This window comes from Coregonus clupeaformis, unplaced genomic scaffold (assembly GCF_020615455.1).
Source record: "Coregonus clupeaformis isolate EN_2021a unplaced genomic scaffold, ASM2061545v1 scaf1612, whole genome shotgun sequence".
Lineage (NCBI taxonomy): Eukaryota > Metazoa > Chordata > Actinopteri > Salmoniformes > Salmonidae > Coregonus > Coregonus clupeaformis.
The window spans coordinates 1-72,089 of record NW_025535066.1 but is presented as its reverse complement, the minus strand read 5'-3'; the positions used below and the strand labels follow the sequence as shown (position 1 = coordinate 72,089).

Sequence of the window (72,089 nt, the reverse complement as noted above, 5' to 3'; positions counted from 1 at the left end):
TACAAGATCATCCCTTCACCTCGTTGGAGGTCAAAGGGCACTGAACATACATCTGAGAAGTGGGCTGTGTTGCAGACGGCGTAGCTTCTGAAGGCGGAGGCGGTGGGAGGGATGACGTAGCCCCAGCTGGGCACCATTAGGCCTGCGTCTAGAATGCCCACATCATGCTGCCGGAGCCGATCTGTGTAGTACAGCCTCATGCCAGAGCTATCCCTCCGGCCTGCAGGGGGAGACAGAAGTCATGAGGGCTTTAGATGATCGACTAATTAAAGCTAAATCCTGGAGAACCTCAGGGTGTACAGGCTTTGTTCTAGTCAAGAACTAGCACACTAGATTCACCTAATCATAAAGACTGGAGCAGGGTCAGCCCAGTGATCCTATAGCAGTGGTTTTGAACATTTTAATTACTAGCGAGTGAAATGTTACCCGCTTCCTGTGCTGGGTTGTTGTAATGAATTTCCAGCCTGTAGAACTCCTCATAATCCTGTCCTCCAATAGGAATGCCAGCGTTTCCTGGAAGCTCGAAAGCCTGGAATGAAGACGATGGAGAGACAGCTCAGACTAACGTGGGTGTTCATGCATTAAGGTCTCCAGTCTCTGGGGGCGGCAGGTAGCCTAGTGTTTAAGAGTTGGGCCAGTAATCAAAAGGTTTCAGGTTTGCATCCATGGCAACTAAGTGAAAAATTGCTCCTGTAAGTCCTCTAAATTAATTTGATGCAAGTGTCTCACCAGTCCTCCCACACCCCAGGCAGCCACCAATTTGAAGCAGTCTGCCCCTGGTCCTCCCGTGTAGCATTGCTGCTCGTTGATCTGGTTCACAGATGAGGGGCAGCTGTAGAGAAGCATGTGGTGGACCAGGTCCAGGTTCTTGATCACCGGCTCCACCTGAGACCGGCAGAGAGAGAAGGAGCAGGGAAGAGATGTCAGACTAGTAACTAAATTGTCGTCATTGTAAAATTATTAGACCATGATATGCGAGGGGTCATTTACCCGATACATATGATGTTTCCCATTGAGCTTCGGCATCTTCATGACCTTGCAGTTGTAGTATGTATGTTCAGCCGGGACAATAAACTGCAACGGAGGAACTACTGTGTTAATACCATCCGTGTTGCTAGTCCCTTCTGTCCAGTCACATGTTGAAGGCTAAGGATGCTACCTCTCGTATAACCAATATCAATTTCATTTCATTCAATCTAACCCATTCAACTTCAAGAGTAAAGACAGACTTCAAACTAAAAGTCCTGCTGTGCCTGATTGAGAGACAACATGCTCCTGGCTACAGGATGTGTGAGGTCACTTACATTCTCCATAACGAAGTCCAGATAGTTGCCGTCCTGGGGGCTGGATCTGGCCATGAACTTGAGCAGGTTCACCTCCTTGGTCCCCCTTGTTTTGGAATGGTACCCGATGTCATCAGTTTTCCCATAGGCATAGATTAGCTTCACTGGACTGTCCTATGAGAGGGATAGAACACATCAATTGACAAAACATACAAGCACACAGGTGAATAATAATGACAGGTTGAGGACAACATGTGAAGGCCTAGTAGGCAGGAGACACTAACTACATAATGTTGGGACATTAAAAAGTTATACCATTGTCTTTATTAAGGCCATTTAAAAAAAATGCATTTGTTTAATTTTACCCTTTTTCATGATATCCAAGTGGTAGTTATGAGCTTCTCATCGCTGTTCTACATTCCTGATGTGTGGTAATTTAATCTAAATTAAAATAATCAGTAGGTGGCTGTAAATGAGAGAGTCTCCATAGAAATAGGCATAGAACCTCAGGAACAGCCATAGGAGCAGAACCACTTCTCAGGGGTGGGAGCTACTTTTTGGCGTCTTGGGGAATGATACTTTGGCCCACCCTCACTTGAGAAAACGACAGATGTCCAATTTTGTTCCATTTAGGGAAAAGGGGAACCACTCTCAAAACAGGCTTTAGGTTGCTTAGATATTTTTAAACAAACCTTTTCTGAATAGAAATAGTCTATGTTAAGGGAACATGATTGTCGCGTCAATCTTTAACATGTTCAGCACACATTACTTGTTAAGAGTTTGTCTAAAACAGTTGACTCACGGTGATGTGAACGTCTTCCTCATCACATGACTGGATGGACCTCCAGAAGGTCATGGTGGTTAGACCATCTGCCTCAATCAGGGACAGGAGGGTGTAGCTCTGTTTCTCATCCACCAGGGGAAACCCATTCCCTGTGGCATGATAGTCCTGAAGGAGGGCCAACAGACAAACACTGGTGTTACCTGAACTCTTTATAGAGCTTAATTAATAGTTCTGTTTTATTATACTTCAGTGTCGTGGAGTTTCTCTTTCTCTAAAACTTCAACACATTCACATGTAACTTTAAAGAGTAATTTGATCTTCCAAAGGTTAGTGTTGAAAACCAATACACATACAACGCCAGACAATTAGAGGATAATTACTACTACAATTTAGCACTTTATTACATTAGGCCTAGCCTGCTTCTAAGACCTACAATATAACTACTCCCAAGTGAAAAACAATACATTAGGTGACCACTGATAAGGTTGTCTAACAGTAATGATGAGTTAATGTTTAGATACCCTGAAGTAATTGCCATTTCGTCCGACACCGCCAATAACGATATCTGCTCCAGCCATGCCTCCATTTGGGCTCAACCCGAATCCCACCCAGCCAGTGGTCTTCACGGTCAGCTGGAACGTGATGGTGCCCTGGACTTCACTGAACCCCCACTTCAGGTTGACGTTGTTGTCCGAGTCAAGGTGCGCCATGAAGGGCATAAGGGTGTCCTGCTGTGCCCCGGTCCCTGGAGTCCAAGCCAGGAGCAGGGAGAGGAATAGCGGAATCATACTCTGTCACCCAGAGACAAACAATCCCAAAGAAACAGCTATCTAGATACGGCGCACCACTATGCTTCTGCTCGACACTGACGGTGTCCGACTGCCGTAGGCTACTTGCGTTCTAAATAGTAGACTTTTGGTGTAAGCGAAAATAGAACGTTTTATAGTTTGTGAAATTTCTAAAATTGAGGCCAGGTGTGTTTGAATAAGAGAAGGGGGACGGGCTATACAAAATGAACAAATGGCGGGAAACAAGGCAATCGTGTCCCCCTTCTCTGATTAGCAGCTGTTGTCAAACACACCTGGGGTGCGTTTAGTTCGATTCAACGTTTGCTACGTTGCATGACGGTTTGTACTGAAAGACACGTTTCCCCAAAACGGTCAATAGTATCCAGCTGCAGCTCTGCATCAGCCTGTCACAAACTAGCCTGTCACTAAAACCTGTCACCTTTTCTCGCTCCCTATCATTTCCTCATTTCCTTCTTCCTTTTCTTTACTCTCTACTGGCGGTGGTTAATCCCTACCACATTTCCTCCTTTCCTCACTCTCTTTCCTTATTTCCTAGCTCCCTTTCTTTCTTCCTTTCCTAGCTTATTTTCCTCATTTACTAACCTCCTTTCCTCTCCTCCTTCCCTATCGCCCTTTCCTTATTTCCTTGCTCCCTTTTATTTCCTCCTTTCCTAACTTCCTTTCCTTCCCTCTCTACTGGCCGTAGTTAATCCCTACCACATACATTCGTTCATTTTCCTACAGCCTGTCCCTTTCTCTGATTAGCTGATTATACGCTGTTGTCAAACACACCTGGGTCTCAATTTGCCTACTGTACAACTGTCTATTTTCGCACACCAAAAAAAGGCTACTATTTAAAACGCCAGTACGGGCATTTGGACATGGCCAGTCAGTGAGTGTGTATGAGAATCTTAGCGGTTCTCCGTAGCTAGCTGTATGTTTGGGAGTGTTTGTCTCTCTCAGCGGGTCGAGTTGTCAGTCTCAGGGTCTATCTGTGGGTGACAGACAGTATGATCCCTCTATTCCTCTCCTTGCTCCTGGCTTGGACTCCAGGGACCGGGGAACAGCAGGACACCCTTATGCCCTTCATGGAGTACCTTGAAGCGGACAACAACGTCATCCGGAAGTAGGGGTTTAGTGAGGTCGAGGGCACCATCACGTTCCAGCTGACCGTCAAGACCACTAGCTGGGTGGGAATTGAGTTGAGCCCAAATGGAGGCATAGCTGGAGCGGATATCCTCATTGGATGGGTCAGACCAAAATGGCAACTACTTCAATGTATCTAAACTATTAACTCTGTAATCATTACTATTAGACACAACAGTATCAGTGGTAATGTCTTGTTGGTTTTCACTTGGGAGTAGTTATATTGTAGGTCTAGGTCTTAGAAGCAGTTCTATTGTAGGTCTAGGTCTTAGAAGTAGTTATATTGTAGGTCTAGGTCTTAGCAGTAGTTATATTGTAGGTCCAGGTCTTAGCAGTAGTTATATTGTAGGTCCAGGTCTTAGAACCAGGCTAGGCCTACTGTAACAGTAAAGTGATAACAGTTGTAGTAGTAATGATCCTCTAATTGTCTGGAGTTGTAGGTGTATTGGTTTTCAACACCTCCAAAACCTTTGGAAAATCAAATTACTCTTGTACTCAAGTTACATGTGAGTCATAGGAGGTTGCTGCCACCTTAAGGAGGACGGGTTCGTGGTAATGGCAGAAGGGAAAAAGTGGAATGGTATCAAATACATCAAACATTTCCATGTGTTTGATGCCATTCCATTTCCTCCATTTATGAGCCGTCCTCCCCTCAGCAGCCTCCATTGATGTGAATGTGTTGCTCAAGTTTTAGAGAAGAGATAGAAACTCCACAACACTGAAGTATAATAAAACAGAACTATTAATTAAGCTCTATAAAGAGTTCAGGTAACACCAGTGTTTGTGTGTTGGCCCTCCTTCAGGACTATCATGCCACAGGGAATGGGTTTCCCCTGGTGGATGAGAAACAGAGCTACACCCTCCTGTCCCTGATTGAGGCAGATGGTCAAACCACCATGACCTTCTGGAGGTCCATCCAGTCATGTGATGAGGAAGACTTCCACATCACCGTGAGTCAACCTTTTTACACAGAGACACAAATTGTTGCAAAATAATGTGTACTTAAAGTTTTAAAGGATTAAAGCAGACACTCGCGTTCCCTTATCATGATAGACTGGTATGATTTTTCCCCTTTTACCTAATGTGATGTATTCTGTAGAACAAAGTTAGAGCAGGTGGTTTCTCAAGTGCGGGTGGTCTAAAATATCCTTCCCAAGGACACCAAAAGGAAGCTCAAATCCCTGAGAAATAGGATCTGCTCCTATGACCATTCCCAAGGTTCAATCCTTAGTTTAAAGTGTGTTACCTTCTGTTGTTTGGAGCAGAATCTTTTCTCTACACTCAGCCCCAGGTGTCTTCAGTAGATTTTGCTCTGGCTTTTCATTGTTTGTAATGTTCTACCTTCTCATCATCTCAGTACAGGGCAGGCCTCCATGCAAAGCTCCAATTTCCTCCTGAAACCCTGGTTATTTTCTCTTCTGTCCAGTGTGTTCAACCTTCTGTACCATCTCCAGTTTATGTCCACCTGCTGGTTCTTTTATTTCGAGTTTCACCACAAAAAATAAGGGGAGTAGATCAATGGCCTAACCACAGAGGCAGGCAAACCGTTTTTAAAGTCAGCTGTCCTAACCCTACATGTCCCTAAACCTACATGTACCTAACCCTACATGTCCTAATCCTACATATCCTAACCCTAAATGTCCCTAACCCTAAATGTCCCTAACCCAAAATGTCCTAATCCTACATGTCCTAACCCTACATATCCAAACCAACATGTCCTAACCCTACATGGTTCCCAGGGGATTCAAAAATCAAAGAAGCATTAATAAAGACAATGGTGTCATAACAAGTATCGTAACATCAATGTCTCAACATTATGTAGTTCTGTCGTAGTCCTCAACCTGTGATTTTTGTTATGTGATCTTGTATGTTTTGTTCAATCTCCTCTCATAGGACAGTCCAGTGAACCTGATCTAAGGCTACGGGTAAACTGCTGGCATCGGGTACCATTCAGTGGTGTAAGAATACTTGAAAGTACTTATGTCGTTTCTTGGGGTATCTGTACTTTACTTTACTATTTATATTTTTGACAACTTTTACTTTTACTTTACTACATTCCTAATGACAATAATGTAGTTTTTACTCCATACATTTTCCCTGACACCCAAAAGTACTTGTTACATTTTGAATGATTAGCAGGACAGGAAAATTGTGTAATTTACACACTTATCAAGAGAATATCCCTGGTCATCTCTACTGCCTCTGATCTAGCGGACTCACTAAAACGGCATTGTTTGTAAATTATGTCTGAGTGTTGGAGCATGCCCCTGGCTATCCATGAATAAAATAAAAACAAGGAAATGGTGCCATCTGGTTTGCTTAATATAAGGAATTTGAAATGATGTATACTTTTATTTTTGATACTTAAGTATATTTTAGCAATTATATTTACTTTTGATACTTAAGTATATTTAAACCAAATACTTTTAGACTTTTACTCAAGTAGGATTTTACTGGGTGACTCATTTTCTATTAAAGCATCTTTACTTTTACTCCAGTATGACCAATGGGTACTTTTTCCACCACTGGTACCATTCCAAAACAAGGGGGGACCAAGGAGGTGAACCTGCTCAAGTTCATGGCCAGATCCAGCCCCCAGGATGGCAACTCTCTGGACTTCGTTATGGAGAATGTAAGAGTAACCTCACACATCCTGTAGCAGAAGCATGTTGACTCTCTAGATAAGGCACAGGAGGACTTTTAGTTTGAAGTATTTTAGTTTATTCTTGAAGTGGAACAGGTCAGATGATTGAATTAAATGAAATTGAATTGATATTGGTTATACAGGAGGTAGTATCCTTAGCCTACAACATGTGACTGGAACAGAATGGACTGGCAACACAGATAGTATTAACACAGTGGTTCCTCTTCCATTGCAGGTTACTGTCCCTTCACAACATACATACTACAACTGCAAGGTCATGAAGGTACCAAAGCTCAATGGGAAACGTCATATCATTCGGGTAAATGACCCCTCTCTCATTTCATGGTCTAATAATTTTACAATTACGACATACGTTTGTCATTAGAGTCCATAGAGGTTTCTGGCATCTCTTCCCTCTCCCTGCCTCTCTGTCGGTCTCAGATGGAGCCAGTGATTTAGAACATGGACCTGGTCCACTACATGCTTTTCTACAGCTGCCCCTTGTCTGCGATCCAGATCAACAAGCAGCAATGCTACACGGGAGGACCGGGGGAAGACTGCTTTAAATTGGTGTCTGTCTGGAACATGGGAGGAGGGGTGAGAGACTGCCCCCTTCTGGAGACATTAATACATACATGCATGCATGATCACACACCCACCCACACACGTTAGTCTGAGCTGTCTCTACATCGTCTTCTTCATTCCAGGCTTTCGAACTTCCAGAAAACGCTGGCATCTCTATTGGAGGACAGGATTATGATGAGTTCTACCAATATTGATCACCTGTTGGCGTAAAGTGTCATTGTCAGGATAAACAGCGATAAGCTTTGATGATCGTTGTTGATGGTTCTTCACTCTCCCCACTGATGTGCTCTTGATTCTACCCTCTGCAGGAATGGAACGCAGATTGACTTCCTAGCCGTGGATGATAACTATAACTTTGAGATGCAGGGGCCATCAACCTGGGGACCATTAAGACCATCAAACCGGTAAGCATCCATGAACTTTCTGTATTTCAAATGGTTGTCATGGGATTCTTTATCAGATCAACAGTGGTATTGTGATATTGTTAATCATAAAATCTTAAAGCAGTATCTCCTTCCCAATGCAGGGTGACGAGATTGTGGTGGAGTGCACCTATTACACAGCCAATCGCAAAGGAGTCACACAGTTGGGTCTGGCCACCACTGATGAGATGTGTCTAGCCTTTATTGTCTACTACCCAGCCATCAGTGTCGACAAATGCTGGAGCGAGCCAAACATGCATGCATACATGGCCATGATGGGGGAGACAGACTACCAGTAAGAGCCTTGATACTGTCAGTTTCACCCACTAAGGGCACATTTCCATTTATAGACTGAAACTGTGTGTTTCAGTGGCTAGTCCAGACTGTATGTAAATCATAATGTCTGTACCCACAGAGGAATTGTGGAGATGTTGAAGACTAATGCTTGGGACCAGGCATCCATTGCTATGCATGAGGCCACACATGAAGAAGGTCCCTCTGATTTGGGTTCCTCAGCAACGACCATGAAAGCATCCACTCAATGAAAATGTAAATGCTGCAATTTCAAAACCTACTCTCTGTTATGCAGTTTATTCTCTGCTCCTTCTACAGAGTAGCTACACCATATATGAGGGCAACATCCCCAACATGATGGCTACCCCTTCAGTGAGTTGCAGGAGTGATCTAATCTGACAGGGCCTCAACACTAAACAGGCTGGGCAATTGAAGACGGATAACTAACTGGCGTCTAATTTACATCATTTAGCAGACGCTCTACAATAGCGAGTCACTTCCACGTCACAGAATTGTGAAAAATGTCAAACGAAGAGTCCCACACGCAGTAGTGGAAAAGTGTAAATAACGTGTTTATTCATGATATGAAAAATACAGTATTTGTCAATACATTTAAATAATCCTAAATGACTTCTTCCTATGCTTTACGCTGTTAAATGTCTTACCATGTGCAAACATTATTTTGTGATAAAATGTTTCATTTTGATCTTATAATAATATTGTAAGCAAAATGTGAAGATCGTTAAATCTTTTGCAGCCATAGGTTGAAACTCGTCGACTACAAAACCCGCAATGCTCTCTGGGCAGGCTGGCGGGCTAGTTAGGTAGCTAGCTAGGTTGAGTAGACTAGACCTTGGTTTTATGGTCACACAATCAATAGTTTTTTGTATTCTAGAGACTCTGGTGAGTAGACTGGACTCTAGTTTTATGGACACACAATCAATATTTTCTTGTACAGTGCTATATTTGTGTAATGTAAACAAATGTTTTCTTTATTTGACCTTGGAACATGTTTTAAAACCTAAATGTATTACAAATGTCACTTAAATAAGAACATATGATGGTAATGTTAAGACTTTTTCATATATTTTGAATAAATACAGGGTGACACTTTTCTATTACATGGGGGACTTTGTTAGAAATTTCTTAAAATTCAGTGACCCCGGAAGTGCTTTTTTATTGTTGCTGATGAGACGCTGATATGAACTTATCAACACAGAATTGGAGAACAACAAGAAAAACACAGTAATAACACAATACATCCAGGTTAATAATGGCAGAATTGATGGAACATACTGTATGTACAATTATCAACATATTTTACACTTTATTTTTTATTTTTTAAAGGGTTCCCACTCTTTATAAGAAATCATTTTCTATAACTTTTCCATTAACATTTGTATCATGACTTATAAGGGAGACAGTACTCACTAGAGGGCAAAACACAATAACTACACACCCAAGTAAGTAGGTATCATACATGTGTACCAGATGAGGCTGGTGGGAGGAGCTGTAGGAGGACGGGCTCATTGTAATGGCTAGAATTGAATCGATGGAATGGAGTCAAACGTGATTTCCATATGTTTGTGTTTGATACTGTTCCATTGATTCCATTCCAGCAATTACAATAAGCCCATCCTCCTATAGCTCCTCCCACCAGCCTCCACTGATGTGCACATAAAAAAAAAATTATCAAGGAGAAATTAGGCAAAATTCCAATAGTTCCCCTGTGTGAATCATGTGATAATTCAGATACCCAACATGTGAAAACATTTGCCACATTACAGTAAATTAATTTCTCCCCTGTGTGAATCTTCTTATGACACAAAGCATTTGTCACAATCCTGACAGTGATATGATTTCTTTCCTGTGTGGATCTGTATATGAGAATGCGATTTCTTGCCTGTGTGAAACCTTTCATGCTCTTTCAGGTGTTCACTCTGTTATATGACAGCCTTTGAGTTTCTCCTTTGTGTGAATCTTCCAATGAGAATTCAGACCTCTAACATAAACAAAACCTTTGCCACAATCCCGACAGCGATGCAGATTCAAACCCTCATATGAGAATCCAGAGCTCCTCGCTGAACAAAACATTTCCCACATTCATCACAGCGATACGGATTCTTTCCAGAGTGTATCATGATCCTATGAGAATTCAGTTTTCCCATCAGAGTGAAACGTTCACCACAATCACTACAGGAAAATTGTCTCTCTCTTCTGTGCGACTGCACCTATGCACTGGTGATTTCTACCCTTGGAGCTGATGGATTTTTTTCCTTTTTCTGTCCGTGTCCTCTTTGATTTGCGCAGGGGCTGAGAGTCACTGGTTGGCTCTGAGGAATCCTCTTCCTTAGGTTCTGTTTTGATCTGTCAGTTGAAGCCGTTTTGTCTATGTATTCTTCACTTTGGATTTGTGAAGACTGAGTCGGGTACTGATCATTGTCAATTTTCACCCAGGCAGGAGTGAATACAGAGTCTTCATCCACCTGGATGATCCTCAGTTCTTCCTGTTCCTCTTTCATCTGTATGGGGTTCCAGTCATCTTTTCCCAGACTGGGGCTTCAATCCTGCTTACAGTGCTGCTGTACAGGGGACAACTCCTCTTCAGAGACAATGAACTGCTGGAAATCTGAAGGGAAGGAGAAAGGATACATTAGAATTTAGTTGCAGATGAGATATGTCAGATGAAGCGCAACATCAACACCTAAGATAATGGGGTCTAGGATAGGATAGCCTATCTTCAGGATTTCCCACTTATGTGCTGTTGTTGATTGATCCAAACAGTTGTTTAAGTGTAGATAATGGTCAATCAGTATTGTCAGCAGCGGCTATCTGACTGGACTGATTATAATGGTGGGGAATAACACATTTCTCATCTAAACAGCACTAATGTCCATTTAGAAAATGCAAGGGTAGTACAGCAAGCGACTGTCTTCAGAGGCTGTACATATGTATTTTACATTTGTTTATTCTATTCACAAGTAAAATGATTAATATAGACGTGAATCACTTAATGTATCTTGCTATATGAAACTTGCTGTATTGATTTACATTTTTCAAAACTATTAAATAACATGCACAGAATTTGAAAGATTCTGTTAGCTAGTTAGCATATTAGACTGTATCTAATGGTCGTTATCGATACAGGCGGTATCAAAGATCAATGCTTGAAATTGCAATGTTGTTACACTTTTTTAAATGTATTTGTTAAAATAATTTTCCTCAACCTAGAATGAACATATCTTTCAAATTCTGAGCATGTTATTTAATAGTTGACAAATTTCATTCATATTTAACAACGTTTTGCTTGTTTGTGAAGGAGGAAAACAATAGCAACAAATTGGATGTGCCCTTGTTGCCAGGCGTCATAAGACGAATAAGAAGCTCCAGGGTCGCATTAGCTTTCAGAAATCACCATTTCACCTGGGTTTTATAATGAAAGTCAAGTGTTTTTTTGCTTCAATAGAATGATAAGAGTGCAACTACAATTTAAATGAATACAAAACAGTCGGCAGAAAGTAACTTCGTATTCATCAGATGTACAACGCTATTTGGCTAGCAGCCACAGAAAAGTAAATTAGCTTACAATGAAAGATCAAGGTATTTCTTGTAAAGACTATGCATGGCCATTTTATTTTTACCATAGAAAGAATGTAGCCAGCTACATTTCTTAATGTTTTGCTTGAAGTTAATATTGCATTTTAAGTTGCTACCGGACCGGAGAAAATGTTCACCGAAGAATTTCAGTCAGAAGGCTGTCTGCTGATAGAATCGCCATTTGTTAATGCAGGAATTTGTGTGACTATCACGATTTGTTTGCTCATCACCTAAGGCCCACGCGCACAAGACAGAAGTATGACGCATGCTTACTAACCGAAATCTTGCAGGTATTTACATGGTTTTGCGCATGTGCCAGGTGATAGAAATCTCAATGTCTGTACAAGCGTTTTGTAAAGTTGGTTTAATAATACTTTCCTGTGGATATTTTCTTCTCATATTAAAATATAAATCTTGCCAATGTTGATAAACATTAATGTTGATAAGAGACAATAGTAATAAACAAACCTGTTCTATACAACTTTATCTCTGGTTTCAGGATGACATCAAGCAGCCTCTGCAGATGGTCGTTCTCTTCTTTCGACAGATAAACTTTGTCCTGGTACTTTGATATAGTTTTTGCAATGGCTCTGAATATCTCCTCCGCTGCCGTTGTACATCGCTGTTTCAGAATCTGTCTCTACAACTCTAATTTAGACATTCCTTCAGATACTGCTAGTGTAGTGTCTAAACAGTTTATGACTTTGCTGATGTTTGCAAATGGTGTGTTAGAGGAAGTCTGTTATGTGGCGTCCTGGGATTGGTTTATGGGGAAACCACTCATATCATGTTACAGATTATAAATACCATGGTTGAAACAAAGACGGGGAGCAACAACATATTAGAGATTGGGTCGGTTGTTCTCCAGATGTCTGCAGGAGTCTGTAAATTGACGCTAAAATCTTTGATGTAATAAACCATTATAATCAAGGACAGTGTCAGCGGATTTCTTGTCATCACAGCATCTCAGCATCGTTATCTCAACACTACACTAGCTAATGTCGTGTTCTGTGAGATTCTTCTTCTTCTATGGGTTGTATGGCGGACTACATCCAAAAGTTGTATTGCCGCCAGCAACTGGACGATTTGAAACCAAAAAATTAAGAAAGAAAAATAATTCCATACTTAAGTGATTCTAACAATCCACCCTAATAAAAATAGTACATTGCCAAAACAAACAAAACTCCCACTTCTCCCTCTTTTAGTTCTCCATATCTCCCTTCTCAGGCTCTAGGACCTGAGAAGGTGGTACGACTTTTGCTAATATTCCATGTAACTCCTTTGCTGTGAAATCTTTCATCCCCAGGAACCGCTCTGCCACAATCCCAATGATTTCTATCTTCCTAGATCTTTTCTCCACCATGGCAGTGCCCATTTATCACCATTGTGATAAAGGCCACAAAGTCCACCTTTTTAACCTTTAAAATGTCAGGATCCTCTTGGTGTAAGACAACCCCTGTAGTCTGCAGTGAAGGCCTATCCACTACCATGGACTCTTCTGGTGCAACATTCAAACCCTCAACCCTATTCACAGCTTCTGCATATGAATGTGGTCCTCTGTAGCTCAGCTGGTAGAGCACGGCGCTTGTAACGCCAAGGTAGTGGGTTCGATCCCCGGGACCACCCATACACAAAAAAATGTATGCACACATGACTGTAAGTCGCTTTGGATAAAAGCGTCTGCTAAATGGCATATTATTTATTATTATTATGAAACGCTCTGTACAACACTGACTTCCTCATTCTCTTTTTCCCTTGTGGGGCATTCAGAAGACGTGGCTTCATGATTCCAACCGCAATGACAATGTCACATTTTCTTCACTTTTACAACACATAATATGATATTTTCCACATCTTGTACATCTCGGCTTCTCCCTTCTGCAAACACTTTCTACATGACCAAAAGCTTTACAATGTTCACATTGCATTGTTCTTGGGATAAATTATCTAACTCTGTAGTTTATATACCCTAACCGCACTTCATTAGGGAGAGACTCCATTTCAAAAAACAAAATAACAGATACAGTGCGATTAAGACAGAATCACCAAAAAATCTAAACAAGCCCGTCTCTCGTGATCCTCACATCCTTCACTTTATCCAGCATTCTCTCCACCAGTTTGGATAACTCAAAGGTTTCTTCAATATTGGTACTCTGCTCAGCTGCTCCTTATTAACCGTACTCCTACTAGATACGAAGGGTCATTCTCATCACTGTACCCTACTTTGCTCTGTTTTCCATTCTTTTGAACAACACTCCAATTCTTCTTGATTCTACCGCCATTGTATTCAGATTCCACCTCATCATCCGCTTCCGCCATCTTCCCCAATCCCAACATTCTGGTCGCCGTGCGTGCCTGTCAACGGTCAGCTGGGTAGGCTCATCTTCTTATTCTCTGAGTTCCCCTGTTCTGTGAGATATGAGCTCCTGGGGCATTTAAGCCATGAAAGGCGCCTAACAGACAGCTCGATCTCCCAGACTGCCTGCCGCCCCCAAGACCAGAGCCAATCGTTTGCAAGCTAACTGTGCTAGCTAGTCTTGTTAGCTAGCAAGATAGCTAGTTATCTATGCTGGTTGTTAGCTTGCATAACTGATATGTGTATAATTGTTAGGGACACTTCATGTTTTGTGAGTAATATTTACATTTACAGAGTGAATAGAATAACTTTATTTTTCCAGAAGGTAACTTCAGTTGTGGCAAGTCGGATAAGATAATCATATACAGTAAATATATAAACCGCAACATTCACACATGACAGATACAAATAGGACTAGCTTCTGTATACCCCCCCTACCTTGTCACAACACAACTGATTGGCTCAATCGCATTAAGAAGGAAATAAATTATACAAATTAACTTTTAAGAAGGCACACCTGTTAATTGAAATGCATTCCAGGTGACTACCTCATGAAGCTGGTTGAGAGAATGCCAAGAGTATGCAAAGCTGTCATCAATGCAAAGGGTGGCTATTTGAAGAATCTCAAATATAACATATATTTTGATTTGTTTAACACTTTTTTGGTAACTACATGATTCCATATGTGTTATTTCATAGTTTTGATGTCTTCTCTATTATTCTACAATGTAGAAAATAGTAAAAATGAAGAAAAACCCTTGAATGAGTACATGTGTCCAAACTTTTGACTGGTACTATACATATATATATATATACACATACATACACACACACACACACACACAGTATATATACAGTGCCTTTGGGAAGTATTCAGACCCCTTGACTTTTTCCACATTTTGTTACATTACAGCCTTATTCTAAAATTGATTAAAAAATGTTATTCCCCTCAATCTACACACAATACCCCATAATGACAAAGCCAAAACAGGTTTTCATAAAATTTTGCTAATTTATTAACAATAAAAAACTGAAATATCACATTTACATAAGTATTCAGACCCTTTATTCAATACTTTGTTGAAGCACCATTGGCAGCGATTACAGCATCAAGTCTTCTTGGGTATGACGCTACAAGCTTGGCACACCTATATTTGGGAGTTTCTCCCATTCTTCTCTGCAGATCCTCTCAAGCTCTGTCAGGTTAGATGGGGAGCGTTGCTGCACAGCTATTTTCAGGTCTCTCCAGAGATGTTCGATTGGGTTCAAGTCTGGGCTCTGGCTGGGCCACTCAAGGACATTCAGAGACTTGTCCCGAAGCCACTCCTGCGTTGTCTTGGCTGTGTGCTTAGGGTCGTTGTCCTGTTGGAAGGTGAACCTTCGCCCCAGTCTGAGGTTCTGAGCGCTCTGGAGCAGGGTTTCATCAAAGATCTCGCTGTACTTTGCTCTGTTCATCTTTGCCTTGAACCTGACTAGTCTCCCAGTCCCTGCCATTGAAAAACATCCCCACAGCATGATGCTGCCACCACCATGCTTCACCATAGGGATAGTGCCAGGTTTCCTCCAGACGTTCAGGCCAAAGAGTTCAAGCTTGGTTTCATCAGACCAGAGAATCTTGTTTATCATGGTCTGAGAGCCTTTAGGTGCCTTTTGGCAAACTCCAAGTGGGCTGTCATGTGCCTTTTACTGAGGAGTGGCTTCGGTCTGGCCACTCTACCATAAAGGCCTGATTGGTGGAGTGCTGCAGAGATGGTTGTCCTTCTGGAAGGTTCTCCCATCTCCACAGAGGAACTCTGTCAGAGTGGTCTCCTCCCTGACCAAGGTCCTTCTCCCCCGATTGCTCAGTTTGGCTGGGTGGCCAGCTCTAGGAAGAGTCTTGGTGTTTCCAAACTTCTTCAATTTAAGAATGATAGAGGCCACTGTGTTCTGGGGGATCTTCAATGCTGCAGAAATTTTTTGGTACCCTTCCCAAGATCTGTGCCTCGACAAAATCCTGTCTCGGAGCTTCAAGGACAATTCGTTCAACCTCATGGCTTGGATTTTGCTCTGACATGCACTGTCAACTGTGGGACCTTATATATACCGGTGTGTGCCTTTCCAAATCATGTCCAATCAATTTAATTTACAACAGGTGGACTCCAATCAAGTTGTAGAAACATCTTAAGGATGATCAATGGAAACAGGATGCACCTGAGCTCAATTTCGAGTTTCATAGCAAATGGTCTGAATACTTATGTAAATAAGGTATTTCTTTTTTAAATCTTTTATAATTTGCAAAAAAAATCCTAAAACCTGTTTTCACTTTTTCATTATGGGGTATTGTGTGTAGATTGCTGAGATTTAAAAAAATATTTAATCAATTTCAGAATAAGGCTGTAACGTAACAAAATGTGGAAAAAGTCAAGGCACTGTATATACAGTGGGGGTAAAAAGTATTTAGTCAGCCACCAATTGTGCAAGTTCTCCCACTTAAAAAGATGAGAGAGGCCTGTAATTTTCATCATAGGTACACGTCAACTATGACAGACAAATTGAGGGAAAAAATCCAGAAAACCACATTGTAGGATTTTTAATGAATTTATTTGCAAATTATGGTGGAAAATAAGTATTTGGTCACCTACAAACAAGCAAGATTTCTGGCTCTCACAGACCTGTAACTTCTTCTTTAAAGCCTCCTCTGTCCTCCACTCGTTACCTGTATTAATGGCACCTGTTTGAACTTGTTATCAGTATAAAAGACACCTGTCCACAACCTCAAACAGTCACACCTCCAAACTCCACTATGGCCAAGACCAAAGAGCTGTCAAAGGACACCAGAAACAAAATTGTAGACCTGCACCAGGCTGGGAAGACTGGAATCTGCAATAGGTAAGCAGCTTGGTTTGAAGAAATCAACTGTGGGAGCAATTATTAGGAAATGGAAGACATACAAGACCACTGATAATCTCCCTCGATCTGGGGCTCCACGCAAGATCTCACCCGTGGGGTCAAAATGATCACAAGAATGGTGAGCAAAAATCCCAGAACCACACGGGGGGACCTAGTGAATGACCTGCAGAGAGCTGGGACCAAAGTAACAACAAAGTAACAGTGGTCCTCTGTAGCTCAGCTGGTAGAGCACGGCGCTTATAACACCAAGGTAGTGGGTTCGATCCCGGGACCACCCATACACAAAAAATGTATGCACGCATGACTGTAAGTCGCTTTGGATAAAAGCGTCTGCTAAATGGCATATTATATTATATTATTATTATTAACAAAGCCTACCATCAGTAACACACTACGCCGCCAGGGACTCAAATCCTGCAGTGATAGACGTGTCCCCCTGCTTAAGCCAGTACATGTCCAGGCCCGTCTGAAGTTTGCTAGAGTGCATTTGGATGATCCAGAAGAGGATTGGGAGAATGTCATATGGTCAGATGAAACCAAAATATAACTTTTGGTAAAAACTCAACTCGTCGTGTTTGGAGGACAAAGAATGCTGAGTTGCATCCAAAGAACACCATTGCTACTGTGAAGCATGGGGGTGGAAACATCATGCTTTGGGGCTGTTTTTCTGCAAAGGGACCAGGACGACTGATCCGTGTAAAGGAAAGAATGAATGGGGCCATGTATCGTGAGATTTTGAGTGAAAACCTCCTTCCATCAGCAAGGGCATTGAAGATGAAATGTGGCTGGGTCTTTCAGCATGACAATGATCCCAAACACACCGCCCGGGCAACGAAGGAGTGGCTTCGTAAGAAGCATTTCAAGGTCCTGGAGTGGCCTAGCCAGTCTCCAGATCTCAACCCCCATAGAAAATCTTTGGAGGGAGTTGAAAGTCCGTGTTGCCCAGCGACAGCCCCAAAACATCACTACTCTAGAGGAGATCTGCATGGAGGAATGGGCCAAAATAGCAGCAACAGTGTGTGAAAACCTTGTGAAGACTTACAGAAAACGTTTGACCTGTGTCATTGCCAACAAAGGGTATATAACAAAGTATTGAGAAACTTTTGTTATTGACCAAATACTTATTTTCCACCATAATTTGCAAATTAATTAATTAATAATCCTACAATGTGATTTTCTGATTTTTTTCCTCATTTTGTCTGTCATAGTTGGCGTGTACCTATGATGAAAATTACAGGCCTCTCTCATCTTTTTAAGTGGGAGAACGTACACAATTGGTGGCTGACTAAATACTGTATATACAGTGGGGAGAACAAGTATTTGATACACTGCCGATTTTGCAGGTTTTCCTACTTACAAAGCATGTAGAGGTCTGTAATTTTTATCATAGGTACACTTCAACTGTGAGAGACGGAATCTAAAACTAAAATCCGGAAAATCACATTGTATGATTTTTAAGTAATTAATTTGCATTTTATTGCATGACATAAGTATTTGATCACCTACCAACCAGTAAGAATTCCGGCTCTCACAGACCTGTTCGTTTTTCTTTAAGAAGCCCTCCTGTTCTCCACTCATTACCTGTATTAACTGCACCTGTTTGAACTCGTTACCTGTATAAAAGACACCTGTCCACACACTCAATCAAACAGACTCCAACCTCTCCACAATGGCCAAGACCAGAGAGCTGTGTAAGGACATCAGGGATAAAATTGTAGACCTACACAAGGCTGGGATGGGCTACAGGACAATAGGCAAGCAGCTTGGTGAGAAGGCAACAACTTTTGGCGGAATTATTAGAAAATGGAAGAAGTTCAAGATGACGGTCAATCACCCTCGGTCTGGGGCTCCATGCAAGATCTCACCTCGTGGGGTATCAATGATCATGAGGAAGGTGAGGGATCAGCCCAGAACTACACGGCAGGACCTGGTCAATGACCTGAAGAGAGCTGGGACCACAGTCTCAAAGAAAACCATTAGTAACACACTACGCCGTCAATTCGGCTATCTGTCAGGCGTCCTTCAGGGCTTAAATGCCACACGAGCACGAGCCACATACTCAGGCAACAAGAATTATGAGGCACTTCCGGGTCACGTTTTTTATCCTTCAAAATAAGAGTAATCATATCCTGTAAACTGTGTCAAATGAATAAAGGCAAAGATTATTGGACAATTACCAACACATAATTAATTATAATTAGCTATCAAGTAAGGATTTATTTAAGTGATTTTGAGATATACTAGTTTTGTTTTATTTTAAACCAAAATGGTCAACAAAGTTTTTTGAGTGTCACGTATTGAGGTTCTCTTTAAAAAAAATATAATATAAATTTGCCATTTAGCAATTTAAAAGGGTAGTCTAGCGAAAACTAATTATGGACTAGGACAAAATGTGTTTGGTTTATGATTATGTTGTGCATAGTTTCCAATCGTTTTTGCCTCCATGCTTCAGTCGACACCCTACTGCCAAACCAGCTGAACCCACTCCTCTCCAGACTACCCTCTCCTCTGCCCCTGCTGCCCCCCAGCCTGTCCCAGGCTGCCCTCTCCCCCTCCCCCACCCATTGTCATCACAGAGCAAGTAGTCAACAGGCTCTTTAAGAAACAGGACTGTAGGAAAGCTGAAGGCCCAGAGCGGGTCTCCCCAGCCACACTAAAGCACTGCGCTGACCAGCTCTCCCTATATTCCACGGACATCTTAAATCAATCACTTGAACTATGCACTGTTCCTGCCTGTTTTAAATCATCCATCATTTTTCCCGTGCCTAAGAAACTGAAAGTATCCTGCCTGAATGACTACAAACCTGTAGCACTCACCTCAGTCATCATGAAGTCCTTCGAGGGCCTCATCCTATCCCACCTCAAAGACATCACTGACGCCCTCCTTGACCCCCTGCATTTCCCAAGGACATACACAAGGATACTGTTTGTGGACTTCAGCTCAGCGTTCAACACCATCATCCCAGAGCTGCTGCAGGACAAACTTACCCAGCTGAACGTATCTGACTCCATCTGTCGGTAGATCACCGACTTCCTGACCAACAGGACACAATACCCGAAGCTGGGGAAACATCTGTCAGACGCTCTGTCCCTCAGCATGGGAGCGCCGCTGGGCTGCGTGCTCTCCCTTCTCCTCTAGTCACTCTATCTCCAAAGATGCGTCTGTCAAGAAGCAGATGACACCACCCTAGACACCCTTGTCTCCAACGGGCGACCATGTACCGAGAGAGGTTGACCAGATGGTGGTCTGGTGCAGTCACAATAACCTGGAGCTGAACACTGTCAAATCCGTGGAGATGGTGATTGACTTCAGAAGTGTCCCTCACCATCTCTCCCCCTTGAAATCAATGGCTCAGCTGTAAGTATGGCTGAGACATTCAAATTCCTGAGGACCATAATCTCCCACAACCTCAAGTGGGAGGACAACGTTACAGCGATCAGCAAGAGGTCTCACCCGCGGATGTACTTCTTATGTCAGCTGAAGCAATTCAAACTCTCACGGACAATACTGATTTGGTTCTACACAACCATCATTGAGTCCATCCTCACTTCCTCGATCACTGTCTGGTATGGGAATGCGTCTGGCCGGTCCAAGCGCGAACTGCGAACTGCAATGGATCGTCCGGTCTGCTGAGAGGCTGCCACCTGCCCACCATCGATGTCCTACACGACTCCAGGGCAAGGAAGTATGCAGGAAAGATAATCGCCGACCCCTTCCACCCTTGTCACCCCCTCTTCCAAAGACTCCCCTCTAGCAAACGGTTCAGGTCAATCACGACTAAAACCTCCTGAACAGCTTCTTCCTCATAAACCAGCATCTGAGCTCCTAGTGTGTACGGCTCTCCTTTTCTTTTCCAAGTGTTCTACTCCGCTAGCCAGCACCTCGCCTCAACAGGTGTGCGTTTCTTCCACCTCCATATTAACCTCATCAACCGGCCACCTGGTCCACGGTGATCTTCTCATTAATGGACTACGCATCCTGCACTATCATCCTAGAATGGCACATTCATCTTTGTACTCGCTGCAGATCCTCATATGCACCTGCCTCTCTTCATGTACATTTTTCCCCCAACGCACATCATCCTGTAAGGTCGTGTTTTATTTATACATCATTTATAACGTAGCTTAGTTTTTATAGTGAAGTTTGTAGTTCTTACCTTACAGTGTACAAAGTGTACATACAGCATGTGGATTTGTGTAATCTCTGCTTCTACATATGTTTGTATCCTGTTTACCTTCTGCCCGTGTATTCTGTTTATCGTGGCAGCACCATTTCCACCAAGTCAAATTCCTGTACATGCTAAATGTATTTGGCGAGTAAAGGTCATTCTGATTCCGATCTTCTACAGTTTACAGGACATGACTCTTATTTTGAAGGATTAAAAACCAGTGACACAGAATCACTTACTCTTGTTTGCATAACACAGCTGGAAAGAAGGATGGCGGATGCTGGAAGTAAAGAGTCAGGGCCGATTGGAGGAGTTGAATTTACCAACACAGAGTTGGAGAATAACAAGAGTAACACGGTAGTAAAGCAATCATTTATAGGTTCTGTCTGTGTTTGGATATTGTATTTTTGCGAACGAACTCGTGGCCTTTGTCCACGGCAAAGGGCTGGATGGATGCGTACATAAACAGAAAATCCTGGTTTGACCATACAGATGTAGCCGTCGAACATCAGGCAAGCCACGTGATACATTGTAACCACGCGCTGCTGTTGGCTACAATATAATCTTTGTTTGTAACAATATTGCACAAAATATGAATGTTTTGAAGATTGAAAGACATATCTAACCTAAATAAAACCAGATCTGAGCTACGTGGCCAGAAGCTACTCGGCACGTTATTGGTCCACTGGCAGCATCCAGAGGATGACGTAACGGTATTATGATACATGGACGTCTATAGACACATATGTGTTTGTTACTAGAACATTTCCTAATAGATCCAATGATTGGCAAAGGATAGGAACATTCTAAATGTATTGATATTCTGTTGTATTCATATTCATTCCACTAGATCAGGGTTTCCCAAACTGCACGTTTTGGTTTTTGAATCAGCTGGGTTGCGCTAGGGCAAAACCAAAACGTGCACCCAATGGGGCCCCGGGGACCGAGTTTGGGAAATACTGCTCTTGGTCTCTGTTCACTAATCACTGCACATTTCTCCCACGCACTCTGTTTGTAAAGATGGTGGAGGAAGGATCCACACTGCTGCGGAGAATGGAGATCAGTGTGGCCGAGGCAGAGAAAAGAACTGGGAAAAATACAGTGAACATGCAAGAGACATTCACAGTGTACCTCATAGAAACTCGGTGAGAGAGTGGGACCCCTTTAGAAAATGAAGCCAGCATCTGCAAAATATAGCCTTGTTGCTCCCAAAAGAAAACATGTTTTCGGTACAATGATGCTCTTGAGCCTGGATTTTTCTGAATGTGTAATATAAGAGGTCAAAGATCAATCCTGATCTGATCTAGATGTTGGTGTTTCTTCCTTCAGACCCATAGATGCAATAACAGAAGGCCACAACACAGCCTCAGACTCTCTCTGGAGGAGATACAGTGAATTTGAGATTCTCCGGAACTATTTGTTAGTCACCTATCCATTTATCGTGGTGCCACCTTTGCCAGAGAAGAGGGTAAGTTAAATTCAAAGCTGATGGCCATATCTATAGCTAGTAGTCACAAGCACCACACTGCGGTGTTTGTGCCTTAATACCCACATAATTGAATAGAACACATTATATTATATATTATATTCAATAAATGTTACTATAGATATCTTTGTGTAATAACCCTTGTCTGATTTCTACAGGCAGAGTTTGTTTGGCACAAGCTGTCGGCAGACAACATGGACCCAGACTTTGTAGAGAGGCGCAGGTTGGTCTGGAGAACTTCCTACATCGCGTGGCTTCCCATTCGGTTCTGTCCAATGACAAAATCCTATACCACTTCCTGACTGAGGTACGATAGCCTATCAGCTCACTCCGTCACGTTGATGTTGTATTGGAATGTTTTGGAGAGATGTAAAATGTTTATCTATTTATTTATTCATACTCTACTTTTTGAACTTTAATTTACTCTCCTCCGCTCCCAGGAACACGGATGGAAGGAGGTGGTGTATGAGACAGGGTTCCAAGCCAAGGTACCTCCGAGGTCTTTATCTTTTACCCCTATATGAGCTTTACTCAGTTACTACCACTTATTACAGGAGTTATGTCCTTGAGCTGTTCTTGTCTATTGATGCTCTGTATTACATCATGTTTTGTGTGGACCCCAGGAAGAGTAGCTGCTGGATGAGCAACAGCTAAAGGGGATCCTAATAAAATACAAAAAAACCGTATTGAATCTATTTTGATCCATCCAGTGGTACATCCAGTGGTAGACACCAATTGTATTCTAATTAAATTGTTTTGTTTTTTCTAGGCAGACTCCAGGATTAAAGCTCTGAGCGCAACTTTCAGGGTGAAGAACCCTGACAAGTCAGTCACTCCTTCCCATTTACAGCCAACAGTTGTCAGACACCTAGTGGTATTATACATGTATTACATACATTTTACTTAAAGTTGAGTTAAGTTAAAGTCGCGTTAAGTTGAAGTTGTGTAAAGTTTAAGTTGTGTAAAGTTGAAATTGTGTAAAGTTGAAGTTTTGTACATTTGAAGTTCTGTAAAGTAGAAATTGTGTTCAGTTGTATAAAGTTAAACTTGTGTAAAGTTGAAGTCGAGTAAAGTTGAAGTTGTTTGTGTAAAGGTATGTTAAGGTTGCCATTTGTCCTCCTCTATCTAGGCGGTTCACAGAGATGAAACACTACAGCGATGAGCTTCAGTCTCTCACCTCCCAGCTGCTCAGAGTCAGAGCAGTAAGTCATATACCATTTATCAGATGCTTTAGGACCACAGTAAGTCTGCTTCTCTTATTAGTCTAAAGTTATATCTTTGGAACAACATCTTCTTTTATTTGTTATCCATTGAACAACTCCCGTTTCATTCTCCAGAGAGTAGCAGACAGGCTCTACGGCGTATACAAAGTCCATGGGAACTACGGAAGAGTATTCAGGTAAGAACAATAGGTGTCAGGTAGCCTAGCGGTTAAGAGTGTTGGGCCAGCAACCCTGCCGACTAGGTGAAAAATCTGCCGATGTGCTCTTGAGCAAGGGACTTAACCCTAATTGCTCTTGTAAGTCGCTCTGGATAAGAGCGTCTGCTAAATGACAAAACTGTAAAACAATCAAACATGTTGTATCTGAATATTGAAGAAAGACTGATGTGATATTGTTGTGGGATGATCTGACTGATCTGACTGTGTGGCAGTGAGTGGAGTGCCATCGAGAAAGAGATGGGAGACGGTCTACAGAGTGCTGGACACCATATGGATGCGTGAGTACTCTCCATCCACCAACAGCTGTTTTATCTAACCTGTGCTGAGCCTGCTATTATAATGTAGCGTGCACACAACAAGCAATTTAGGAACCACAATGGAAATTAGGGACCACAATGGAAATAAGTATATATATTTTCAACTGGCTAATCAAATCAGCCTGCTATTCTAATGCAGAGTGCACACAACAAGTAATTTAGGAACCACAATGGAAATAAGTATATATTTTTAACTGGCTAATAAAATCAATCAATCAAGTTGTCATTTTGTCCACAGCTATGCTGCCTCAGTAGATGATATCTTGGAGGAAGAGGAGCGCTATGCTGACCAACTGAAGGAATACCTTTTCTATGCTGAAGCCTTAAGGTTGGTCCTGTTCCACATTATGGCTAATCAATCAACCAACCAACCAATCATATTTTGTAAAGGGTTTACATATCCCTGTCCCTGTAATCAAGGAAAGAGCATAATGCACCAAGTAGAACGTTTTTGACAGTTTTAAAAACTCGAATCTAAACGGGCCTGGTACAACTGGTGTCCCAGGAAGTAACGCTGTATGGTGTTGTGACATTGGGTCTGCTGTAAAGCTACTGCTCCCTGTTTCTTACAGGGCCGTGTGTAGGAAACACGAGCTGACCCAGTATGAGCTGGAGACGGCCTCCTCAGACCTCATCTCCAAGAAGCAGCAACGGGAGGAGCTGGCCACTGGGGTATTCAGTTCAATACAACTTTATCGATACCCTCAGGGGCAATGAAGAAAGCCATAGGTTTAGGGGAAGGTCTAGTTTATCTACTGTTTGTATCCTGTTCTAGGAAAACTTGGGGGATTCCAACTGAGATGGTGATCTCTTGTAAGAGGCAAGCTCTTGTCTTTCCAATATTGGTACAGTGTAGGTCTCAAGAGCATTGGCAAGGCCCAAGAGGTCTTAGTTGTCATGTCCTCTCAGAATCTTTGACTACATATATTCTTCAAACCCCCCTATATAAGGACATGTAAAGCATGTTCCCATACTGTACCGCAGCCAACTCTTCTATTGCATGCCATACATGTTTGTCATGACAACGAACACACAGAGTCCGAAGCATCAACAATTCCAGTCAATTCAGAAAGTAAACCAAATTCCATTTCCACATTTTCCTCATTGAAAAGCATAGAAGAGAATAGGAATTTCAGTGTACCTCTTGAATTGAAATGGAATTTGACCCAAACCCTGACCACCAGGCTAGTAAAGCCCCTCCATCCTCTGTCTGTCCGTCCATCCCCAGATGGTACGGACGTTCTCCTTCAAAGGAATGAGCAACAAGCTGTTTGGTCAGGAGACTCCAGAGCAGAGAGAGGCTAAACTCCACCTACTAGAGGAGCAGATCGTCCAGGGAGAGGAGACGGTCAAAGAGAAAACGGTGGAGTGCGAGTGAGTCCCTCATGTTAACCCATGCAGTAATACATACATAGATAGGCCACATGCTGGGAAAAAAAACAAATCGATAAAGTATGTCATATAATCCATGTGCCTCTGATTCAACATTGGTGGTGGTGAGTCGACGAGGACTTAACATAGAGCTCTGTGTGTGTGTGTGTGTGTGTGTGTGTGTGTGTGTGTGTGTGTGTGTGTGTGTGTGTGTGTGTGTGTGTGTGTGTGTGTGTGTGTGTGTGTGTGTGTGTGTGTGTGTGTGTGTGTGTGTGTGTGTGTGCAGGGAGTACGTGAAGGGTGCGTGGGTGGACATGCAGCGCTTCAAGGAGCAGAAGGACAGGGATCTGAGGGAGGCTCTGATTGGCTACGCCGTCATGCAGATCAGCATGTGTAAGAAGGTGCGTCACACTCAGGAAATGTTCCTAGTATCTATCAGGGTTATGTTCATTAGGCACCAAACAGACAAAAACTGACTCAAAGAGAGAGGGACTACCTGGACTTGTCCAATAAGAAACTGTATTTTTCCTGTTGCTTTAAGTGCCACACTCAGAGTTGTGTTCATTAGGCACCAAACTGAAGAACACAGACTTAAAAGAGAGAGGGGACTACCTGGACTTGTCCAAGGAGAGACTTTTGTTTCAAAATGCGTTGCAACGGTGTGCCCTATTGAACACAACCCGCTTGTTAAAATCAAAGGCCAATGTTGTTAGGACCTAGTTCGAATTCTGTGTTTTATGTTCTCCTCTCTGTCTGTATAGGGCATTCAAGTGTGGACCAATGCTAAGGAATGTTTCCACAAGATGTAAGTGGGTCGGGCCACTGCAATGACGTCTATGGTACGAGAGCACAACAACTTCACCTTAAACCTTCAGATGGAAACAGAACCACTGTTGTCATGGCAACCCGCCCCCAACCCCCCCGAGGGCGACAGAGGCAGCTGGCATAAAGTTACAGCTGGCATTGCGTCTCAATACTCAGTCCAATACTGGCTTCTCTCCAGGTAAGGAGAGGAGGCAAGGAAACCTTTCAAGGCCTGATGCAGCCCGCGTCTATATTTTACAATGAGATATACGGCACAAACATATCCTTTTGTATTTATTTATTAAGAGAACATTTCTGTAGTATCAGCGGGATAAAGGTTGTATGGTGAGAGTGTAGAACATGGGGATGTGTGAAACTTCCTCCTCAGCCTGAAGTGTCGCCACTTGCGCAGCCGAATTGTTAACGTTTTCGATGGCGCCGACTGGTAAGACGCTTCGGAAGGGCAATCACGTGTGCTAGCCCAATCAGAAGAAAGCAGTACTCGCTAAGCAAGCAGCGTGACGTCAGTTATCAGCATGATGCTGTTACCTTGGTTTACCTCTATGAACTGAACTGGAAAAGAAACTGAATCAACTGTCAAAGGGCCTTGCCTTTTCTCTCTCTTAAAGCACATGATATCATAATGTCTGGTATGTGAATATTGGAGAAGATATTATTCAGAAATTTCAAGGTACATTTATATAAGAATATTATATACTTTGACGTGTCCATCTATGTAAATATATTAACAACAGTGAACACTAACCTGGTGTTTGTTGGTTGAAGCCAAATATTAATTCACTATTTTAATAATGGTTTCTTAAAGAAAACATCCTATTTATACATTGTGACTTGCAGTAATAATGTGATTTAAGGTCAGATTTTATCATCATTCATGTACATCAATAATAACATTCTTATCCAAGTTGAACTGAAATAACAGTTATACTGAATTGTATATTCAGCTTTATGGTTTTAATAAAAATATTGTCTTCTACCATATTCCTACAGCTACGGTTCCTCAGGCTACCACACATGTTATGTTGATGGTGGTATGAGGGTATATGGAGACAGTAGGTTGAGGTTGACCCCACTATGATGGTATTTGGAGACAGTAGGTTGAGGTTGACCCACTATGAGGGTATATGGAGACAGTAGGTTGAGGTTGACCCACTATGAGGGTATATGGAGACAGTAGGTTGAGGTTGACCCACTATGAGGGTATATGAACAGCTAACAGCAGGTTGAGTTGACCCAGTATGATGGTATTTACATTTTAGTCATTTTAGCAGACGCTCTTATCCAGAGCGACTTACATGAGCAATTAGGGCACATCGACAGATTTTTCACCTAGTCGGCTCGGGGATTAGCACCAGCGACCTTTCGGTTACTGGCACAACGCTCTTACCCACTAAGCTACCTGCCGCCCTACATGTATGAGGGTATATGTAGACAGCAGGTTGAGGTTGACCCACTATGAGGGTATATGGAGACAGTAGGTTGAGGTTGACCCAATATGTGGGTATATGGAGACAGTAGGTTGAGGTTGACCCACTATGAGGGTATATGTAGACAGCAGATTGAGGTTGTGTTAAGATAATTTATTAACTAACTATTTCAGTGTCTCTGTGCGTTTCCCAAAGTTTGTAAGACTTTGGTTCAAGAAACGGACAGAGCCTCAGTGCAATAGCCAGGTCTTTATTCAGAGAATTCTGTTATCACAATTTCAGAGTCCATCTTTTATACACACACGTCATATAAAAATCCCACCCCGCTTTAGGCGGGCTGTATTGTTCCACTGTACATGGGTTTAGCTGATGTTTTCCTCTGCTCTCCTGACCATCAGGTCACACACACACATATTCTTATCATAGTCTACTCCTTGCTCGGGCAGGCTGCATTTTTTAGTTATCGCCGTTCTCACAATATTCTGACTGCCTCATTGTACTTCTAACTAAGCTACACATATTATCAGATTATAGTCTTATGATTCTAACACTTTTCACACAGTTTCAGGGTGTAATAATGAGTCATTAATAATTAGTCATTACCAAATTCTTCTATCAGGTTGACCCACTATGAGGGTATATAGAGACAGTAGGTTGAGGTTGACCCACTATGAGGGTATATGGAGACAGTAGGTTGAGGTTGACCCACTATGAGGGTATATGGAGACAGTAGGTTGAGGTTGACCCAGTATGAGGGTATATGAAGACAGTAGGTTGAGGTTGACCCACTATGAGGGTATATGGAGACAGTAGGTTGAGGTTGACCCACTATGAGGATATATGGAGACAGCAGGTTGAGATTGACCCACTATGAGGGTATTAGGGTATATGTAGACAGCAGGTTGAGGGCTGTGTTATGAAACCAGTTAGCCAGACTACTGAAAAGCCCACACTCGTTTTGTTTAGGGCCCCGGTTGTTCAACTCTTTGTTTAGGGCCCCAGGCTGTTCAACTCTTTGTTTAGGGCCCCAGGCTGTTCAACTCTTTGTTTAGGGCCCCGGGCTGTTCAACTCTGGTCCTGGAGGGCCGAAACACTTCTGGTTTTCACCCTTTCCTTCGAATCAGAGACAGTTTCAGACCTGGGACACCAGGTGCAGGAGCGGACTGGCCATCTGGCATTTTAGACAAATGCCAGATGGGTTGGTCCATTTTTTGCCTAGGGCCTGTCTAACTTTTTTTTTTCTCACAAAATTATAATTATCTGCATGGCTAATAATGGGGGCTTCAAGGGGGAAAGAAAGCGTGTCGGTGTGGTGGCATCGAGGCAAAGAATTATGTTACAAATGCCAGGGCCAATTTCTGGTCCCAGTCCGCCCCTAACCAGGTGAGTGTAATTCACTACCAGGTAGAAACAAAAACCAAAAGTGTTTGGGCCCTCCAGGACCAGAGTTGAAGAGGCTTCTAGGGTCTATAGTATATATACAGTATAACCTGATAGTTGAGGCCTCTAGCGTCTACAGTATAACCTGATAGTTGGTAGCTCCCCCATAGGCACCAATGCATTAGCAGCTGGGTCTGGTCTGCTTAGTTCATTGACCGTATGTATATGAACCAGAAAAAAGGAGTGAGTGAGATGTCTCGCTTCCTTTTCTGTCTCTGAGCTTACCTTCTCCAGCTTCTGACCGGCACTGTTGAAATCGTTAACCAAAGAGCCAGACCCTTCCTTTTATCAACTCCAAACAGGAAATTGCCTCAGAGTATCCTTTCTACTGCCATCTGTGGGTGATTGTGTGGTAGTTTTATCTGAATTAAATGCCCTCTAAACTGACATTTAGTTGACAGTTAGTGACAGTTAGTTGAAGATATTACAAGAAAATGAGAAAATTAGGGACGGAAAATAAATAACATTGTATACAATAATATCCATTTATTCTTTAAATATTTCATAAATACTTTGATATAGCTATATTTTAGAATAGATTGAGAACACAGGACAAGACAAAATCATTTGAAATAAATATCTTAAATATATAATTCGCTATATTTCAGGATCACCCAGAGAAAAAAATATGTCAATGGAACAATGATTGAATATGAGGCTAATCTTCACGTGAACAAATGCTGATGTTAAAATATATTTGGAGAAAGAAAATATGAAAATATAATATATGTATCTAGACCACAATGTGTCACTTCCTCTTTCCACCAGAGGAGTCTGGTGGGAGGAGCTATAGGAGGATGGGCTCGTTGTAATGGCTGGAATGGAATGGTTGTTTGAATCTGTTCCATTCATTCCATTCCAGCCATTACAATGAGCCCGTCCTCCTATAGCTCCTCCCACCAGCCTCCACCGCTTTCCACCCCTGGGTGCCCCTGCATTTGACACACACACACACACACACACACACACTCTCTCTCTGAATATCTAACATCCCCACCATACAGTACGTGGAAAGGTCTTTGAGGTAAACTTCCTAGTTTATGGAAAGGTTATTCCCAGAGCAATAACACAGATCTAGCTATCCTCCATAACATGTAAAAACTAAACAAACTAGAAATATATTTAATTGCGGCCCGAACATCATCAATTAACAAATTTGCCACAGAATGTTACGCACACGTTAGCTATGAGTTGGCGATCATCTAATAAGATCATTTTCTGATTATGTTCAAAGCAATACAGTGTGCTTAACAGTACTCCAAATGGCAATTGACAATGCAATAGATCTAGGGTTGCCAAATTGTGGTAACTTTCCCCAAATTCCTGAAATACTGGTTGGAAGATTCAAGGAATCAGAAAGTAATTAACAAAAAATCCAGAATCCTCCAACCAAGATTTCTGGAAAACCTGCACATTTTGGGAAAGTTACAGACGTTTTACAATCCTAAATAGAACTCACATCCAAAACAGTTGAGCACTTCAACAGTGCATTACATGGGGCAAACTGCAGAATGCAGATGACTTTGGAATATATGGCAAGTTTGATGAATAAGCCTCCATGCCAACCTCCCAGAAAGCATATGCACAAGGACAGCTCAGTAGCAGAGCAAATTGGCACTACACACATGGACACACACTGACAAGACAACACACAGTATAATTGGCTTATATAATACACTTGTGTACCATCACCCCGTGGGTTCTAGCATTAACCATAGTGGTGCTACCATAGAAATAGAACCCCCCCTCTAATGATATGGGCACTATAGATCTGATAACCAGCCTCCTCTGTAGGACATACTAGCAGTACATTTAGATCACACACAGAAGCAGACACAAGTATGAGACCAACTCACAGTGGAATAGTCATATGTGCATTTTGGCACCTATTCATATCACTACTAACGCCTCTGCACTGATGCCGTCAAACAGGAGGAAATGGTAGAAGATAGAAGATATTCAGGAAAAGCCCAGTTCTTCCTTTCACATAGAACTGAGTGTACAAAACATTAGGAACACCTGCTCTTTCCATGACATAGACTGACCAGGTGAATCCAGATTAATGTAACTTGTTAAATCCACTTCAATCATTGTAGATGAAGGGGGGGGTGTCAGGTTAAATAAGTATTTTTAAGCCTTGAGACAATTGAGACATGGATTGTGTATGTGTGCAATTCAGTGGATGAATGGGCTAGACACAAATATTTAAGTTCCTTTCAACGGGATATGGTAGTAGGTGCCAGGCGCACCGTTTGTGTCAAGAACTGAAATGCTGCTGGGTTTTTCACGCTCAACAGTTTCCCATGTTTATCAAGAATGGCCCACCACCCAAAGGACATCCAGCCAACTTGGCAACTGTGGGAAGCATTGGAGTCAACAGGTGCCAGCATCCCTGTGGAATGCTTTCAACACCTTGTAGAGTCCATGCCCCAAACGAATTGAAGCTGTTCTGAGGGCAAAAGAGGGTGCAACTCAATATTAGGAAGGTGTTCCTAATGTTTTGTACACAGTATAGTTCATAACTACATAATATTTTCACTGATCTGGTGCAAAACAAACATTGACCAGAAGATAGTAGATTGCAGCACGCCCATCTCAGGTTCGGACTGTACCAAGCCCCATAGCACATAAGGGGAGCTCAGTCAGGGAATAGACCATTATAAAGGAGCTAGAGGGGTCCTCCCAGTTCTCTAGTTTAAGGCATAAGTTGAACAAGGAGGTATCCTAACTGCTAGAACTCAGAATCAGGGATCTTGTTGCCACAATGTTTTCAGTACTATAAATATTCTTCAAGACATTGAAAACACAACAACAAAAACCAGCATTTTCAACATTACTGCCCATAACCAGTTACCTATTCTTTATGCATGATACTTTCAGTACAACAGAAGGTCATTATTACTTTGGAGGCTATTCAAAACGAAAAATCTATTTGGTTACACATAAAACAACATCCATCCACTGGGCAAAAACTGGTTGAATCAATGTTGTTTCTGTGTCTTTTTCAACCAAAAAAAATCAATGCGATGACGTTGAATCAACGTAAGGGCATTTGCCTTTTTTTTTACCCAACTTTTAACCATTGAACTGACGTCTGTGCCCAGTGAGCAGTTAGTTGTGGTATGGTATGGTAGTTTCACATTCATCATACTAAACAAGACCATTTCCCTCGAGGGTGCGAAACCTAACTTTTACAAAATGTCCACTTAGTCTCCCATTGACATCAATAAACGACTAAGGGCTGGACTCAATCCGTGTCGCCGAAGTTCCGCGTTGTAGCCCGTTTGACATTTAAAGGCAACGTTCTCGCATTAGCGGAGACTGTATTCACGGCAAACGCTGCATAGGGCCTCCTGTAGCTCAGTTGGTAGAGCATGGCGCTTGCAAAGCCAGGGTTGTGGGTTCGATTCCCACGGGGGGCCAGTATGAAAAATGTATGCACTCACTAACTTTAAGTCGCTCTGGATAAGAGCGTCTTCTAAATGACTAAAATGTAAAATATGTCGGCTCAAATTACCTTGAAATTTCAAGCGCGCTACAGTGCTGAACCTCAGCTATACGGATTGAATCCAGCCCCTCATTTTACTTCAGTGGATGTTAGGATTGGCTTCCAAGTATGACCTGCCCCACCTACAGAGCTTTGGACTCTTTTCATTTAACAGACACAACCTCCATAAAGATCCTCTTTTCATCTAACAGACACAACCTCCATTAAAATCCTATTTTCATCTGACAGACACAACCTCCATAAATATCCTATTTTCATCTAACAGACACAACCTCCATAAATAACCTATTTTCATCTAACAGACACAACCTCCATAAATATCCTATTTTCATTTAACAGACACAACCTCCATAAAGATCCTCTTTTCATTTAACAGACACAACCTCCATAAAGATCCTCTTTTCATTTAACAGACACAACCTCCATAAAGAACCTCTTTTCATCTGACAGACACAACCTCCATAAATATCCTATTTTCATTTAACAGACACAACCTCCATAAATAACCTATTTTCATCTAACAGACACAACCTCCATAAATATCCTATTTTCATTTAACAGACACAACCTCCATAAAGATCCTCTTTTCATTTAACAGACACAACCTCCATAAAGAACCTCTTTTCATCCGACAGACACAACCTCCATAGGAAAAGTACAACCACCCAGTGTCGATGGTCAATAAATCAAACCTAGAAACCCCAAGGATACATAAGAGGATAAATATTTTATAAATATTAAATATAAATAAATATGTAATCAATCTATCCATCTATTCATAAATAAACTTTCCAATATATTATCATAATGACAAACATAATATGCCTCTGCAACACTTTGACTTTGTGCAATCACATATACATTAAATCTTTCTTTAAAAATTGTCTTCAGGATTAAATATCATAATTTCACAATATTATATATAATATTATAGCTAATATACATTTAATTTCTCTAGTCAACAGTTTACCCTTCAGTAGCTTCACTGTAAACAGTTCTTGGGAGGTGACAATGTCAACCTATAGGTAGACGGATGTCTGTTTGTAGCAGCCAATGGCTGGAAACATCACCCTTCACTTGTCTGTAGACCACAACCAATAGAATGTGATCTACCTAGCAATAGAAACAGTCCCACTTGATCCCCTGTTGGACACCATGGTTTAATTGACCCTGACGTGTGAAGGCATGTAGATTCTCCATTTGATATGAGTACTTTGGTATGAGATGGGTTAAAATGTCAGAGGTGAGAATACACTGGCACTGGTACTGTAGACGTAGTGAAGTATGGAGAGCGTCTGCTAAATGACGTAAATGGAAATGTCATCTTGGTGCTCTAACAGGACAGAATAGAGCAGAGAGGGGGAGGGGCAAGAGGAGAACACTAACAGGGATTGGTCCTCGGCCCTGTTCTAATACTCTGAAGATGCACCTTCCCTCCCTTCTTTTCTCAAGGTAATCACTAATCTAACGTGATTGGATAGGTGAGAGCAAGGATTCTACTGCACTGATTTCACCAATCATTTTATGTCATAATGACCTCCATTAGCTTGAAGGACAGGATACAGAGTTATCTGCAGTTCAATGTCTAACGACAGACTCCAAAGATATAGATGGGGACTGACACAGAGAAGCTACCCTGCCAGGGTCATAACTAGAGCCAGGAGTTTTCCCCAGCAGGACCATGTGATCTAATCTAAAGGGTCAAAACTCCGGGCCCTAGTTATAGCCTACGTCTGTAGTTTAGAGCCTTGTAACTAGGGTCAGGGATTTTTCCTAGTGCAGTCACGACAAGGTCAGTCAGGGAAAAAACTCCTGGCCCTAGTTATAACGTTACGTTCCGAGTTACGTTACTGAAATGTTAACGAAACATTACTGAAACGTTACAGGGACGCTTCTCAGACGTGGGACTCATCCAGGTCCAGGTCAACGGGGGAGAGGGGGAGGGGGAGAGGGGAGTGGCGGGGGGGCCGTGCGGGCGAGCGGCGGGGGGGCAGGGCGGGCGAGCGGCGGGGGGAGAGCAGGGGGGCGAGCAGGGGGTTCTCTGTGCCCCCATTGTCCTCTGAAATGTGGAGGAGGGTGTCTGTGTATCTCCCCAGCAGGGCAGTCGTGTCCTCGTCCTCTGGGCTCTCCGGGGTCTGATGGGAGGACGGACCCGGATGGGAGAGGTGAGCGGGGGGTTGGATCCCCAGGATCGGCAGAGGGGGGAGGGGAGAACAGGTGCGAGAGATGGGGAGAGGCGGTGGAGGGAGAGGAGAGCAGGAGGAGGGTGGGGTGGGGGTGGAGGCGCGGGAGATGGAGGGCCGAGGAGAGAGGCTGCTGCGGAGGCCCCACTGCTCTTGTTTCTCCTTGCTCTCCATCGATAACTACAACCAGGAAACAAGAAGAGTGACATTTCAAATCAAACTTTATTTGTCACAGGCGCCGAACACAACAGGTGTAGACCTTACCGTGAAATGCTTACTTACAAGCCCTTAACCAACAACGCAGTTCAAGAAATAGAGTTAAGAAAAATATTTAAAAGCATTATGAAATGTGATATTCCTTATCTCCAGTAACAAGAACCTTATCGTGATGACGCGTTACAACACGATTTCCTGATTTCACAGACTGACCACTTAGAAGTTAAATCATGGTGAAAATAGGTATTTTACCCACTTATAGAACACCACATTGAGAGGAGTTTCATGAGTTTCATTTCTGGAGTGGATTTTCCCTTTAATTTATATATCGTAGGAACGTACAAAATGCAAGCTACACAAAAGGACCATTCTGCGTACCTTCTTACCAAATCGACATGACCCAAACTACAGAGAGAGAATTGACAATGTCATAAAATATCCTTACTCCCCCATTCGTACCTGTTTCTTGGCAGGGCTGTGGAGGTCAGCTTTGATGATGGCTGAGGAGGAGGCACCAGGGGCAGCAGGGGGAGCGAGTGGAGGGCCGGGCTGGCCTTCCTGCCCTCTGGGTGGGCATCGGCGCCACCGGGGGTGGGGCTCTTCGCCTGAGCCTGCTGGCTCTCTGTGAAGGTGACCACCCTTTTCTGGTCCCACCCATGGGTTGCTGAGGAGACATCATCACAGTTATCACACTCATAGTTCATCACAGCACCACCTTGGGGACTAGCGGACACATTACCACAACCACTACCAGGGGTGAGGGAGAGGAGTGGAAGGGGCGGGAGCGTGGGGGGATGCAAGACAGACATGCAGAGCAACGTATCAGGTGAGAGGTTTCAGAGAGATGGCGTCATTACGTTGCAAGAGGAGAGGGAGGAAGTATAGGTGTCTCACCTTCGCAGTCCAATAAAGTTTCTTTATTCGAATCGAAACAAAGGCATAAACAGAACACAGAATGAACAGAGTCAGTTATTGGGGTCGGAAGTGACAGGGGATTAAGACACATTGGAACAGAGACAACGGTTGTGAATGAGGAGGATCGGTACATGTCAGATCAAGTCAACACACAGAGTGGGAGGAATCAGATTGTCAGAGATACGTTCATGAGAAAATATTTAGTATTAATAGTTAATATCACAAGGTCTACATTTGAACTGAAGTGTGCTTGATCTGAAGTGTAGGGGCAAGTTTGCTGTAGTTACAGAATCTCTCTCACACACACACACAACAGACACAACAGACACACACACACACTCATGTGCACACAGTTACCCAGAGGTTTGTTCTTGGGCTGGATGCTCCTGCGGGTGGTGGAGAGCCGGGCTCCAGAGCGACCTGGCCCTCGCAGCTCACTCTTTGGAAGGGACAGCAGGGGGCGTCGCAACTGCATTGAAATATCAATCAATCAACCAATCAATCAACCAATCCACAAATAATTTCCACTGTGAATGTCAATGTGGATAGCCTCTTCATCATTATCCACAATTAGGGACAGAGTTTTCCCTGATCATGTGACAAGACCAGGGCTACGTTCAGTACGAAAAAACTTAGTGGAACGTTCAATGAAATGGAAACGGTGCTGTACTGAGCGACCTGTTGAAAAACCGGGGAGGGGTTGGATTGTGTGTTCAAAATGCACTGCTTCCCTTTAAATACGTCATTCATTGCTTCAAGCCACACCCCGCCACACCCACCAAATGGAGCAAACTGACCTCAAAGTCGGTTCAAGAACGTTTTGGGGAATGGTGCCATTCAGTACAAACCGTTCCTCAATTTAGCAAACGTTCAATCAAACTGAATGCACCCCAGTATAAACCAGGGTAAATTGAAGTCAGTCAATTCAGGAAGTAAACTGAAATTCCAATTCAATAATTGTGAATAATGCATTTGAAAAACAAAATATTTTCTCAATAAACTGAAAAGGAGCATTTATAGTTCCACTTTGAAGACCACTCTCACCTGTCTTAGTCCTCTTTTGCGTCCCAGCGGAGGTTGGTTTAAGAGGTTCTGCTGGCCTGGTTCACTCTGCACACTGGCCACCCTACACCACCCAACCAGACAGACAGACAGAAACACAGAGACAGACAGAACCACAGAGACAGACAGACAGACATGCAGAGACAGACAGAGAAAGACAGACACAGAGACAGACACAAAGACAGACAGGCAAAGACAGGAAAAGAGACAGACAGGCAAAGACACAGACAGACAGAACCAGTCAGTACAACACAGACGTGGTGTTTCTCCTAATGAACTCTCTCTCTTTCACTGAGACACACAGGAGAGTCAAGAGGAGGTGTGTCTGTCCACTGCTCCTCACATTCTTCCCATCTCTCCCCACTAACCCAATCACTCCACTGCACACGACACTGACACACCCACCAATCAAGGACACCCAATCACAGCGCAAGAATACACCAAAACACAAAGGGGGTTATGGGGTCTGGAGTGATCTGTGTTCTTATGTAGACAGCTTGTACCATATTCCCAGTGCACAGAACTAGAACATGAACCTATCTGGTAATGTCTAACTTCTTGATAAGATAAATATAATCATTTCATTGATCGATTGCCACTCCAGTACCCCATGCCCCACAGATTGGTATCCTGGAGAGGACGTCCAATTTGAACACTGAAAAGCCTGAAACAGTATGAAGACCATGATGGCACCGATGGACTGAGCTGGCTGAGACACAGTACATTACCCACCCGCTCCCCAGCGTCCTCACACCGCCCAGGGATTTAAAGGGTTAAAGAGGCAACAGTGGATGGCTTGAGATGGGTGGTGTCAGTGTGGTAGCTTCGAGGGGGAACAAGAGACTACGTTAAATTATACCTACACAAGGAGGAAGGGTGATGGACCAACGGCGGTTTTGATTGGATGAGATAATGAGTGAGGAAAACGAAGTAGTCAGGAGGAGGCCGTCCGATTGGCGAGCCCCCCAAACTGCACATAGAGAGACGCAACACACAGGGGGCTGTGACGTGACACTGTACCTAGACAGGTTACCCTCTTCCAGTCCTTGAGACTCATCTAGCACATTGGGTTCACTGCAGAGGAGGGCAGGAAGGAGAGAAGGGGTTTAGGGAGAGAGGAGAGCATGCTGCCTCATGTCCAAGGCTTCTCCTCTGAAGGGTCTCCTATGGTACAGTAGCTGGACCAGCTAGTCAGGAACTTTCCATTGATCTAGGGCCCTGTTTGAATACTCTAAATATGCACCCTTCCTCCCTCCCATACTTACTTACTTAAAGAAATCCTTGGCAGGAAGGGTGTGTTTTTAAAGTATTCAGAGACAATCTCTCTGCTAAAACGACTATGCCTGGTAGCAGGCCTGACTTCTTAGCTATTCATCCAGCATACTGTTCTCCAGAAAAGGTTACACAAATTAACACAAATAAACAGCTTTAAAACAACAGAAATAGTATGACTGTGATTGTGTCTTCTGAAGTGACGGTGTGTTACATGTACTGAACGTGCTGACGTGTGGACAGTCATAGTACAATCCAGTGTCGAGGAGTGAGGTGATGTGTGGACAATCATAGTACAATCCAGTGTCGAGGAGTGAGGTGATGTGTGAGCGCGTGTGCTCATGTGAGGTGTGCGGGTGTGCACGTGCATATGTGTTGTGTGTGTAGGGAGAGGTGTGTGTGTGTAGGGGTGTGTGGTTGTAGGGGTGTGTGTCTAGGGGTGTGTGTGTATGGGTGTGTGTGTATGGGTGTGTGTAGGGGTGTGTGTGTGTGTAGAGGTGTGTGTCTAGGGGTGGACGTGTTTAACTATACTTGTGGGGACTAGAATGCTATTTTTAGGGGGTTTGGGGTTAAGGTTAGAATTAGTGTTAGGGTTAGAATTAGGTTTAGGGTTAGGCTTAGGAGCTAGGGTTAGTTTTAGGGTTAGGAGCTAGGGTTAGTTTTAGGGTTAGGGTTAGGAGCTAGGGCTAGGGTTAGGGTTAGGAGCTAGGTTTAGGGTTAGGGTTACGTTTTCAGGTTAAGGTTAGGGTAAGTGTTAGGGTTAGGGTTAGGGGTTAGGGAAAATAGTATTTTGAATGGGACTGAATTGTGTGTCCCCACAAGGTTAGTTGTACAAGACTGTGAGTGTGTGTGTGTGTGTGTGTGTAGGGGTGTGTGTGTGTGTTACCTGTGGCTGGGCAGCATGGTGCTGCGGGTGCTTGGTTCAGGCTGGGCACTGCCCGTGGCGTGACTGGAGAAGCGTCGCTGCGTGATGAGCCTGGGTAGGAAGACCTCGTGTTCACTCACCACACTGGGAATACTGATAGAGTCATCTAGAGGAGAGAGAGAGAGAGAGAGAGAGAGAGAGAGAGAGAGAGAGAGAGAGAGAGAGAGAGAGAGAGAGAGAGAGAGAGAGAGAGAGAGAGAGAGAGAGAGAGAGAGAGAGAGAGAGAGAGAGAGAGAGAGAGAGAGAGAGAGAGAGAGAGAGAGAGAGAGAGAGAGAGAGAGAGAGAGAGAGAGAGAGAGAGGGATGAAAGGAGGTAGAGCGAGAGAGGGAGAGAGAGAGAGAGAGAGAGAGGGAGAAAGGAGGAGAGAGAGGAGAGAGAGGAAGGAAGGGCGATCAAAATGCGGGTGCAGGTTGGGGGGAGTGGGGGTGAAAATGACATGCAGGCAAACCCAAACATGCAACAACCAGACCATTCAGATAGTGAAAGAGGGGGTGAAAGAGAGAAAGAGAGGGAGGGAGAGAGAAAAACAAAACCAATATGAAAGGGGAGATATAATTCATTAAAGGCCCAGTGCAGACAAAAAAACAGACTTTTCTGTGTTTTATATACATTGAACTAAAATATAAACTCAACATGGAAAGTGTTGGTCCCTAAAATAAAGGATCACAGAAATATTCCATACACACAAAAAGCTTATTTCTCTCCATTTTTGTAAAAGAGTGATAGTAGTAGATAGGAGGAGTGTCTGACTCAGTGATAGAGTGATAGTAGTAGTAGATAGGAGGAGTGTCTGACTCAGTGATAGAGTGATAGTAGTAGTAGATAGGAGGAGTGTCTGACTCAGTGATAGAGTGATAGTAGTAGTAGATAGGAGGAGTGTCTGACTCAGTGATAGAGTGATAGTATTAGTAATAGATAGGAGGAGTGTCTGACTCAAAGAAGGAGGGGTCTGACTCTCTTCCTGCTCCTGTTCGTCATCCTCGTCGGTGCGGCTCAGCGTGTCCTGGGAGGGCTGGCGGGACGGCTGGCTCTCCTGCTCCCACACCGTGCCCGTGCCCGTGTTGGACCGGGACATGGTGGCCAGCGACAGGCGGTAGGCAGAGGTGGACGTGCCCACTGTACTGATGGATGTCTTGCCCTGGTATGCTGTGGAACAGACACATAGGTCACCTTAACCAATCTCTTATCATAACCTATCCATTAATAATGAAAGGTTAACATAGCAGTTGTTTACTAGTTGGCTATGTGTCTAATGTGTAGTGTTCTAACGGGTAGTGTAGTGTACTAACGGGTAGTGTACTAACGGGTAGTGTACTAAATGAGTAGTGCACTAAAAAGTAGTATACTAACGGCTAGTCTACTAATAGCCAGTGTACTAATCAGTAGGTCACCAACCAGAGCCACTGTGCACGGCCTCCTTGAGGATCTTCAGCTCGTTGTTGAACTCTGCGAACAGGGAGCTCTTGCAGAGGGGGCGGGGGATGAAGCGGCGCTCCAGCTGGTCAGCGATGTGGTGGCGGGCCGTGATCTCCTCCTGGGAGTCAGCTGGCTGGGTCAGGAGCTGGGAGGGGTTAAGAAGAAGAAGAAGAAGAAGAAGAAGAAGAAGAAGAAGAAGAAGAAGAAGAAGAAGAAGAAGAAGAAGAAGAAGAAGAAGAAGAAGAAGAAGAAGAAGAAGAAGAAGAAGAAGAAGAAGAAGAAGAAGAAGAAGAAGAAGAAGAAGAAGAAGAAGAAGAAGAAGAAGAAGAAGAAGAAGAAGAAGAAGAAGAAGAAGAAGAAGAAGAAGAAGAAGAAGAAGAAGAAGAAGAAGAAGAAGAAGAAGAAGAAGAAGAAGAAGAAGAAGAAGAAGAAGAAGAAGAAGAAGAGAGAGAGAGAGAGAGAGCGAGAGAGAGAGAGAGGGAGGGGGGGAGAGAGAGAGAGAAAGAGAGAGACAGAGAAAGCTGAATAAAGGATTCTGTGATTCTAGCCCTAGAAAGAACATAGAAGAAGAGGTATATAGAGGGGAACACTTTGCAGGGCTCTTACAGAGGCACAGTGTAGTAGAATGGAGGATACAGTATAATACTATACAAGGTAGTAGAATGGAGGATACATTTTTACAATTACATTTTAGTCATTTAGCAGACGCTCTTATCCAGAGCGACTTACAGTTAGTGAATACATATTTTTTTATACTGGCCCCCCGTGGGAATCGAACACACAACCCTGGCATTGCAAACGCCATGCTCTATCAACTGAGCTACATCCCTGCCGGCCATTCCCTCCCCTACCCTGGACGACGCTGGGCCAATTGTGCGCCGCCCATGAGTCTCCCGGTCGCGGCCGGCTGCGACAGAGCCTGCATTCGAATCTCTAGTATAATACTATACAGAATGGAGGATACAGTATAATACTATACAGAATGGAGGATACAGTATAATACTACACAGAATGGAGGATACAGTATAATACTATACAAGGTAGTAGAATGGAGGATACAGTATAATACTATACAATGAATGGAGGATACAGTATAATACTATACAGAATGGAGGATACAGTATAATACTATACAGAATGGAGGATACAGTATAATACTATACAAGGTAGTAGAATGGAGGATACAGTATAATACTATACAAGAATGGAGGATACAGTATAATACTATACAGAATGGAGGATACAGTATAATACTATACAGAATGGAGGATACAGTATAATACTATACAGAATGGAGGATACAGTATAATACTATACAGAATGGAGGATACAGTATAATACTATACAGAATGGAGGATACAGTATAATACTATACAAAGAATGGAGGATACAGTATAATACTATACAATGAATGGAGGATACAGTATAATACTATACAGAATGGAGGATACAGTATAATACTATACAGAATGGAGGATACAGTATAATACTATACAGAATGGAGGATACAGTATAATACTACACAGAATGGAGGATACAGTATAATACTATACAGAATGGAGGATACAGTATAATACTATACAGAATGGAGGATACAGTATAATACTACACAGAATGGAGGATACAGTATAATACTATACAGAATGGAGGATACAGTATAATACTACACAGAATGGAGGATACAGTATAATACTATACAGAATGGAGGATACAGTATAATACTATACAGAATGGAGGATACAGTATAATACTATACAGAATGGAGGATACAGTATAATACTACACAGAATGGAGGATACAGTATAATACTATACAAGGAATGGAGGATACAGTATAATACTATACAGAATGGAGGATACAGTATAATACTACACAGAATGGAGGATACAGTATAATACTACACAGAATGGAGGATACAGTATAATACTATACAGAATGGAGGATACAGTATAATACTACACAGAATGGAGGATACAGTATAATACTATACAGAATGGAGGATACAGTATAATACTTGTAATGACGCTCCAGGAGAGTGAGGATCCATTTGCAGTTTTATTACAATCTGGGTCGTACAAACAGGGTCAATCGCCAGCAGACACAACAGTAGGGATAAGGCAACTCGTAATCCAGGTACAGGCATAAGGTCAGGGCAGGCAGCAAGCTTACAAAAATCAGTCCAGTAAAGAATATAGTCCAGGGCAGGCAGCAAAGAATCAAGGAGGGAAAACAGTCCAGAGTAAATCCACGGGCAGACAGACACAGGCGAAAACGCTCAGAAATGATCACCAGGGTAAACAAGACTTCGCAAAGAGAGAGAGTTTGAGAGCACCTAAATAGTCTACTGATGGGAGTCAGGTGCAACGGTAATCAGAGCCAGGTATGTGGGAAATGTAGTTCAGGGGTTTAATACTCAGGAGAGGGTTCCCTCTGGTGGTGAGCAGGAGGAACAGCGGGAGTCTCGTTTGTGACAGAGCCCCCCCCCTGCGAGCGGCTCCTGACGCGAAGAGGCGAACGACGCCGGGGTCTTCCTCGAGGTCGGGGGCCGGTTTCTCCGGGTGCGTCCTATGGAACTCAGTCATGAGTGCGGGGTCGAGTATGTCCTCTGTATTAACCCAGGATCGCTCTTCCGGTCCGTACCCCTCCCAATCCACCAGATATTGGAGGAGCCTGCCCCGGCGTCTGGAATCGAGTAGATCTCGAACCTGATATGCCTCCTCGCCGTCCACCAAGATGGGTGGGGGGCCCTGATCACTGGTCTGCTCCTCCTCCTCCGCTCTCGGACCACCAGCGGGTTTGAGAAGTGATACATGAAAAGTGGGAGAGATACGATAATTAGAGGGTACCTCGGTGGGTTCCCCTGACCATGGAAATAGGGGAGGTTGGAAGCCCATGACACATTGGAATGGAGTTAGACCGGTGGAGGGTTTCTGGAGTGAGTTCTGTGCATACTCCGCCCACATGAGGAATCGACTCCAGTCTGCTTGGTTCTGATGACAGTAGGCTCTGAGAAACCGGGTGATCTCCTGATTGAGGCGTTCTGTCTGACCATTAGATTGTGGGTGATATCCTGAAGTGAGGCTAATGTTGATGTTGAGTTGTTGGAAGAATGCTGACCATACTCTGGATGTGAATTGGGGCCCCGGTCCGACACGATGTCCTCAGGCAGGCCATAGAAGCGAAACACAAGGTTGCACATGAGTTCGGCTGTTTCCAATGCTGTGGGCAGTTTGGGAAGTGGAATCAACCGGCAGGCCTTGGAGAAGCGATCTATGACAGTGAGTATTGTGGTGTTCCCATTGGACTTGGGAAGATCGGTAATAAAGTCTATGGCAAGATGGGACCATGGTCGGTGGGGAACTGGCAGTGGTTGCAGTAGGCCCGATGGTAGTTGTCTGAGATGTTTGCTTGTGTTACAGGTGGTGCATTCGTTAATGAATTTTATTGTGTCTGCCCGCAAGGTTGGCCACCAAAAGCTGTTCTGAAGCAGGTGAACAGTGGCAGCGATTCCAGGATGACCGGAGCTGAGTACGGAGTGAACTTGCTGTAGCACTTTCTGACAGAGATCCTGAGGTACAAAAGTTTTGTTAGGGGGGCATTCGGGAGGAGGGGTCTTTTGTGAATTGGCCTGGGTGAGCTCTGTCATGATGTCCCACTGAATAGGGGCCACGATTAATGACTCAGGAAGCAGGGTTTCCTTGGATTCAGTGGGAACTACACCGTCGTGTTGGCGTGATAATGCGTCTGCTTTGGTGTTCTTTGAACCGGGACGATAGGTAACGGTGAAGTCAAATCGTGTAAAGAAGAGAGCCCACCTCGCTTGTCTGGGATTCAGTCTCTTGGCAGATCGCAAGTATTCCAGATTCTTGTGGTCAGTTAGAATCACAAACGGGTGTTTAGCTCCCTCCAGCCAATGACGCCACTCCTCCATAGCTGCTTTCATGGCCAACAGTTCTCGGTTTCCGACGTCATAGTTCTGTTCGGCTGGACTAAGTTTGCGGGAGTAATAGGCGCACGGATAGAGCTTGAGTGGGGATCCGTGCCGCTGTGAGAGGATGGCTCCAATGCCCGTATTAGAAGCGTCCACCTCAACTGTAAACGGGATTTCAGGATTAGGGTGGTGGAGGATGGGGGCAGATGTGAAACGTGACTTGAGTTCTGCGAAAGCCTCCTGTGCTGTAGTTGACCAGGTGAGGTGTGGTGCATTTCTCTTAGTCATAGAGGTTAAGGGAGAGGCTACCGAGCTGAAATTCCTGATGAAGCGTCGGTAGAAGTTCGCAAATCCCAAGAAGCGTTGTAACTCCTTTAAGGTTACTGGCAGTGGCCAGTCTAGAACGGCCTTGACCTTCTTCTCGTCCATGGCGACTCCCTCCTGGTTGATGATGTAGCCCAAGAAAGACGTGGAAGTCTGGTGAAATTCGCACTTCTCTGCTTTGGCGTATAATTGGTGATCAATGAGTCGTTGTAATACTGTTCTCACGTGTTGCACGTGTTCCTCATAGGTGTTGGAATAGACGAGAATGTCATCGATGTAAACAATTACCCAACGATTAAGCATGTCCCGAAAGACGTCATTGATAAACGACTGAAATACGGACGGACTATTGGACAGCCCGAAAGGCATCACCAAATACTCATAGTGCCCAGTGCTGGTAGAGAAGGCTGTCTTCCATTCATCACCGTCCCGGATGCGAATGAGATTGTAGGCGCTGCGGAGGTCCAGTTTGGAGAAGTACTTGGCTTTGCGGAGTTGTTCTAGGGCAGCTGGTACCAGCGGTAAAGGATATCGAAACTTGACGGTGATGTCGTTGAGACCCCGGTAGTCGATACAGGGGCGTAGGCCACCGTCTTTTTTTTAACAAAGAAGAAGCCAGAGGCTGCAGGTGATGTCGACGTTCTAATGAACCCCCTTCGAAAGTTCCTCCTCGATGTAGTTGTTCATGGCTTCTGATTCGGGTTGTGATAGGGGAAGATTCGGCCCTTAGGTGGTGTTGTGCCTGGTAATAGTTCGATGGAACAGTCGCTTGATCGGTGGAGGGGGAGTTCCATCGCCTTGGTCTTGCTAAAAGCTTCGATGAGGTCAGAGTATTCAATGGGAAGAGTGGGGAAAAGGACCGGCTCGTCCTTTAGCGTGACGGTCTGAATGGAGAGTGAAGGGCTGCCAGTTAAGCAGTTGGAGTGACATGACGGGTCCCATTTGATGATACGACCCTCCCTCCATGAGATGAGGGGATTATGTTGACGTAGCCAGGGGAGTCCAAGAATAACCGGGTTATGAGGTGATGAGATGACGAGAAACGAATTACCTCAGTGTGAAGGGTACCGGTCTGTAGTTGAAGGTCCACGGTGGTGTGCAGGACCCTCCCATCGCCGAGAGGCCGTCCATCTAGCGCCTCCACTGCTAATTGAGAGTTACAGGAGATTAATGGGAGTTGTTGTTGTTGGGCAAACTCGTGAGACATAAAGTTCCCGGCTGCTCCTGAGTCTAATAGAGCTGATGTGGATATATGATTGCCCTCTAGAGATAATACTATAGGTACTTTGATGCAAGAACTGGAATGATGTGCTTGAACACAAGGACTCACCGAAGAGGGATTACGAGGAGGTGGTCTTGTGGGGGCAAAACGCCCTCAGATGGCCCGGTTGACCACAATAGAGGCAGAGATGTTGACGTATGCGGCGTTCTCGTTCTTCCGGAGTCAGGTGAGTATATCCGAGCTGCATGGGTTCAGTTTGAGACAGAGTGACCGGGTATTGTGTGCTGGTGGGTACCGTTCTGAGTGGACGACGTGAACGAATCAGATTGTCAATCTGAATGGTTAGTTCGATGAATTGATTCAGCGATTTCCCTTCATCTCGGCAGGCCAGTTCGGATTGCAACTCCAAGCTGAGTCCCTTGCGAAAGAGCAGTTTAAGTGTGCTCTCCACCCAGTCGGTTTGAGCTGCTAGAGTGCGAAATGTCAAAGCATATTCTGCTGCGGTATTCCTGCCCTGGCTCAACGCAAGTAGTCGGTCATCAGCTCTCATACCTCCCTCCGGGTGTTCAAATATTTCCCGGAAGCGTTGAAGAAAGGTACCAAACGATGGAAAAGCAGTGCCATCCTCTCTCCAAACCGCCGTCACCCACTCTAACGCCTTGTCAGCGAGGAGTGAGCATACCAAGGAAATCTTGCTGGCATCGGTGACATACATAGCTGGTTGTTGATCAATGAATAATGAACATTGCAGTAGAAATCCCTTACTTTTAGTTGGGTTGCCGTCGAACTTATCAGGGAGAGCCAGACGTGGGTTAACTGTGAGTGACGGTGGTGGAGAAGCGCCCACACTCGCGTTCGGTGGAGGAGGGGCTGGGTTCGTTAGCGACACCGGCAACTTCTGTAGCGTCCTGACGAGTTCCTCTGTTACTGTAGTTAAATGGGTTAGCTGCTGTTGATGAATGGCGAGTTGGTGAGCTTGAGTGGAGATCTCCGTGGACATCTGAACCAGAGCTGCTGGATCGTGTGTTGGCGAAGTCTTCTGTAATGACGCTCCAGGAGAGTGAGGATCCATTTGCAGTTTTATTACAATCTGGGTCGTACAAACAGGGTCAATCGCCAGCAGACACAACAGTAGGGATAAGGCAACTCGTAATCCAGGTACAGGCATAAGGTCAGGGCAGGCAGCAAGCTTACAAAAATCAGTCCAGTAAAGAATATAGTCCAGGGCAGGCAGCAAAGAATCAAGGAGGGAAAACAGTCCAGAGTAAATCCACGGGCAGACAGACACAGGCGAAAACGCTCAGAAATGATCACCAGGGTAAACAAGACTTCGCAAAGAGAGAGAGTTTGAGAGCACCTAAATAGTCTACTGATGGGAGTCAGGTGCAACGGTAATCAGAGCCAGGTATGTGGGAAATGTAGTTCAGGGGTTTAATACTCAGGAGAGGGTTCCCTCTGGTGGTGAGCAGGAGGAACAGCGGGAGTCTCGTTTGTGACAATACTACACAGAATGGAGGATACAGTATAATACTACACAGAATGGAGGATACAGTATAATACTACACAGAATGGAGGATACAGTATAATACTACACAGAATGGAGGATACAGTATAATACTACACAGAATGGAGGATACAGTATAATACTATACAGAATGGAGGATACAGTATAATACTACACAGAATGGAGGATACAGTATAATACTATACAGAATGGAGGATACAGTATAATACTACACAGAATGGAGGATACAGTATAATACTATACAGAATGGAGGATACAGTATAATACTACACAGAATGGAGGATACAGTATAATACTACACAGAATGGAGGATACAGTATAATACTACACAGAATGGAGGATACAGTATAATACTATACAGAATGGAGGATACAGTATAATACTACACAGAATGGAGGATACAGTATAATACTACACAGAATGGAGGATACAGTATAATACTATACAGAATGGAGGATACAGTATAATACTACACAGAATGGAGGATACAGTATAATACTATACAGAATGGAGGATACAGTATAATACTACACAGAATGGAGGATACAGTATAATACTACACAGAATGGAGGATACAGTATAATACTACACAGAATGGAGGATACAGTATAATACTATACAGAATGGAGGATACAGTATAATACTACACAGAATGGAGGATACAGTATAATACTACACAGAATGGAGGATACAGTATAATACTATACAGAATGGAGGGTACAGTATAATACTACACAGAATGGAGGGTACAGTATAATACTATACAGAATGGAGGATACAGTATAATACTACACAGAATGGAGGATACAGTATAATACTATACAGAATGGAGGATACAGTATAATACTACACAGAATGGAGGATACAGTATAATACTACACAGAATGGAGGGTACAGTATAATACTACACAGAATGGAGGATACAGTATAATACTATACAGAATGGAGGATACAGTATAATACTACACAGAATGGAGGGTACAGTATAATACTACACAGAATGGAGGGTACAGTATAATACTATACAGAATGGAGGATACAGTATAATACTACACAGGACTCCTACCTTGCACTGGATAAAGGGGCGCAGCAGGACGAAGATGGGGATCCGAGTGCGCACTATGAAGTCTATGAAGTCCCAGAAGGCCAGGCCTCCCACCTTCCTCAGAGACATCTCCTTGACCTGCAGGCTGAGGCGATACCATTGGTTCCCCAGCTGCCGCTCAAAACACACTAGCACCACCTTTAGAGCTGGGGAGAGAGGGGAGGAGGGGAGAGAGAGGGGGAAGAGAGGGGGAGGAGGGGAGAGAGGGGAGGAGGGGAGAGAGAGGGGGAATAGAGGGGGGAGGAGGGAGAGGGAGGGGGAAGAGAGGGGGAGGAGGGGAGAGAGATGGGGTAGAGAGAGGGAGGGGAGGGGGTAGAGAGAGTAGGGAGAGAGAGGGGGAAGAGAGGGGAGGAGGGGAGGGGGTAAAGAGAGGGGGAGAGAGAGGGGGGAGGGAGGGGGAGGGGGTAGAGAGAGTGGGGAGAGAGAGGGAGAGAGAGGGGGGAGAGAGGGGAGGGGAGAGAGAGAGGGGAGAGAGAGAGGGGAGAGAGGGGAGAGAGAGAGGGGAGAGAAAGTGGAGAGAGGGGGGAGAGAAAGACAGAGAAAGGGAGGAGTCAGACGAAGAGAAAGGCAGGGAGATAGAGAAAAAGAGAGAGAAAGTAATGGAGAGAGAAACACCACCTCCATCAACAACCCATCAGCTCCTACATCTTTTAACCAGCCATCCACTATTATTCAACACCTCATCCTCCCACTCTGCCACTGGAGCCTAAATCAGAACCCTGCAGAACAGACTTCCCTCAGAATAAAATGGATGTTCTAAATGTAAGTCTAAGTCTAAGTAGCTATGCACGAGTCTTGGTTTATGCGAGCCTGAACGGCTCATAGGAGCGTGAGGCAGCTTGATGTACAAGTACACCCCCTGGACAGGACGCTAGTCTATCTCCTGTTTCTGTAACGTGAGGCAGCTTGATGTACAAGTACACCCCCTGGACAGGACGCTAGTCTATCTCCTGTTTCTGTAACGTGAGGCAGCTTGATGTACAAGTACACCCCCTGGACAGGACACTAGTCTATCTCCTGTTTCTGTAACGTGAGGCAGCTTGATGTACAAGTACACCCCCTGGACAGGACGCTAGTCTATCTCCTGTTTCTGTAACGTGAGGCAGCTTGATGTACAAGTACACTAACTGGACAGGACGCTAGTCTATCGCAGGGAAAATAAAGTTCCCTTAGAATAAATGTAAGTTCTAAGTGTAAGTCTTATTCTAAATAGTCTAAGTCTGCATAAGTCTAACCCTACCCAGGTATGCAGCCTGACTGGTGGACTCGGCCAGGCCCTCTCTCCTCAGGTCCTTGCCCTGGTCCCCCGGGGTGGAGCAGTGGGCGGGGGACGTGTCCAGCATGAAGTTCTTGGTCCGGGACGTGCTGATGATGCGCGGGGGGAGCAGGATGTTGATGACCGTCTGCAGGAGCAGGGAGACCTCTGGCTGCTCCAGGTGTGGGGAGTCTGCAGAGGGGGAACAAACACATACACACACATTGGTTGCGTTCCAGGCCGACCACATTGCAGTTGTGCAACACATATCAACTATTCGTTGGGTGCCAGGTCATCGATGGTGCAGGCGAGCATCAGATTGTTATATATATGATGCAGGTAACTGATATTTTTAACACCTATCCAGGCGCTGTGAGATCTGGCAGGTGACTGCAAGGTGACATTCAAGTCTGGCTGGAACACAGCCATTATTTCAGACGCACGTATGCATACATACACACACAGATTGGTGACATTTGACCTCTTGACCCAGGGCTCTGACCTTTGCTCCCTGACCCCACGGTCAGCACGAATGGAATAAGCAGGTTGAGCAGCATGCCCTCTCGCCTCTCCTGATTGGTGAAGGGGGAGATCACATGGCTCAGAGGGAAGTCATCCTTCAAAGCCTGTCAATCAGGAAAGAGAACAAAATAAATGTTTCATTATGACAGACACACACACACACACACACACACACACACACACACACACACACACACACACACACACAACACACACACACACACAACAGACACACAACACACACACACACACACACACACACACACACACACACACACACACACAACACAACAGACACACACACAGTTCCCCAGAGGTCTGTTCTTGGGCTGGGTAGTCAGTCACCTGTATCTGCAGAGCCACCAGGCGTACCACTGCTGTGCTGAAGGGTAGAGGGGGGGACAGGTAGGGGCTCAGGTGGAGCAGGGGCAGTCCATCAGCCACACTGGAGGGACCTACTACCCCCATCACCTGAAACACACACACACACACACACACACACACACACACACACAGAGAAATACACACACACACATACACACAGAGAAATACACACACACACATACACACAGAGAAATACACACACACACACACACAGAAACACACACACACACACACAAACACAGAGAAATACACACACACAGTGAAACACACACACACACACACAGAGAAATACACACACACACACACACGAGAAATACACACAAACATACACACACACACACACACACACACACACACACACACACACGAGAGAGAGAGAAAATACACACACACGCACACAGAGAAATACACACACACACACACACACACAGAAACACACACACACACAAAAACACAGAGAAATACACACACACACACACACACACACAAGAAATACACACACACAGTGAAACACACACACACACAGAGAAATACACACACACACACACACAGAGAGAGAAACACACACACAGAGAGAGAGAGAGAAATACACACACACAGAAATTACACACACACACACACACACACAGAAATTCACACACACACACACACAGAGAAATACACACACACACAGAGAGAGAGAGAAATACACACACAGAGAAAACACACACACACACACACACACAGAGAGAAACACACACACGCAAACAAGCAACATCATAGTTAAGTCACAGCACAGTGTGTATTTGAGGTGTGTGTGTGTGTGTGTGTGACCACTCCTCACCAGGTTGACACAGACGTTGATGAGGGAGCGGAGGTGAGGGAGGAAGGAGATGATTGGCTGACGCTGGAGAGTCAGACAGATACCTTCAATCAGACTACTGGCCGCCTCCCACTCCACCTGTCTCCTGTAGGGTACACACAGGTACACACACACAATCAGTATAAACACACACGTACACACAGGCTCGCTCACACACACACACACACACACACATTAACTTACTAATCACGCTCATAAACATACACAACAGAGGAGGCTGGTGGGAGGAGCTATAGGAGAACAGAGTCAAACATGTGCTTTCCATATGTTTGATACCGTTCTAGTTATTCCATTCCAGCCATTACAATGTGCCCGTCCTCCTATAGATCCTCCTACCAGCCTCCACTGATACACACATCCACCACAAACCCAGCACACACTTAACAAAATATCACACTATATAATTTCACATTTTGAAAACGTTTGGTTTGCAAAGGCTATTAAATAGACAATCCCATCACTAGTCAGCAGAGGTATCAATAACCAGGTCCAGGTTCTGATGACTCTCTATGTGAGCCGAAAGCAGTTCATAATGAAAGATGACATCACAGAGCTCACAGACACACACATAAGCAGAGCCAAACTCAGCAGTCATAGGACTTTACAAAGATACAACACACACACAATCAAACTGTGAGCAGCCAGCAGCGATGACACTTACACCCACGGAAGCAGCAGTGCACTACTCTGGCTAGTTCAGCAAGCTGGGCTAGGAACAGAGTTGACTTCAGCTGTGGTACTTCACCCCACTGTAACGCCACAGTACGGTACTTCACTCCACTGTAACACCACAGTATGGTACGGTTGTGAAGGAGCAAGGGTTAAAGGGCGCGCAGCGCGGCAACAGACCTGGAGCACAGAGCCTGTGGGCGAGCGCACCTGAGCGTAGGCATCTTGTGGATCTTGTTGAACATGCGGTCGAGCCGCTTCAGGATGAGGATGAGGGCGGGCCGCACGGCCTCGGACGACCAATCGGTGATGGGCAGCATCTCGGTGACGTAGCGGCGTAGGCCTCGGCTCTCCATGGTCAGGCTGTCGTAGGGGGCCAGCTTGAGGAGGGAGTGGGCGATCTCTGCCAATCTGGGGGAAAACACATAACCACACACACACACACACACGATCATACACAAAAACACACACGCAATCATATACACATGCACAACCGCACGCAGGGTCAGGGAATTACACACACACACAGCACTCACTCCCACACATAAAGGCATACATATTGTACACACACAATCACACACGCACAATTATAGAAGTTTCTGCAAATCATGTCAAATCAGGTCCCTGTATGAGTCAATACCATGTCACAGTGAATAGCGATGTCATACATGGTTAAAGTGTATCTCACACGTGGCCACTGTCACCCAGGTGGGTGCTTCACAATGGGCATTAAATTAGGATAGTTTCCACCTGGTTAAAACACTATGCACTAAATCCAACCAGTCACCTCATGTGGGACTTGATGTCCAGCAGCTCCAAGGCGGTGACACGGGGTTCCCCGGCCACGTTCTGCAGGATCTTGAGGCGCGGGCCGCAGTGCTTGTAGAACTCTGTGCAGATGTTCAGGAGGGACTCCCTGGGCCGGCGGAACTCCTCGCGGGCGATGCGCTCGTCCAGCTCCTCGCGGGGCATCCCCTGGCCCTCCTCCAGCAGGTGAAGGTTGTCCCTGATGCCGGACACAAGGCGACTGACATTGACACCAAGCAACACGAGTACACGACACAAACAAGCATCCATGAAACATGATCATTTATACCAATTGTGGTATAAACAGATGGGACATCTTCTATTGTCTTTGAGTGAATTGATATCACTACAGCAAAACAGCATCCAGGAACATCAACAACACTACATTTATGTCTTTCAGTTATTAAGAAAATTAGGAAAAGTAATAAAACAACAATATGTTCATAACAACTACCACATGGTACAGTGTCTTTAAGATACTTAAATGAAGGTGAAATAAGTCATGGACTTTACACCTGCCGGACTGTGTCCAAAATGGCACCCTAATGGACCATGCCTACAGTAGGCTACTCCACACCTGGTGTTGGGTCCTCCAGACATGGCGTGGTTGGCAGTCGTTGCCCCTTTGTGTCCCTGGTCACAGCGACTCAACTGGGGGGCAGTCATAGGCCTGAGAGGGGTGGGAGGAGGGAGGGAGATGGAGGGGAGGGGAGATGGAGAGAGGAGAGATGGAGGGGAGGGGAGATGGAGGAGGAGAGATGGAGGAGAGGGAGATGGAGGGGAGGGAGATGGAGGGGAGGGGAGATGGAGGGGAGGAGAGATGGAGGGGTGGGGAGATGGAGAGGAGGGGAGATGGAGGGGAGGGGAGATGGAGGAGAAAAATGACAAATGTCACATTCAATTAGGGCTGGAACACATGATGGGCCATATCTGCTTATCAGATGCATAGCTTGTGCTTGTATGTGTGTGTGTGTGTGTGTGTGTGTGTGTGTGTGTGTGTGTGTGTGCGTGTGTGTGTCTGACCGTGTGAGGGTCTCTGAGCTGTAGAGCAGGGCTTGCAGGGAGGTGGCCAGGGCGGCGATGGCGGCGATCTCGTCCCGCGCTGCCGAGGCTGACTCCATGGTCATGGTGTTGCTCTTCAGCTTCTGGAGAAAACACGGCACCAGGGCCTCCAGCACCATCAGCATCTGTAGACTGATACAGTGCACACACACAACGCATAAACACATACACACACACACACGCAGGCATGAAAACACACACAGGAGAAGATAGGAGAGGGTGTTAACATATACTAAGCCTACTGTACAATGTTGCTATATTGGGCTGGTGGTGAGTGATGTGAAGTGAAGCCACACCTCCTGAAAGACTCTGGGGCGTAGGCCACTACCGTCACACACAGCTTGATGGACTCACTGATGGAGAAGGCCAGGTCCTCACTACCATAGCAGAAGTCTGAAACAGATAGAACCAATTGAATTCATGCTGAAGCACTTTCAGGCCTTAAGATATGCTGTAGGAAGAACATTACCATTATCAGTCAAGTTCTATTGTTGACTATAACTAGGAGAAACTCCAGGCCTTAGTAAGAGTCTATAACTAGGAGAAACCTGACAAGGAGAAACTCCAGGCCTTAGTAAGTGTCTATAACTAGAGAAACCTGACAAGGAGAAACTCCAGGCCTTAGTAAGAGTCTATAACTAGGAGAAACCTGACAAGGAGAAACTCCAGGCCTTAGTAAGAGTCTATACCTAGAGAAACTGACAAGGAGAAACTCCAGGCCTTAGTAAGAGTCTATAACTAGAAGAAACCTGACAAGGTGAAACTCCAGGCCTTAGTAAGAGTCTATAACTAGAGAAACCTGACAAGGAGAAACTCCAGGCCTTAGTAAGAGTCTATAACTAGAGAAACCTGACAAGGTGAAACTCCAGGCCTGAGTCTATAACTAAGAGAAACCTGACAAGGAGAAACTCCAGGCCTTAGTAAGAGTCTATAACTAAGAGAACCGACAAGGAGAACTCGGAGTCTATAACTAGAAGAAACCTGACAAGGAGAAACTCCAGGCCTTAGTAAGAGTCTATTAACTAGGAGAAACCTGACAAGGTGAAACTCCAGGCCTTAGTAAGAGTCTATAACTAGAGAAACCTGACAAGGAGAAACTCCAGGCCTTAGTAAGAGTCTATAACTAGAGAAACCTGACAAGGAGAAACTCCGGGCCTTAGTAAGAGTCTATAACTAGAGAAACCTGACAAGGAGAAACTCCAGGCCTTAGTAAGAGTCTATAACTAGGAGAAACCTGACAAGGAGAAACTCCAGGCCTTAGTAAGAGTCTATAACTAGGAGAAACCTGACAAGGAGAAACTCCAGGCCTTAGTTAGAAGCTATTAACTAGGGCCCTAAGTTTTAATTTTCTCCTGATCAGCTCACGCTGTCATAACAAAAAACAATGGGCCACGCCAGCAAAACTATTTGGGCTGGTCAGGTAGCACAGTATAGGGAGTGTGATCCTCTGTAGCTCAGTTAGTAGAGCATGGTGCTTGCAGTGCCAGGATGGTGGGTTCGATTCCCGGGGCCATCTGTACGTACAATGTATGCATGCATGACTGTAAGTCACTTTGGATAGAAGCGTCTGATAAATGGCATACAGGATATTGAATAGAGTGCCATTTCGGACACAACCTCTAATGATCTAATAGCCCTGAGGGATGGGACCCAGGGGGGTTGAGGTGGTGGTGTTTACCCAGGGATCGTAGGGGTTTCTCAGCCTTAACCAGCTCCAGGGCATCCAGGGTATCACGTGTCTCTCCCTCCAGAGAGACCAGCAGGTCAAACAGGCACTGAGCAGACACCCCCTTAGACAGGCCTGTGCTGGTGCACGTCTGGGAGGGAGACACAGTCACATGGTCAGACAACACACGCAGATGCAGATAGGCTTATCATGTAAAGGGGATACCTAGTCAGCTGCACAACTGAATGCATTCAACCGAAATGTGTCTTCTGCATTTAACCCAAGCCCTCTGAATCAGAGAGATGCACACACACTTACTGTGAACTCCAGCAGTGGGGCCACGCTGGCAAACAGCTGGAGGATGAAGGGTTTACGGTGCAGGATGTAGAACTGTCTGCAGCAGAACTCTATCCCCTGTCTCAGCAGTGGGTTACTCTCATAGTCAGCATAGGCCTGTAACACATTACAGTGGGTTACTTTCATAGTCACCATAGGCCTACAACACATTACAGTGGGTTACTCTCATAGTCACCATAGGCCTACAACACATTACAGTGGGTTACTCTCATAGTCACCATAGGCCTACAACACATTACAGGGAGAAATCATACGAACTTGTAAGAAGGCATTGTCATATTGTAACACCATGTGTAGGCACAATTCAAAATTAATTTGGGGATTTGGGCTGCATTTTCTGTGGCCTCCTAAAGCTGGGTTGAAGCAGCATCTTGGCATCAGTCCTCCGGTTCAAATACATGAGCATTTAAGTATTTGTATTTTAAATACTTATTTACTGTATTTAAGTATTTTCAAATAATGTGGCCGAATCAACTACTTCTATTTGAAGTATTCAAATAATTTTCTATAAATACTATTTTAAACTATTTTAAAGTACTTGTTTCCAAATACATTTCAAATACTCCTAGGACCAAACAGACCAGGGTTCAAATGCATGAAGTATTTCAATATTTGTATTTGAAAATACACCCGTCTGTGTATTTCAGTATTTTCAACTAAACCTACATGCCAATACTTTCCAAAAGTATTTCCAAATACAGTTGAAGTCGGAAGTTTACATACAAGTTAGCCAAATACATTTAAACTCAGTTTTTCACAATTCCTGACATTTAATCCTAGTAAAAATTCCCTGTTTTAGGTCAGTTAGGATCCCCACTTTATTTTAAGAATGTGAAATGTCAGAATAATAGTAGAGAGAATAATTTATTTCAGCTTTTATTTCTTTCATCACATTCCCAGTGGGTCAGAAGTTTACATACACTCAATTAGTATTTGGTAGCATTGCCTTTAAATTATTTAACTTGGGTCAAACGTTTTGGGTAGCCTTCCACAAGCTTCCCACAATAAGTTGGGTGAATTTTGGCCCGTTCTTTCTGACAGAGCTGGTGTAACTGAGTCAGGTTTGTAAGCCTCCATGCTCGCACACACTTTTTCAGTTCTGCCCACACATTTTCTATAGGATTGAGGTCAGGGCTTTGTGATGGCCACTCCAATACCTTGACTTTGTTGTCCTTAAGCCATTTTGCCACAACTTTGGAAAGTATGCTTGGGGGTCATTGTTCATTTGGAAGACCCATTTGCGACCAAGCTTTAACTTCCTGACTGATGTCTTGAGATGTTGCTTCAATATATCCACATAATTTTCCTTCCTCATGATGCCATCTATTTTGTGAAGTGCACCAGTCCCTCCTGCAGCAAAGCACCCCCACAGCATGATGCTGCCACACTGTCACACCCTGGCTCTGGGGACTCTATATGTTGAGCCAGGGTGTGTAGATTCTATGTGTTTGTGTTCTGTGTTGTAGATTCTAGTTGTTGTATTTCTATGTTATGCCAGAGTGGTTCTCAATCAGAGGCAACGAGTGTCAGCTGTTGCTGGTTGTCTCTGATTGGGAACCACATTTAGACAGCTGTTTTCCCACAGTAGTTGTGGGATCTTGTTCCGTGTTGGTTGTGTTAGACCTAGGACGTCACGTTATCGTTTGTTGTTTAGTTTTTTGTGTGCACTTAATAAAATAAGTATGTACGAATATCACGCTGCGCCTTGGTCCTCCTCCTTCGACGATCGTGACAGAAGATCCCACCACACCAGGACCAAGCAGCGTGTCCAGGAACACACGCAGGAGGTAACATTAGTAGATATCCTCCTCGGTTGGGGGCAGATTACGGAGGAGGAGGCCGTCCGTTGCCGGAGGGCTATGAAGGGGGAGACCCAGGCAGGAGAGGAGAAGCGGCGTCAACCGGGCCGTGGTCGGACAGGCGAGAGGCACCCCCAACATTTTTTAGGGGGGCACATGGCATGGACGTACGGGGCTGCTGGAGGCAGAGAAGGGGGCGAGTTCGTGGATGAGGAGAAAAGGCCACCGGGTTACGGGAGCCATTGGTGAGAAAAAGGGAAGGAAGATGTAGAGGCACGGCGAGAGGTACTGAGGTGTATTGCCAGTCCGGTCCGGCCTGTTCCTGATCCCCGTTTAAGGCCAGTGGTGTGTGTTCCCAGTACGGTCCGGCCTATTCCTGTCCCTCGCACCAAGCCTACGGTGCGCGTCGCCAGCCCGGCCCGGCCTGTTCCTGTCCCTCGCACCAAGCCTACGGTGTCGTCGCCAGCCCGGCCCGGCCTGTTCCTGCTCCCGCACCAAGCCAATGGTGCGCGTTGCCAGCCCGACCCGGCCTGTTCCTGCTCCCCGCACCAAGCCTACGGTGCGCGTCGCCAGCCCGGCCCGGCCTGTTCCTGCTCCCCGCACCAAGCTAATGGTGCGCGTCGCCAGCCCGGCCCGGCCTGTTCCTGCCCCTCGCACCAAGCCTACGGTGCGGCGTCGCCAGCCCGGCCCGGCCTGTTCCTGCTCCCCGCACCAAGCTAATGGTGCGCGTCGCCAGCCCGGCCAGGCCTGTTCCTGCCCCTCGCACCAAGCCTCGGTGCGCGCTCGCCAGCCCGGCCCGGCCTGTTCCTGCTCCCGCACCAAGCTAATGGTGCGCGTCGCCAGCCCGGCCTGGCCTGTTCCTGCCCCTCGCACCAAGCCTACGGTGCGCGTCGCCAGCCCGGCCCGGCCTGTTCCTGCTCCCCGCACCAAGCTAATGGTGCGCGTCGCCAGCCCGGCCCGGCCTGTTCCTGCCCCTCGCACCAAGCCTACGGTGCGCGTCGCCAGCCCGGCCCGGCCTGTTCCACGCACCAAGCCAGGGGTGCGCATCGTAAGCCCGGTCCGGCCCGTTCCTGCTCCACGCACCAAGCCAGGGGGTGCGCATCGTCAGCCCGGTACGGCCCGTTCCTGCTCCACGCACCAAGCCAGGGGTGCGCATCGTCAGCCCGGTAGGGCCCGTTCCTGCTCCACGCACCAAGCCGAAGTGCGCATCGTCAGCCCGGTCCGGCCCGTTGCTGCTCCACGCACCAAGCCAGGGGCGCGCATCGTCAGCCCGGTCCGGCCCGTTCCTGCTCCACGCACTAAGCCAGGGGTGTGCGTCGTCAGCCCGGTCCGGCCGCTTCCTGCTCCACGCACCAAACCAGGGGTGCGCGTCGTCAGTCGGCACAACCCGTGCCTGGGTCACCGGTGCCTGGTCAGGTACCGGTCAGCTGCTCCACACCGGAGCCTAAGCAATCCGCTCCTACGATGTCCAGTCCAGCTCCAGCCAGCGGGGCCAGACCGGACCAGGGCGCTACGGGGGATTGTTGGAGGGTGGTGGTCAAGCCCGGAGCCGGAACCGCCTCCGAGGAGGAATGCCCACCCAGCCCCCCCCTGTTTGGTTTATGTTTAGGCGCGGTCGCAGTCCGCGCCTTCTGGGGTACTGTCACACCCTGGCTCTGGGGACTCTATATGTTGAGCCAGGGTGTGTAGATTCTATGTGTTTGTGTTCTGTGTTGTAGATTCTAGTTGTTGTATTTCTATGTTGGCCAGAGTGGTTCTCAATCAGAGGCAACAAGTGTCAGCTGTTGCTGGTTGTCTCTGATTGGGAACCACATTTAGACAGGTTGTTTTCCCACAGTAGTTGTGGGATCTTGTTCCGTGTTGGTTGTGTTAGACCTAGGACGTCACGTTATCGTTTGTTGTTTAGTTTTTTGTGTGCACTTAATAAAATAAGTATGTACGAATATCACGCTGCGCCTTGGTCCTCCTCCTTCGACGATCGTGACACACACCTGTGCGTCAAGGTTGGGATGGTGTTCTTCGGCTTGCAATCCCCCCCCCCCACCGCCTTTTTCCTCCAAACATAACGATGGTCATTAATGCCAAACAGTTCTATTTTTGTTTCATCAGACCAGAGGACATTTCTCCAAAAAGTATGATCTTTGTACCCATGTGCAGTTGCAAACCGTAGTTTGGCTTTTTTATGGCGGTTTTGGAGCAGTGGCTTCTTCCTTGCTGAGTGGCCTTTCAGGTTATGTCGATATAGGACTCATTTTACTGTGGATATAGATACTTTTGTACCTGTTTCCTCCAGCATCTTCACAAGGTCCTTTGCTGTTGTTCTGGGATTGATTTGCACTTTTCGCACCAAAGTACGTTCATCTCTAGGAGACAGAACACGTCTCCTTCCTGAGCGGTATGATGGCTGCTTGGTCCCATGGTGTTTATACTTGCATACTATTGTTTGTACAGATGAACTCAGTACCTTCAGCCGTTTGGAAATTGCTCCGAAGGATGTACCAGACTTGTGGAGGTCTACAATTTTTCCTCAGAGGTTTTGGCTGATTTCTTTTGATTTCCCATGATGTCAAGCAAAGAGGCACTGAGTTTGAAGGTAGGCCTTGAAATACATCCACAGGTACACCTCCAATTGACTCAAATGATGTAAATTAGCCTATCAGAAGCTTCTAAAGCCATTACATCATTTTCTGGAATTTTCCAAGCTGTTTAAAGGCACAGTCAACTTAGTGTATGTAAACTTCTGACCCACTGGAATTGTGATACAGTGAATTATAAGTGAAATAATCTGTCTGTAAACAATTGTTGGAAAAATTACTTGTGTCATGCACAAAGTAGATGTCCTAACTGACTTGCCAAAACTATAGTTTGTTAACAAGAAATTTGTGGAGTGGTTGAAAAACAAGTTTTAATGACTCCAACCTAAGTGTATGTAAACTTCTGACTTCAACTGTACATTCCAATATTCATCTACTTGTATTTTCAAAGGAATATTGTTTAAATACATGAATGGTCTAATAACAAACCCAGGTCTGTTATTTTGTAATTGACAGGCCGGTGAAAAGAAAAGCTCGACCACTTCTCATTGAGCATGAGCTGTCATTTCAGCAACCATTCCCAGTCACATTTAGGATGCAGGCGCTCTCTATGGATATATTTCTTATTTTATCAATTAGTTAGTGCATTTTGTCCAGTTATCTAGCATCTGAATTTTGCTGCATCAGGCTATTTCTGTCTTTCTTTCGTCTTCTCCCATCTGTGGAAACAAATGGAATAATCTATTACACCATCCAGGTCGACATCCATTCCTATTAACATCCTTGTATTCTGTCTTCAATCAATCTCTAAGAAAGTGACGGTTTCACGTCAAACAAATTTGTAAAAAATGATGTTCCAGATCTGGGGGTTTAACGTCTCTCTCAGCAGCTAAACTACCAGTTAACAGCAACGCTAACATTCATTTCCAATCTTTTCTTGTGATTGAGTCTATCATACAATTATAAACTGGTATAGTTTAATGCAGGACTAAACATTTCCCATGCGCGTTCTCTATGGGTCCCCCACCGAAGAAAACAGATTATTAACCTAGTTAATATATCTCTGTGAATGTTCCCTTAAAACCCATTTTGGCTAGGCCTAGGAATATTTATAAGCAATTACCTCTTTATACATTTTGTTCATCGATCTCGTGCGAAAGAAAACATAGTGTGAGGACAGACGCTGGGAGACGTGAAGCAAGTATAGGGAGTGAACATTTAATGGAAAAAACAGACAGGAACAAAACACGGACCGCGTCTGGACAGGGGAAACGAAACAATATCAATGCTGACAGGGGATCAAACAGAGGATCAGCAGATATAGGGGAGGTAATGAACAAAGGGAAGGAGTCCAGGTGAGTCCAATGAGCGCTGATGCACGTAACGATGGTGACAGGTGTGCGTAATGATGGGCAGCCTGGCGCCCTCGAGCGCCAGGAAGGGGGAGCGGGAGCAGGCGTGACACATAGACCCCAATGAACTGTCAAAAAACAGTTGAAAGTTCTGTCCTTTCAGCACCAATATGAGTCACATTGAGAACCCAGGCATTCATTATGAGTGATTTGAAATGATTTTACCAGGAAACGAATCTAAAACTGAATACGTGAAGAAACGTGCATATGATCGATTGTTTATTGGTTTTCACTTATAAACAAACACAAAAACAAGAGACCAAATATTTGACTCAAATGAAGGACCCTTTCGATGTCAATGGTCGACGGGCGCAGTGTGACTAATGGTCGGGGTTAGGATTTAGGGAGGCTAAATGTATTTTAGCAGGTGGATGAAGTAGCACCATGAAACTGCTCTAAGATCAGTTCAGCATTTTCAGCCTCTAATGGAGAACATCAACCTGCTGGACCTGTAAACGGATCCTAGATCTGTACTACCCACCTGCAACATTGTGGGGAGGAGCCACTGGTATCCACTCAGGGAGAACAGGTGGTTGAAGTGGACGGCCGTATTAATGGCAGTAGCCGTGTATTGCCTGAGGAGGGCGCTGTCCTCGGGGTGTAGCAGCAGGGCGCCGTTGAACACGTTCAGGAAGAGCATGATCTCATCCCCCCACGGGTACTCACTGGGCATGCCCAGAAACATCTCTTCTAGTAGTTTGATCCACAGGACTTTGTGGAGAGTGTCCAGGCCGAAGAGCTCCTTGCCTGGGGAGAGGAGGGCACAATATGTGGCTAACTCAGTCCCTTTGCACTGAATACTTTTTGAAACATCTAGCGTTTATGCTTTCCAAGTGTTTGTAGACTTTTGTTTTGTGATCTGTGTTGTCTACTTTGAAGATGCACCACAGATACACAATGTAGTACAGTACTTTACTGCATTACATCTTCATTTTAAAATGCAACTAATCTCCAGGGTTGGGGTCAATTCCATTTCAATTCCAGTCAATTCAGAAAGTAAACCAAATTCCAATTCCAAGTTGTCGTCATTGAAAAGCATTGAAGAGAATTGGAATTGGAATTTCGATGTACTTCCTGAATTGACCGGAATTAAAATGGAATTGCCCCCAAACCTTATAATCTCTCTTTATTGTCTTGTTTGTTCATTCAGGTACCATTCAAGATAGCGTCCACTCCAGTCTTACCCTGTGGCTCGCTGAAGAGAGAGAACTCTCCGTCAATGGCCGTGCGGGGGAAGGAGGGCAGGCGGAGCAGGTCCTCTTGGAGCATGGACACATGGGACTGTTTGTGGATGGCTGGCATGTTCTGGGTTAGGGAGATAAGGAATAGAACACGGCCCACCTCCTCCAGTTTACGGGAAAACACCTGGGGAGAGAGGGGAGGGGAGGGGAGAGGGAGGGAGAGAGGGAGGGGAGGGAGGGGAGAGAGAGGGGAGGGGAGAGAGAGGGAGAGAGGGAGAGAGGGGAGGGTGTGGGAGGGGAGGGGAGAGAGAGGAGGGGAGGGAGAGAGGGAGAGAGGGGAGGGGAGAGGAGAGAGAGGGAGAGAGGGAGAGAGGGAGCGAGGGAGAGAGGGGAGGGGGGAGAGAGAGGGAGAGAGGGGAGGGAGGGAGGGGAGGGAGAGAGAGAGCGATAGGAGGGGGAGACACTGAGTATGCACAAGAGGCTGAGACAGGCACCAGTAAAGATATGGACAGACAAACAGAAGGTTATCTTGCTTGGTCACAGTTCTCAAACTGTTAAAGCCACAGTTGTGATATTTTCAGTCATTTATACTGTATGTCCTTTTTGGTGTAGTGCACACATTGCAAAGTGTGGCTTTAACTGTGAGTTTTGAACCTGAAACACAACGCACTACTAACACACACAATCACATGCTGTACCTGTTTCTGAATGAGTTCCTGTCCTTTCTCTGGCAGCATGTGGACCAGGTTGAGCTGGGGAGACACAGACCTCCTGAACGGATAGATATCCCTCACAAAGGTCTAAAGGAGAGACAGACAGACAGCACATTATGTAGTCGCTGACGGAGAAGACACTCTCATGGTCATTCTAGACATCTACACATAATGTCACAGTTCATAACACTGCTTGAAAACGGATGGGAAGTCCAACCTTGGAATAGTGAATGAGGTTCCAGCGCTTGTCCATGAGGAAGTAGTGCGCAGACCGAGACTCAGGAATGTTGAAGAACTCCAGACACTCCTGTCAGTGAAGAGAAAGAGGTCAAAGCATTGGGGATGGCTTCAGTGTATCCCTAAGAAGGTTCATTCTGTCATGATCTGTAGAATGCAGATCAACTCTATAATGAGAACTTACCTTGAGCAAGGCTTCAAACTGAGTGTCCTCGTGTACAGGCAACTGGGTAGGAATATCACACTCATTCTGCCCATGTACTACAAGGGTCTTGGTTCCTACAAGGACATACATGATTTACTGTATTACCCACATGTAACAGTCAACATTATGCTATGGAACACAGTCAAATGACAGGGCTCCCATGGGCATCCAGTGACCTTTACCTGGCATGGATGCAGTGACCAGCAGCTTGACCTCACACTGCTCCTTCTTCATGGTCTGTTTGAGGTCCTTGAAGAAGAGCCCCTCCACGTATCCCACCACCTCCCACAGGAAGGTCAGAGTGGCCGAGATGGCATCCATACCCCACTCACACGGGGTACGCACAAAGTACATAATCAGCCCCACCTGGGAGTGAGGGAGGGCGGAGGGGGGGAGAGAGACAGGGAGTGAAAGTGCAAGAGCGAGAGAAAGACAGACAGACAGACAGACAGACAGACAGACAGACAGACAGACAGACAGACACAGAGAGAGACAGACACAGAGAGAGAGAGAGAGACAGACAGACAGACAGACAGACAGACAGACAGACAGACAGACAGACAGACAGAGACAGAGAGAGAAGTAGAGGGGGAAGAGAGAGATCTTCATTAATCTTGTCATCAGATTGATCAAAACTGCTACTGTCTGATAAACATTGACTGATGTCTTGTCTCACCAGGTAGTTGAAGAGGATGTGAGAGGTCTGGGCCGGGAGGTCACCGATGTTCATCAACAGCTTCCTCAGCATGTACATCAGCTCATCCTGATACACATAGAAACGTGTCAATTCAAACTCAACGGAAAAACACATTAACAACATGAGGGGTTGTGTTCAATGGGGGAAAAAGCAGGTACGATCACGGTCATCCTTAAACAACCTTAAACCAATACATGAAGAAGGTGATACAAACCGAAACGTCTGTGTACAACTTTTCCCCTGCCTGCTGTAAAAAGCATGAAAAAAAAACATGAAAAAAGAAAAAGGAACTTTTAGAGTTCTGTCTCATAAAACATTTTTGTGTCAGAACCACCCGTCATTTTTTGTATTCAGTATAGAGAAAATGTTTTGAAATGTTTTGAAACCGGGAGGTAGTCTACTAACAACAGATTTTGTCCATAACAACATTGATTTTAGTTTTCTGTTGCAAAGTGTTTTACAACATGTACCCTACTGAAGAGGGCCCAGCTGTGATACAATCTGAAGGCAGGATTCTATTGGTCCTATCATATGAGACTGAAATTAGTATTTTGATGGACGACGGCTCCTCTACCTGTCGATTGCTAACGGTGAGCTTCTCCAGGAAGTGCCTGAGCACCAGGGCGGGATCTTCGATCAGACAGTTCCACAGGATCTGCTGGGCCACTGCACTCACTGGAGGATCATGGGAAATGGGTCATAGAAGAAGGGTCATGAGTTTTATCAGGACAGACTGAAACATTGCTTTTCTATTTTATTCAACAGCGTGTATTGTGTTGAAAGGCAATATGTGTTGTGTTACAGTGGATTCTAGAGTGGCCTTATGGGTATCTACGGAATGTATCTACAGGTTTCTGATCTCACCCTGTACAGAATGTATATACAGGTTTCTGATCTCACCCTGTACAGAATGTATCTACAGGTTTCTGATCTCACCCTGTACAGAATGTATCTACAGGTTTCTGATCTCACCCTGAACAGAATGTATCTACAGGTTTCTGATCTCACCCTGTACAGAATTTATCTACAGGTTTCTGATCTCACCCTGAACAGAATGTATCTACAGGTTACTGATCTCACCCTGTACAGAATGTATCTACAGGTTACTGATCTCACCCTGTACAGAATGTATCTACAGGTTACTGATCTCACCCTGTACAGAATGTATCTACAGGTTACTGATCTCACCCTGTACAGAATGTATCTACAGGTTTCTGATCTCACCCTGTACACAATGTATCTACAGGTTACTGATCTCACCCTGTACAGAATGTATCTACAGGTTACTGATCTCACCCTGTACAGAATGTATCTACAGGTTTCTGATCTCACCCTGTACAGAATGTATCTACAGGTTACTGATCTCACCCTGTACAGAATGTATCTACAGGTTACTGATCTCACCCTGTACAGAATGTATCTACAGGTTACTGATCTCACCCTGAACAGAATGTATCTACAGGTTACTGATCTCACCCTGAACAGAATGTATCTACAGGTTACTGATCTCACCCTGTACAGAATGTATCTACAGGTTACTGATCTCACCCTGTACAGAATGTATCTACAGATTACTGATCTCACCCTGTACAGAATGTATCTACAGATTACTGATCTCTGTAAGGGATCGGGGGTTGGCTGGGTCTAGACAGAGTCTGACACTTCCCCGATCTACAGAGAGGGGGAGTCATCAGACTCGATCTGGTTCACCTGAGTTCTGAGCACACCTGTCAGTAATTAGTGTAGGATTTAAGGTGTGCTCAGAAGCTCAGTCAGCGCAGGTATTGTTCCATTGTGACTTGCTAAGCGTTTTGTTCCGAGAGAGAGAGAGAGTTTGTTGTTTTTGATTACCCGTGTATCCGACCTGTGCCTTGTTGTTTGACTCCCCGAATTGCTTAATCCTCTGCTTGTCTACCTCAGTGATTACCGTCCTCTGATCCTGTGCCTGTGCCCTCGACTACGACTAAGCCCGCTCCATTGGTACCTCTGCCTGTCTATGCCTGGCCCGGTTTTGACCACAGCCCGCCCGACCACGATTAAGCTATTCCCTTGTCCGTACTCTAATAAAGCATCGCTATTCTGCGATTGGATCTTACCACTCTGTCCGAGTATTCATTACAGAATACCTCGCCATTACCATGGATCCAGCGGAATTACAGAGGCGATGGGAGATACAGGAGAAACGGATGGATGAACTCCTACAGCTACTCCACGCTGGTGCGGCTGAAGGCACCACCCCGAGCACGGTCAGTCCTCGTCAGGCACCTCCGATTTCTCTACCTACAAGGTACGGCGGGAACCTGGCAAATGTCAGGGTTTCTACTCCAGACGTCCCTGTATATGTCATATAATCGTACTATGTTTTCCCGATGACCGTAGCAGGGTGGATTTCATGATTTCTCTGCTAACGGGAAGAGCACTGGATTGGGCTACTGCGCTTTGGGCAGCTGAGGTCCCCGAGCTGAATGCAGAAGTTCAGTTCAAGAGACTGTTTCAAGAGGTGTTCGACCACCCAGTATCTGGGCGTAGTGTGGGAGACCAACTATGCGAACTTCAGCAGGGCCGTCGCACAGTAGCCGACTACGCTTTAGAGTTCCGTACTATAGCAGCCGGTAGCGGATGGAGCGAGACTGCTTTGCTCACAGTTTTCCGAAGAGGGCTGCGCAAAGACGTACAGACTGAGTTGGCTTGTCGAGGAGATATCACTGCGCTACATGAGTTTATCAAAATAGCCATCTCTATTGATAATCTTATAGTGCAACACAAGGCATCCACAGTTCGGGAGCCCTCGATCACTGGTCCTATGAAATCGACAGAGCGGAGGAGAGAATCTGAGGAGGAACCTATGCAACTGGGACGGTCACCTCTACAAGGGTCGGTGAGACAACAACGTCGGCAAGACGGACTATGCCTGTATTGTGGTCAGTCGGGTCATTTCGTTCGTCAATGTCCGTACGACCTAACCGTACCCCAGGATATCGCCTCGGAACTGCCAAACCGGTGAGTGAGACTCCCGTTTTGAACATTACATCTAAACAAATGTATGTACCTGTTACCTTATCTGTCGGAGAGAAAGTGCGCAGGTTGGAAGGACTTATTGATTCCGGAGCGGCGGCCAGCTTTCTGGATATGGGTCTTGCTGAGGAGTTGGGAGTTCAACTTATCCCAATTCAACCTCCCCTGCGAGTCAACGCACTAGGACGGTGAGCCCATGGGCACTGGGTTCATTACGCACCGTACCGGGAAACTCAGGTTACAAGTGGGCTCCCTGCACCATGAGAACATCATTCTGTTCGTCATCTCCGCTCCACGGGAGCCGCTAGTCTCGGCCACCCCTGGCTCGTTACCCATGATCCGGTCATCTCCTGAAATCTGGCGATATCACGGCTTGGAGTGAGGTATGTAGGGCAGAGTGCCTAATTTTACCTTGCAAAACGTCTACTGTGGAGGATGCGAAGGGTGCGGTGTCTACTGTTGTTCCTACAGAGTACCAGGATTACGCGCAGGTGTTCTCCAAGGAGAGGGCTACCGTGTTACCACCGCATCGGGCCTGGGATTGTGCAATTGATCTGCTATCCGGGGCTACACCTCCTCGCGGACGAATCTACCCTTTGTCACAGCCGAACGGGAATCAATGAGCAAGTATATTGATGAGGCACTTCAGCAAGGGGCCATTCGCCCATCTCGTCTCCCCGCGGCATCAAGTTTTTTTCTTTGTTAAGAAAGGATGGAGGACTGCGTCCTTGTATAGACTATCGAGGTTTGAACGATATCACCATTAAAAATCGTTACCCCCTTCCTTTGATTCCAGCACCCCTCGAGCAGGTGGGGCAGGCCTCCATCTACAGTAAACTGGACCTCAGGAGTGCGTACAATCTGGTGCGCATTAGAGAGGGGGATGAATGGAAGACCGCCTTCATCACCCATCGAGGACATTATGAATATTGTGTCATGCCCTATGGACTTACTAACGCGCCCTCTGTGTTCCAGGCGTTCATGAATGACATTTTTAGGGACTTGATTGATCGCTTCGTCATAGTGTACATTGATGACATCCTAATCTACTCTAACTCTCTGAGTGAACATGTGTCCCATGTACGACAGGTTCTGGACCGACTCCGCCAACACTCTCTGTTCGTGAAGGCCGAGAAGAGTGAATTCCATGTCACGACGATTTCCTTCCTTGGGGCCATACTCACTCCCGACGGGGTAAGACTGGATGCATCCAAGGTACAAGCTGTACGAGACTGGCCTCAACCCCAGACGGTGAAAGAGCTCCAGAGATTCTTAGGGTTTGCCAATTACTATAGACGGTTCGTGCGTAATTTCAGCACAACCGCAGCTCCCCTGTCGGCGATGACCAGCCACAAGGGGCGTGGTCTGAAATGGACGGAGGGGGCAGTGCGGGCTTTTGAGACATTGAAACAACGATTTACCACCGCTCCCATTTTATGTCAGCCGGATCCTACCTTGCCGTTCATCGTGGAGGTGGACGCCTCGGAGGTTGGAGTTGGAGCCGTGCTATCCCAGCACCAAGGTGAGCCGCCCAAATCACGACCCTGTGCTTTTTTTTCTAAGAAGCTGAATCCGGCCGAGCAGAACTACGACGTGGGAAATCGTGAATTACTGGCGGTGAAGTTAGCACTGGAAGAGTGGAGACATTGGCTGGAGGGGAGCAGCTCATCCGTTCCAAGTTCTCACGGACCACCGCAATCTGGAGTATCTTCACAGTGCTAACGACTGAACTCCCCGACAGGCAAGGTGGTCTTTGTTCTTCAACCGTTTCCAATTCACTGTCTCTTATATTCCCGGGTCCAAGAATTGTAAGGCGGACGCGCTTTCCCGACGGTTCGAGCGCTGACAGACCGGTTGAACCAGAACCTATCCTCCCCATGAGTTGCCGTGCTGGTCCTGTGAGGTGGGCTATCGATGACACGATTCAGGGAGAGCCTACAAGCGGAACCAGCCCCTCCAGAAACCCCGGTGTCGAAGGTGTTTGTACCAGCTCCGCTTCGACCTCAGCTGATGGAATGGTGCCACACGTCGCTAGGATCTGGTCATCCCGGAATCACTCGAACTACCCGACTCATCAGTCGAAAATACTGGTGGGATTCCCTCACAGATGATGTCAGAGACTACGTATTATCCTGCCCAGTATGTGCTCAGTCCAAGGCGCCTCGAGCACTACCGGAGGGTAAGCTGATGCCATTGCCAACTCCTCAACGACCCTGGTCGCACATTGCGATGGATTTTGTTACCGACCTACCAGAATCAGAGGGCCATACTGTAATTCTCGTGGTCATCGATCGATTCTCAAAGATGTGTCGGTTAGTACCCATGACCCGTTTACCTAACGCCACTCAGATGGCGGAGACTATGTTTAACCAGGTGTTCCGGCAGTTTGGTGTTCCAGAGGATATTGTTTCCGACCGGGGTCCCCAGTTCGTATCCCGGGTTTGGAAGGCCTTCTGCGAACGCTTGGGCATCTCGGTGAGCCTCACCTCCGGATATCATCCCCAGGCCAATGGGCAGACAGAACGGCTCAACCAGGAAATTGGGAAGTATCTCACGGCAACAATGTTCGCGGCAGCCGCAAGAGTGGAGCCGATTCCTTCCTTGGGTAGAGTATGCTCAGAACTCACTCATTCACACCTCCCTACGTCTAACGCCCTTTCAGTGTGTTCTAGGGTATCAACCACCCCTGTTCCCGTGGGATACCGCACCCGGGATGGTACCGGCGGTGGACGAGTGGTTCCGTCAGAGTGCGCAGGTCTGGGAGACGGCCCATCAACATCTCAGTCAAGCCTCACAGCAGCAAAAGACCTATGCCGACCGACGCCGGAGACCTACTCCCACTTATCAAACCGGGCAACGAGTGTGGCTGTCTACCCGAGACCTGCGGTTCCGACGGAGCTGCAAGAAGCTCCAACCCAGGTACATTGGTCCTTTCAAAGTTCAGAGACGTATTAACCCTGTCACCTACCGTCTGTTACTCCCTCGACACTACAGGATAAACCCTACGTTCCACGTCTCCCTGTTGAAACCTGTCCATTATAGCCCGATGTATCCACCAATCGCTCAACAACCTACTACACCACCTTTGGAGGATGAACAGGACACCACCTGCACAGTCCACGAGATACTGGAGTCAAGACGGAGACGAGGGGGCATCGAATATCTCGTGGACTGGGGAGGGATATGGACCTGAGGAACGGTCCTGGGTTCCGGCTAAGGACATACTGGATCCCGCTCTCAAGGCCACTTTCCACGCTGAGCACCCAGATCATCCAGGACCCCGACCCAGAGGAAGACCACCCGGTAGAGGTAGAAGGCCATCAGGAGCCGGCCCTGGGGAGGGGGATACTGTAAGGGATCGGGGGTTGGCAGGATCTAGACAGAGTCTGACACTTCCCCGATCTACAGAGAGAGTCATCAGACTCGATCTGGTTCACCTGAGTTCTGAGCACACCTGTCAGTAATTAGTGTAGGATTTAAGGTGTGCTCAGAAGCTCAGTCAGCGCGAGGTATTGTTCCATTGTGACTTGCTAAGCGTTTTGTTCCGAGAGAGAGAGAGAGTTTGTTGTTTTTGATTACCCGTGTATCCGACCTGTGCCTTGTTGTTTGACTCCCCGAATTGCTTAATCCTCTGCTTGTCTACCTCAGTGATTACCGTCCTCTGATCCTGTGCCTGTGCCCTCGACTACGACTAAGCCCGCTCCATTGGTACCTCTGCCTGTCTATGCCTGGCCCGGTTTTGACCACAGCCCGCCCGACCACGATTAAGCTATTCCCTTGTCCGTACTCTAATAAAGCATTGCTATTCTGCGATTGGATCTTACCACTCTGTCCGAGTATTCA

The 72,089-nt window shown here is 45.4% G+C and overlaps 2 protein-coding genes and 1 pseudogene across 2 annotated transcripts in view; 1 reads left to right on the top strand and 2 right to left on the bottom strand.

Annotated features, from left to right (window-relative positions):
* Positions 1-2,996, bottom strand: part of LOC121574677 (DBH-like monooxygenase protein 2 homolog) — a 6,250-nt gene extending 3,254 nt beyond the window's left edge. The window contains exons 1-7 of the mRNA XM_045218495.1: positions 2,589-2,996; positions 2,086-2,232; positions 1,305-1,457; positions 991-1,074; positions 730-885; positions 427-529; positions 51-220 (exon numbers count right to left, since the gene is read on the bottom strand). Of these exons, the coding sequence (XP_045074430.1) occupies positions 51-220; positions 427-529; positions 730-885; positions 991-1,074; positions 1,305-1,457; positions 2,086-2,232; positions 2,589-2,855 (1,080 nt within the window). The 5' untranslated portion in view covers positions 2,856-2,996. The remainder of the gene's footprint in view (positions 1-50; positions 221-426; positions 530-729; positions 886-990; positions 1,075-1,304; positions 1,458-2,085; positions 2,233-2,588) is intronic.
* An 18,220-nt stretch (positions 2,997-21,216) lies between these two features.
* LOC123487292 lies at positions 21,217-27,378 on the top strand (annotated as a pseudogene).
* An 8,041-nt stretch (positions 27,379-35,419) lies between these two features.
* LOC123487294 (protein unc-80 homolog) lies at positions 35,420-65,906 on the bottom strand (the record flags this gene model as incomplete). The annotated part of the gene is given in 29 exon segments (XM_045218496.1): positions 35,420-35,426; positions 35,631-35,835; positions 36,066-36,086; positions 36,444-36,555; positions 37,131-37,212; positions 38,169-38,222; positions 39,307-39,451; positions 40,301-40,492; positions 40,742-40,907; positions 48,831-49,015; positions 50,110-50,316; positions 50,627-50,750; positions 50,992-51,117; positions 51,854-51,977; positions 52,772-52,972; positions 53,349-53,588; positions 53,946-54,038; positions 54,392-54,562; positions 54,727-54,823; positions 56,109-56,247; positions 56,415-56,549; positions 62,680-62,945; positions 63,383-63,563; positions 64,078-64,179; positions 64,310-64,399; positions 64,514-64,608; positions 64,717-64,900; positions 65,211-65,297; positions 65,806-65,906. Coding segments are annotated over 29 exon segments (3,932 nt in total), but the record flags the coding sequence as incomplete, so codon positions are not given.
* Between the last annotated feature and the right edge of the window lie 6,183 nt (positions 65,907-72,089).